This window comes from Saccopteryx bilineata, chromosome 2, assembly GCF_036850765.1.
Source record: "Saccopteryx bilineata isolate mSacBil1 chromosome 2, mSacBil1_pri_phased_curated, whole genome shotgun sequence".
In the NCBI taxonomy this organism is placed as follows: Eukaryota; Metazoa; Chordata; class Mammalia; order Chiroptera; family Emballonuridae; genus Saccopteryx; species Saccopteryx bilineata.
The window spans coordinates 288,539,641-288,601,402 of NC_089491.1; the positions used below are offsets into that span (position 1 = coordinate 288,539,641).

Consider the following 61,762-nt stretch of genomic DNA (forward strand, 5'->3'; position numbering starts at 1 on the left):
CTCCTCCTGGAGTTGCTGCTTCTGAGAGCCCTCCCTTGTCACTCCAGCAGTCTCTTTTCCCAAAGCAGTATGGTGTATGCTCATGATATCACCCCCTATATTTGTGACTTCAATCAACCATTGCCTTGTATTGACATAAAGTCATTTTGTGTGGGTCTTATATTTCCAACTCTAACTATGAGCCCCTTAAATTTATTTGAAGTCCTTTCAGCTGAGTATAGACATTCTATAAATACTTTTGAGTTAGTTTTAATGCATCGCTTTACCCTCAGGTACCTTAGAATCTCACTTGGCGGGCAATGGATGCCCAGAGGAAATAGTTTGGTAACAGGGCAAGGCAACAAATCAGTGCCCAACTGCAAGTGTCTGCTTTGCCTGTAACAGTTGTCACTTTGCCCTGGGAGAAGAAGTCAGTAGTTACTTTCAGAGTTAGGTTGGTTTGACAAATGCATCTTACTAGCATAATAGCATTACTGCCATTGTCATTTTGTCCTTTGTACACGGATCTCTCTGCTTCCCAAGAGGAATTTATTCTACAGACAGTCCCAGATCCTGGCCCCTAGAAATCTCACAGCATAGTTTAATTCTGTCTTCTTTTCCCACTCTCCAAGCTCTCTCACTAATCTTTAAAAAAAAAAAAAAATCCCCTCTATTTCTCTGAAAAGATTTATCTTATGGTTCAGCTCTCTAAAAGAAAGAGCTGATAGCAGGAGGCCGGGTGGAGAGAGGGTGCACATGCTTTCCAGCGCTGCTTTCTGGGTGCTGCATTTGTGCTTTTAATCCTGCCGCTGTCAAGCTCTATTAGGAGATTTGAACATCAGCCTCCTACCTTTGGGGCCTGACCTCCAGTCAGCCCTGCAGAAATGAGGACGGTGTTTGTGATCAGTAATCAAGAAGAAAGGCAGGATGGGTATTGCAAAGAGCCTTTACCCACCATCCTTACAGCCCAGACACCTTCCCTACATCAGGGGAGCATGCATCCTCCCACTCGCGGACACTGACTGCATGAGGGCAGCCAGCAGAAGGCCATGTGCTAGCATCCACAAAAGGACTGTAAAACATTGGTGGAGAATCAGGGCTAAGCCTCTGTAACCCTCGTGTACTTTTAGAAAAGACGGGTTTCCTCTTTTGGGGAACATGGAACAGTTCTTGAGGAAAACCCCCACTCCACCAAAGTAGGCCAAGTCATTCCAAACAATCCTGGTGGTCACGGCAACGGACACAGCCTGACAGCCTTCACCTTTGGTCTCAGATGTGGCTTTGGTGGATCAAGGCAGCACTTAAACTCTTGCCTCTGGGAAGGAGAAATGCCCTCTGGTGATATTCCCTTTCTTGACATTTGAAAGTAGAAAACAGTGCCATAGAAAGAAACTGACTTTTGGAGATTCTTTAATTTCAAATTGTGAGTAAGAGATTGTACACCTGTATAAGAGAAAACCAGTGGTTTAGCTGTATAATCTGGTCCCTCTCTAGAGAAATCTATGGTCTTCAATACTGATTAAACAGTACTTGACATCTTTAAAAAGAAAGAACTTAAATCCTAGCTCTGATTTAATACACGGCTTGAGTGTCAGATGTCAGAGGTGGTAATACGGAAGAAATTATACTAACACTCATTTTTGACATCTCAGAAAACTTTCACCAGAAGAACCTGGCTTTAGATCAAAATAATTTTTTCCCAGCTATACTGACAACACCAAATCTGCTTTGAAAAAAGACAAGCAGCTTCCTCAGATAAAGGAGGAAGAGATGCTTCCACTGGCCAAGGAGATGAGAGTGAGGTCTGAATATGTTCTCACTCTTGTGAAGTGATGCGCCTGCTGTCTAAAGGGTCCTTTGGTTTTATAATGAAAGTCAATAGACAAGTTACTTTACTAGAAAGCACCTAAGAGAGGAAGGGATACGAGCAATTACTTTTTTCCTTGATGTAGTCCTAGGTATCTTTAGCAAAAAGGCAGTTTTTACCCCAAATATGTCCTCCCAGATCAAAACAACACAGGAACACATGCAACCGGAGAACATGCTTCTGACAGTGGTGGATGAAGTGCTCAGACCCATCCTCCTGAAGCATAAGCTGAAGATAAATAAACGGTTGGTGAAAGGTCTGTTTGTTAAACTAAAGTATGTTTAAAATCTTAAAAACATCAAAGAGCTAACAAATTCATTAAGAATTACTGGCTTTAAGCCCTAAGAGAAGATAGGAGTACAAAGTGATAAGTCTTACAATTGGGACCATGGAGGAGCATTTGGTGATCCTACTTAGAGTCAAAAGTTGGAGTCCGTGGTCACCAAAGGTATGGATGCTGCTAAACCACCCCCTGCTCCAGGCTGGATGAGTGGGAAGGGGAATAGCACCTGTACCTGGGCGGGAGCTGGATTTAGTGACTCACTCTTATTGAACAGTATATGGCAAAGCGGTGGATGCTCTTTCTCTACATGGTTTTTCATCCTGAGTTTCTTTACACCAAGGTGGTCTCAGGGCTCCAAGACGACAATGGCGGATTTGCAAGGCCTCTTGAGGCTTCGGTTTTGGAACTCTTGCGATATTACTTGCACAATATGCCACCATATTCTCTTGGTAAGTCCCAAAGACAGAGTCAAGGGAATAAAGAAAGAGACCCACCTCTTCATGGGAGAACAAAGTCATATGGCAAAATGTCATGGCTAGTGGAATGAGAGACATTCCCTTCTATGTAAAGAGCATCTACAAAAACCTATAGATAGTATACTTATGGTAAGACTTTAAAAATTGTGCTTGTATATTCATCTATTCATATCTGAAAATGGCATTATAACTCAAAAATAAATGAAACAAAAATAGACAATTTAACAAACAAAATTAGAGACTTCCAATGGTAGAATACTAGATGGAAGATCAATAAGGATATAGAAGAATTAAACAGCACTATAAAACAACTAAATATATAGCTATAGAATACTCTAACCAACAATAAAACATGAAACATTCTCTAGGGTAGACCATATGTTAGACCATAAAATAAGCCTCAATAATTTCTAAAGGTTTGGATTATAGAAAGCATGTTCTCTTACTAGAATGGAATAAAGTTAGATCATAGTAACATAAATTTGAGAAATTCACAAATATGAATAAATAAAATAGCATACTCTTAAATAACCAATGGGTCAACGAAGAAATCACATGGAAAAATAGAAAATTTGAGAGAATGAAAGTAAAAACACAACACACCAAAACTTATAAAATGTATCAAAAACAATGCTTACGGAGAAATTTATACCTGTAAACATCAATATTAAAAAATAAGAAAACTCTCAATTCAATTACCTAAACTTTCACCATAGTAAACTAGAAAAAAAGAACAAGCTAAACCCAAAACAAGAAGAAGGTCAGAAATAAAGATTAGGGTAGAACTAAGTACAACAGAAACTAGAAAGCCAGTAGACAATCAATGAAACTAAAACTGCTTCTTGGAAAAGATGAACAAAATCGACAAACCTTTGGCTAGACTAATCAAGAAAATAAGAGAATACTCAAATTACTAAATTTAAGAATGAAAGAGAGGTAATCCCTATCGACCATACAGAAATAAAGTGGATGTTAAAGGAATACTGTAAGCAATTTTATGCCAACAAATTAGGTAACTTAGATACAGTGGACAAATTCCTACAAAAATACAAACTACTGAAACTGACTCAAGAAGAAATAGAAAATTCTGAATACATCTATAGCAAGTACAGAGATTGAACTGGTAATTTTAAAACTACTCACAAAGAAAAACCCAGCCCAGGTAGCTGATGAATTACATTGTTTAAAGATGAATTAACACCAGTCCCTCACAAACTCTTCCATCAATAGGATGAGGGAACATACCACAACTCATTTTATGATACTAGTATTATCCTGATACCAAAACCAGACAAAAAGAAAACTATAGACTATTTATCTTTCATAATATAGATGCAAACATGCTTTAAAATATATTAGCAAATATTATATCAAGAAATACATAAAAATAATTAAATGTCAAGACCAAGAGGGATTTATTGCAGGAATGCAAGGCTGGTTCAGTTTTTAGTGACAGTAATCTACCACATTAACAGGCTAAAAAAGAAAAATGACATGATTATATAACCTGGTGTAAAAGCATTCAGCAAAATGACAGAAGCTTTCACAAAAAAAAATAGGAATAGAAGGAAAAAGTTTCAACTTGATACCAACAGCTAAATCTTTGAGATGTAGGGCTAGGCTAAGGGTTTTTTACACTTGTACCAAAAGCTTGATGGATTGTAGGAAAAAGTGAAAATTTGACCTTATTAAAATTAAAAACTTTCTCTGCAGAGTTCATATAAAAGGGCTAAAAAGACAAGTTACAAGCTGAGAGAAAACATTTTTCCCTTTTTAAATTGAATTTATTGGGGTAAGGTTTCAAGTGCACAAATCGATAAAACATCATCTGTATACCGCATTAAGCGCCCATGGCCACAAGCAAAGTCTCTTTCCTTTCCTATCCCCCCCCTTTGCCCACCTACATCTACTTCCAGCCCCCTTTCCCTCTGGCTGTCACCACATGGTTGTCTGTGTCTATCTATCTATCTATCTATCTATCTATCTATCTATCTATCTATCTATACACACACACACACACACACACACACACACACACATATATATATATATATGGTTGTTTTATTTCTTAATCCCCTTCACCTTCAAACCACTTACCTTGAAAAAGACTAAGATCTGGAATGAAGAAATCTCAAAATTCAACAGTAAAAAAAAAAAAAATCTAATTAGAAAATGGCCAAAAGACATAAATAGTTCACCAAAGAGAACATATAGATGGAAATATAGACACCAAATAAATAAATGAAAAGTTGTTCAACATCATTAACCATTGGGGAATGGAAATTAAAACCACAATGAGATATCACAACACACCTGTCAAAATGGTTACAATCTAAAAAATAGTGACAACACCATCTGCTGGCAAGGAGGTAGAAAAACATTGTGTGTGGGAATGCAAAATGGTAGGGCTAACTTGTAAAACAGGTTGGCAGTCTCTTAAAAAATCTAAGCATGCAACTACCACATGATTCAGCAATTTTACTCCCGGACATCTATCCCAGAGATATGAAACTCATGTTTACACAAAACTTGTACACAGATGTTTATAACAGGTTTATTAGTGATAGCTCAAGCTGGGGGGGGGGGGGGACAATAACAAAATGTCTTTTAATGGATGAGTGAGTGGTTTAATAAACCAATAAATAAACCTGGATGAATCACCAAAAAATTACACTGCATGGCCCTGGCCAGTTGGCTCAGTGGTGGATGTCCCAGGTTTGATTCCTGGTCAGGGCACACAAGAGAAGTGCCTACCTGCTTCTCCATCCTTCCTCCTTTCACTTCTCTCTCTCTCTCTCTCTCCCTCCCTCCCTCCTCCTGCAACGATGGCTTGATTAGAGAGAGTTGACCCCAGGTGCTGAGGATGGCTCCATGGCCTCCACCTCAGGTGCTAAGAAGAGCTCAGTGGCTGAGCAACAAAGCAAAGCCCTATATATATTGGCAGAGCATCGCCACCTAGTCGGCTTGCCAGGTGGATCTGTATCAGGGTGTATGCAGGAGTCTGTCTCTCTGCCTCCACTCCTCTCACTGAATAAAAAAAAAATTACACTGCATAGAAAAAACCAAAAGGTTACATACTATATGATTTCATTAATATAACATTTTTAAAAATTCCACAATTTTAGAAATGATACGCACATAAGTGGTTTATAGGGGTTAGAGATAGAGAGGGATGTCAAAGGGAAATATGAGGTATGCTTGTGGTGACAGAAATGGTCTGTGAGTTGATTGTGTCAATGTCAATATCCTGGTTGTGATACTGGACTAAAGTTTTGCAAGATGTAAAGAATGGGAAAAACTGGGTGAAGGGTATCTGTCTTATTTCTTAAAACTGCCTATAAGGCCCTGGCCAGTTGGCTCAGCGGTAGAGCGTCGGCCTGGCGTGCGGGGGACCCGGGTTTGATTCCCGGCCAGGGCACATAGGAGAAGCGCCCATTTGCTTCTCCACCCCCCACCCCTCCTTCCTCTCTGTCTCTCTCTTCCCCTCCCACAGCCAAGGCTCCATTGGAGCAAAGATGGCCCGGGCGCTGGGGATGGCTCCTTGGCCTCTGCCCCAGGCACTAGAATGGCTCTGGTCGCGGCAGAGCAACACCCCGGAGGGGCAGAGCATCGCCCCCTGGTGGGCAGAGCGTCGCACCTGGTGGGCGTGCCGGGTGGATCCCGGTCGGGCGCATGCGGGAGTCTGTCTGACTGTCTCTCCTGTTTCCAGCTTCAGAAAGATACAAAAACAAACAAACAAACAAACAAAAAAAAACACCTGCCTATAAATCCATAGTTATCTCAAAGCAAACATTCTGACTTAAAAAATTATTCTTGATCAACTGATCAAGATTATTGAGTAGAAAAATATACTTGTAGCCTATAACTGACAAAGGCATATAACCAGAATATACAAACAGCTTTTAAGGATCAAGAAAAAATGAGACAACTCAGTGGGAAAGTGGGTAAAGATTTGAACAGACACTTCACAAAATAAAGTTCAAATAAGCTATAAACACATGTAGAAGTGCACAACCTTATTAGAAATTAGGGATATGAAATAAGGATCGCAATTTTGGTACCATTATACAGCCATTAGGTTTTGGCAAGGGTGTGAAGCAACTTGATAAGAGTTTTAATTTTATGACCACCGTGGAAACAATTTGATATTACCTAATAAAGTTATATAAATATACCCTATAGCCCAGCAATTTTACTTCAAGGTATACACCCTAAGAAGTTTACATTTGCACACCTGGAGATACACACAAGAACTTTATTAGCAGTATTATTTGTAATGTCTCCAACTATAACTGCATGTAACAAAAATGGATGACCTCACAGACGTAGCTAAGTGAAAGGAGACCAAAAACACACACGAATTCATGCTATATATGAAGTAAAACGAAACTGTCGTGTTTAGGGATGCGTAACAATTTTATAAAACTATAAGGGTATAAAGGAGCTAATTAACATAAAGTAAGGATAGCTGTTGCTTTAGGAGGAAGGGAATGGCTATGAAAGGAAATTGGGAGACAAAAGATAATGGCAATGACCTGGGTGCTGATTACAGAGCTTTGGTTTATGATGACTCTTGAGGCTACACATGTACCTTGTCTTTGCTTTCTGTGTAATTGTTTGTAACCAAATAACACCCCTCTTCATATTTCAGTTTTGCCTTTGAGAAGAAATGAGATGAAAGAGGAATGGAGGTGCGAAGTTTGACTGTGTGAGAAAAGGCAGCACATGAAAACCCGAGGTCCAAATTAAAAACCTGTGATGAGAGAGAGCAAACAAATGGAGTGTTGGAGTCTCCATTTGGATGAGGTGGGTGGCTTGCCTTGGGATGGTGGTTTGTTTGTTTGTTTGTTGGTTTGTTTGTTTTTAGAATAGTGCCTTAGGAATAATACAGATTGCTCCAAGTCCTCCTATCTTACCCGTTGGACCTGGGCTGAGGGACCAGGGGGTTTTTTGTTTTGTTTTGTTCTGTTTTAATTAAAACTTTTTTATTGATGCATTATTCACCGTTGACTTGAATCCTCCATACTCCCAGACTTTCCAGGGTATGAGGAGGAAAACATTTGATGTGAGGGGTACACTCCCTTCCCTGTTTGAGCATTAACCTGGGCGACCCCATCCCTCCCTCTCCCCTGTCTTCAGTCCAGCTGGGATGGGAGAGCAGTCAGAGAAAGATGAACAGACCAGAGCAGGGAAGAACTTCCATATTGAGATGTCGAGATGCTTTGGAAGTGCTAAAAAGTGACCATTTCTTTCCATCTCAATTTTTTGTCAGAAATTGTCATTAGGGGTACAGCACAGAAATACCTGGTAGACATTTAAAACATTACAAAAGGTTGATTTTAAACAAGAAATCTAGAGCACAATTAACTGGCGGTGTGGGATGTGGGGGTCGGGGGAGCTTTGCTTCTCCTTTCTGTCAGATCCCTCCATCCCGACTCTAATTACACACTATGTGCCCCGCAGCCAGGATGGGGCAACCCTCAAAGGTGAGGACATCAGGTGTTATTGGACTTCCAGGGACCATACGGCCCAGAAACAGGAAAACATATGAGCCTTTCAGGCGGTCACTATGCAAAGTCCAGTGGACAGCGACAGCCTGGTCCTTAAGACTCATTCTCTCAGGATTTTCCGTGGAGGGGGCCGATCTATAGCACGCCACATTCCCTGTCCGAGGCGTCCTAGGGCGTCTGATTCCCGAGTTGACATTTCTTACGCAAAAGCCGTGGAGCTAAAAGGATAGCTCTTTGGAAGTCACCAGCCTACGCTGTTTTACCCCTTCCCTTCGCCCTCGTGCAAACAGCCTCTTTCTTGGGAGATTCCCCCAGGCCAGCGCCAATCAGGTTGCTCGGTACCTGCCCCCAGCCCCTGCCACCTGGAGGGGCGACGAGGTTCTGGCTCTGTGCAGGTCCAGTACTCGGAGCGCCACCCAACCCCCAACGCCCAGAAGTACGAGCGCAGACCCAGTGGGAGTCGCCACTAGCGCAGAGCCACTCAGCTTGGGTAAAGGGTCAGGGCGCTCTCCTAGGCACCCACGTTCCCCAAAGAAAGGGGAACAGAAGGGGGGCGGGGCCTGGGCCCGGGGCGGTCCCAGGTCCCCGCGGGGCACCGGCTCCGAGCGAGTGGATGTGCCGGGCCAGGGAGCAGTTTCGAGGGTGCCGCCATACCCGGGTAAGCGCGTCCGGGACCGCCTCCCACTGCCCATCTCGGTCTTGACCTTAGCGAGAGGCGCGGCCGCGTTGAGGGAGGTGGGTGATTCCGGCCGGGTGGTCAGGCTGCGGGTCGCGATGTCCCCGCCTCCTGGCAGGACTCGCCGGAGTGCCTGCCCCAGAGTGCGCCGCTATCGCATGCTTCAGCCCCGCCTCGCAGATCTGCCCTGTGGCACCTTCCTCCGGCGGGACCCCGCGGACACGGCTGCTGCGCCTCGGTGTCCGCCACCACCCAAGGACCATGCGGTGGCCGGAGCACCACCTCTGGGCGCGTGTGAGTGAGAGGCGCGGGGACTCGGGTCGGGCGAGCAGCTCCGTCCGTCTGTGGGGCGGGGTTGGTCCAAGAGTGTGGGGTGCCTCTGAGCCCTCCTGGCCAGGCTGGCTCGGTTTGTTGGTGATTCTCCTGAAGTTGTACAAAATAAGGAGGGGGGATGTGCATTAGCGGCGCAGGGTCAACGTCTCTGTCCGTGCGTGCGGGTCCAGAACAGCCAGCAGCGGGCCGCCTGACTCAGGGACGGAGACACCGGCCTCTCACGCGGGCCACCGGGCACGTCCTACTGAGGCCCCAGGGCCGGCAGCCCGCACTGCCATCCCGCAGGGCTGGCTGGGCTCGAGGCGCCGACCACAGCCAAGCCCTGGCTCGGTGGCCTTGGAGGAGTTTGGCCCAGTAGAGAGACCAGGGGACAAGCAGAAAGCGTGGGGATCACCCCCGAGTTCTGCTGCTCACGTCACCCTCTTCGCCCAAGCATGGCTGGGGTGGAGCGGACCAAGTACGGGGCTCCCGCAGACCGCCCACGGTGGCCCAAGGCAGAGAGGGAGGCAGGGGTGGAGATCTGCCTTCCCGGTCAGCGCCTTGTGCTACATACACCACCCATGTTTTTCTGCCACACTTAGACATTCTTTTTCTCTGGGTGGATTTGTGGGGGCCTGGAAGTTTGCTGTTCTAGCAACTTTGGGGGGTTGGGCGGACGAGTCCAACCGGGAGTCTGGGCCAGCAGGCGGCTGAGATGCCCACACTCACGGCCTGGCCGGAGGACACGGTTTGGGAGGAGGGCGCATCTGCTGGGCTAGGGGCTTCTGAGGCGGCGGCAATGTAACTGGCAGGGACTGACGTCTGTGCGGTCAGATCTCTGTGCCCTGTCACGTCCTCTAGCGCCTGAGCCAGACCGCCTTTTATGCGGTAAGAGACAACAGGGATGGGGGCACTGTAGATCCCTGCATGTTCACTCTGCACGAGATTGGCGGGGATTCCGAGTCCTCAGAGGGAAAGGCAGTTTCCTTTGTGTACCAGTGAAGTACTCGTGAGGACAGATCCTGCTCCTTTCCTTCAAGGGAAGAGAGAACAAAGGAATATTCTCTGAAAACAGTTATAATTTCTCAGAGCTCTCTCCCAAGGTCCCAGCTCCCGTGCCTGAGAGGACCTAAACCAGCATGCAGAGATAGGGGGTCATGTTAGCATCCAGGCAGGACCCTAACTGTGCCCCCCAGGGTTCAGCTGTGACGTTAGCTGAGTCAGCAGCACAGATTCCCTCTCACATAAGGGGCATGGATGGCTACAATTTCTCCAGCCTGGAACAAGATGGAACAAGAATGGGAAAAGCTTCTGACGTCCTTTGGGGTGGGGTGGGGAGGCCATAGAAACTTTAGTTTCAAAGCATCACTGGAATTCCTGCCAGATCTAGAAATCTGCATTTTGTGACCTCATGGAAAAGTGTGCTCAGGAGAGGCTCTGGTCCTCATAAGGGCAAGTCCCTCAGGTTTTGCCCAGGAATCTCTGTTTTGTCTTAGCCTGCCGTCTGTAATTGGAAATGAGCTCTGCTTAGTCCGGAGAGTGCCTCTGGCACCTCTGTCTGAATACAGACATCATCTACTAACAAGGGAGCCTGGCAGGAGCAGCCCCCGCACCACCCAGAGGCTGGGTGTTAGTGAAATCTCCTGCTAACTTTGGAAGGAGGCTGGGGTGGTCCAGAGGAGGAGTTGGGGATCCTCTGGGTAGCTACTTAACAAAAGAGCGTTTTGGCCCTGGCTGCTTGGTTCCAGGTCTTGTCAGTTGTGAAAAGTATCCTGAGGTTGAGGATCTGGCCTGATGGTTATTAACACTAATGAAAGTTGCTGCCATTCATTAAGTACCTTCTATGTGCCAGACACAAGGCTTTGTGAAATCAATATTATTATCCCCATATTTCATGTGAGGAGACTTAGTTTGGGAGAGGTTAAATAGCATGCTAAGATCATTCAGCTAGTAAGTAAATGTCAGAGCTGTGCTTGCAATCAGGTTCCCAAGTCCCTGTTCCCTCCACAGGGCCACTCTCCTCCCACGAAGAACCAGACACACAAGCAGTAGCTGAAAATCCAGAGCCATTGTGAGTAAAGACCATTATCTGTTGTTACAGGAGATGTTTATGACCCCCTTAGACTTCCGGGACAGATCTGGCCTGGTAAATGCATGCTCCTCATTGCTCCCAGGACTCGAGGGTGTAATTCATAGACAAAGCTTAATTCTTTAACATGTAAAATGCAAACTACAATGACATACTTATTTACCATTCGGTTAGCAAACTTTAGAAAGATCGGTAAACTGCTGATGAGATTCTGGAAAACCAGGCACTTTCGTATATTGTTGATGGGAGAATAAATTGATACAACTTCTTTGGAGGACATCTTAGAAACATCTCTCAAAATTCGAAGGGCCCGTGACATGGACGCAGTATTTCTGTTTTTAGGAATTTAACTTCCTGTTGTACTTGCCTCTGGGCACAAAGACATATGTACATCATAGCATTGTTTGAGCTCTGAAAGAACAACTTACCTGCTAGTCACGGGGCAGTTAAATACCTTGTGGTACTTCCAGATAGTCAAGTACTGTCCTATTCATCCATAAAAAAAGTAGGAGAAGCTTACTCTAAACTGACATGGAGTAATTTTCAAGATGTATGGCTAAGTGCAAAACGTGCAGAGTGTTTATAATATGCTACTATTCATGTTATGAAAGAGGAGGAAGGAGGAGTGTGCAAGCTATTTGCTGGTCAGTTCATAACCATATACACAAACCCTGATGATGATATCTGTTGCCTCTAGGCAGAGTGGACCTGTAAACCCTTCATATCTTTTCAATTTTGAACCATGTGATTGTATTAACTATTTTTTTAATATCCCTTTCTTGATCTGTTCCTGATGTTCTCTCAAGCTCTTCTCCAACTGAGTGGTATGGGGCTATACCCCCCCCACACACACACACACATATACACACAGAAACACACACTCAGGTTGCTTGAGAGGTTCCTGTTGGAATAAAAGCCAATGGGGCTGTGAGACCCCACAGAGCCCATTGTATCTGGCCATCCAAAATTTATTTACTTCAGTATGCAGGTTGTGCTTGGAAAACTGGAGTGGGATGTGGGGCGGTGTTTTTAGACCTCTCTGAGCTGGGTAGGCATGATCTGACCCTCCAGCTTTGAAAGCAAAGTGGAGAAATAGAAACTACCCCTCTTTTCAGTGCCCAGTATTTCCCACACAGGGAAAAGCACCAGTGCCTTGACGGCATTAGTAAGGGCGCGGGAGGAACACTGTGGTTGGTCATCCGAGAGGGCAGAAGGTGTGTCGGTTTATTTCTGGTGTTGCATTTGGAGAGGAAGAATCATACACTTGAAAGAAAAGGTTTGGAAATTATTCTAAAGTCTAAGGCTCTATTGCCCCAGAGGAGGAGGGAAGATTAATTATGGGAGTTGTCATGCTATCAATCAATGGGTCCCTGAATGCCTCTTTGGGTGCATTTTATTAGCACAGATGCTCAACTCGGTTGTCTGCCCACCCTCAAGAGTCCCCCACCCCAAGACTTCCCTTCTGCTGATCACCCTGGAGGCCAACGGATGTACTAAAGGGATACAGACAGGTATCAGGGACTGCCTTCCCTCCTCTGGGTAGCCCAGGCTGATGAACAGCAAAAGCAGTGGAAGAAAGGCTTGCTCCAGCCACACGAGATGGGTGGTTAGCCTTCACTGGGAGCTTCCTATGTCCCAGTCATTCTGACAGGCACTCTGCCTACCTTATGTCATCTACACTTGTGATCAGGTATGTGTGAGAGCCCAGGCACATTGCCATCAAGCAGCACCTTTCTGCTCTCCCTTCAGTGACTTTTTTGTTCTCTGCACAGGATCCTGTAACATGGGCACAATGACACCACACAGGTGCTCACAGACCTGCGCAGTTTGGGCTATGCCAGTGGGTGGCTGGGCATTTCATGCTCTGATGGATGATCTGTAACCTTTGTAGTCTGGATAGGTTCATAAAGGCACAGGGACACAGCAGCATTCTTGGTTTGGATTTCCATCTCTCTTATTTCTCTGTATGTATTGGGCTGGGCTGAGTGAACTGTGCGTGTGATGTTCCCTGGGGACCGAGAGAGGACAAAGAGTGATGGTTTCTGCTTTGGTCCAGATGCTAGCGGTATGGAGGGTGGTGAGGATGTGCTCGTGAGGCCCTGGGTCTGCACCCACGGAGGAAGGTGCACAGGGCGGCCCCTGAGCTCCAGGCCTGCGTTGGAGTCTGTCTGCTGTGTAGAAAGAACAGCCTGAGAGCTGAGAGCCTGGCTCACTGCAAAACTTTCTCCTCCTACGCTGTGCACCATTTAGTACTCACCTCTGACTCCCATTCCACTTCAGAGAGATTTGATTCTTTCCCCAAATAAATTCTGGAGCACACAGGCAGCTGCTTCTGTGCTGCTGTTGCCCACAGGGGTGACAGCATGAGGCTGGACCAGGCTCTCAGCCACGGCTGCAGAGCCTAGCCAGGAGGGGGAAGGGAGGTGCCCAACACTTTTTTTTTAAGTCACCTAATGACACACAAAAAATGTTTCCAAATCATTCTAGTAGTGAATGATCAGTTTAACTGCTTCAATTTGGAAATATCTATTGTTCAAGGCACTGGGGAGAGAAAAGTGTGCATGGTGTGGTCCCTGAACTTGAGTTGCCCACAAGGCGGAGTGGGAGAGGGACACTCATGTCACCAGCAGGGCTCTGCAGACCGGAGAACACAGTAGGAGAGGTACAAGCACCATGCTGTCACATATGGAGGGCTAAAGTGAATCAAAGGCTGGCCCAAGTAACTCTGGTAGACTATTAAGGTCTTTTTGGAGGAAGTGAGTTTTTTCATTGGCCTTTGAAGGTTAAGTATGATTTTGATAACAAGCTTGGTAGAAGTGGCTGAGAGAACAGCTCGGGCAAAGGCATGATGTTATGATAGACTACAGAGTGTTTAAAGGTAAATTAGTATCAATAATGTCATTATTTACCCAACTTCTGCCATAGACATAACACATGGTATTTGAAACTGTGTATAACCCTGTAAAATAGTCAATCACTATGATTTTTTTTTTTTTTTGGTGGTAAAATCATCAGGGTTTGACCATACTTTAGATTTTAAAAGCGTAACCTACAAGTACATGACGTATAAAACTAGGATAAATTTATATCAGATTCATTTTACTTTTTAAAAAAAGAACAGATGATATTTTACAGATGTGAAATCAACACTTCTTTGTGTCAATCCACTGTGTCACCGTGAGTTTCTCAGTAGGGAGACAGCAGGGCATCGGAGGTAGAGCCCTGGAGATAAGGATTCAAGACCCGCCTCACCATTTCATTCTTGTTTATTCACTGACTCATTTATTCCTGCATTCAACAACCATGACCTGTGTGTCTGGACCAAGTGCTCGGCTGACTACGGAGAGATAAAAGGAAAAGCCACAGCCCCTGTGTCCCTGGGACCTCAGGCATCCCTCGGAGACCCGGCAGGTTCTGTTCTAGACCACTGCAGTAGAGCGAGTCACACAGATTGTTTGGTTTCCCAGTGCACAGTGGTGCAGTGGCTAGAGCGTTGGACTGGGATGCAGAAGACCCAGGTTCGAGACCCCGAGGTCGCCAGCTTGAGTGCGGGCTCATCTGGTTTGAGCAAAGCTCACCAGCTTGAGCCCAATGTCGCTGGCCCAAGCTAGGGGTTACTTGGTCTGCTGAAGGCCCGCGGTCAAGGCACATAAAAAAAAAAAGTTACATTTGCACTCTAGTCTATTAAATGTGCAATACCATTATGTCTAAAAATTTTACATACTTCAAGTAAAAATACTTTATTGCTAAAAATTGCTAATTATCATCTGAGCCTTCAGTAAGTTGTGCTCTTTCTGCTGGTAGAAGGTTTCGCGCTGGCAATACCAAAGGTCAACAATCACTGGTCACCATAATAAACATATTAATAATGAAAAACCCTGACATATTATGAGAATTAGCAAAATGTGACGTAAAGACATAGAGTGAGCAAATGCTGTGGGGAAATGGGTACCAATAGAGTTGGCATCGATTTCCCAACACAGAGTTGCCACAAACCTTCAGTTTGTAAAGAATGCAACATCTGTGAAGCCCCAGAAAACAAGGAATGGCTGTCACGGAAGAGATCACAGGAGGACAGATAAACGCCATAGTGGACACAGGGCTGAGGGCAACATGTGTTCAATAAGTGCTGGTTGCTAAAATAAACAGATAACACGATAAACAGTCCCAGATACCCCCAAGAAGACAAATAAAAGAACCAAAAATTATTTCTTTGGATTTGGCCAGTATCAAACACTTGTTCATGTCCTGAAATCCATGGAAATCATGGTGCTCTCCGGAGGACACTATGAAATAGTTACAAATTAAAATGGCTGAAGAGATAATAATTTTGAAATCGGAGAGCATCTTATACTGGAGTCTACCACACACATAGAATAGCAGGCACCAAGTTTTAAGAAAGAAAACTTTCTAGAACAAAAGCTTTCAATTGAGAATATTCTGTCAGCTCATTTTTCTATGAATTGGGGAGAGACTGCCAAGATTCTATTTCAGTGCAGGAAACCCACAGTCCAGCTGGTGGAACACCAGGGCTTCATAGGAGCACAGCGTTGGCAGGTCATTGATGACTCTAGCAAGGGCAACTTCAGAGGAGTAATGAGGCCAGAACCTAGATAGAGTTGAGTTGAAAAGTAAGGCTTGCTTTTTCAAGATGTCAACAAACATTTATGAAATGTCAGGGGGATACAGTATTGAGGCGGGGGGGGGGACCAAAACAGTCAAAGCCCCAGCCCTCATGGGGCTTGAAGTCATTCAGGGGAAACAGATTTGTCACAAAGTAAATGGAAAGTGGCGTGGAGATACAAGCTATATATTAGAGATAAACAGCACTAGAAGACTATGTAATTAGCGGTCTGGGGCCATGCAAGAAGGACTTGGGAAGTCATCCTGAAGAAGTGATGACTGAGCTAAAACCTGGAGAAAGTAGGAGCTAAGGAGGTGAGGGGGGTTGGGGAGCTGGGAGAGGATAGTCCAGACAAAGTCCATGGCTAGAGAGAACATGGCATTTGGGGGTGCAGAGAGACAGAGAGAAGGAGGAATATGAGATGAGCAGGAAAGATGGGAAGGAGTTAGAACCTGCAGAGTCTTACCAGTCGCAGTAAAGATTTTGATGTTGATTCCAAAGCAATGGGTAGGTGCTGAAGTACTTAGGCAGGAGGGCTACAGATTTTTCCATTTCAGAAAGATGATCCTGGCTCTATAGTGTGAACTTTATGTTTGAGTTGGTCATGACTACGTCCAGGGAGACCTATTAAGAGACTCTTGAAGTAGTCCAGGTGAAAGATGACAGTGTTCAGACTGGGGCATTTGTAGTGGAGATGAAAAGAAGTAGATTCAAAAGGTTTTAAGTGTGCAATGGACAGGAAGTGATGGTTTGGATGTGCGAGTTGAGCGGGAAGTTTGAGGATGCGTCCTAGGTGTGCAGCTTTGCAGCAGTGGATGGTGGTACCATTCTGTGAGACAGGACATGGTGAGAGAAGCAGCCTTTGGGGTAGACATCATGAGTTTAATGTCAGCCATGCTGTACGTGAGGAGCCTTTGAACCGTCTGAGTCGGGAAGTCAAGAGGGCAGGTGGGTATATAAGCAGATGTTTGGAGAAGAGGTTTGGCAGGAGATGTACCTTGGTACGTCATCGATGTCAAGGGGAAATTGAAACCATGACATGGATGACCCTGCCTAGGGAGAGAGGACAGGCTTAGAAGACGAAGCTGGGGTTACCTTCGAGTAGAGGAGGATAAGCCTGAGATGTAAAGAGACAAGGATGGCCATGAGAGATAGGGAAATAAAATAAACAGGAAGTGGAAACGTGAATGCCAAGAGCAGGGTATTTCCTGAAGAGAAGAGAAAACATAGGTTCTGCTGAGAAGTCAGTGAAAATGAGGCCCAATAAAAGTCCATTGGTGACTTAGGCAAGAGCTCCAGCGATGTGACAGGCAAAGTGAGATTGTAGTGGGTGGAGGAGAGAGTGGGTGGGATGAGAGAGTGGGTGGAAAAGGATACTGCACTACAAACAAGCCTTTCCAGAGTGTTGGCTGTGATAGTTGTAAAGTTAGGGTGGTTTCACTATGTTTCAATGGGAGGCAATTGAGCACATTTAAATGCCAGTGGAAAGGATCCAGTTGAGCGGAAGGAAAAGTTATAGGTTAAAGGAAGGATAATTCATAACATAAGATTCCTGAGACATGTGAACAGCATCACCTGTGCAGGTGGAGGGACCACTCTTTGGGCCAACTGGAGAGAAAGAGGACAGAATAAGGGCAGATGTCAGCATGTTTGTATGTGGCAGTTGGGAGATGAGGGTGTAGCCATTGAAGGGAAGGGGTGGACAGCTGGGAGACAGGATTGGGGAAGAAGTTTATTTAATGGGAGTGATAAGGACAGTGAAGAGAAAGGGTGAAGAAACTAGAGAAAGGTGATAATATTAGAGCACTTATTAGCTATGTGGCATTGAGCCTCTTTTCTTACCTGTGAAATGGGAGTGGTGACGATGTCGCCTTCTCCACCAGGTTGTGCCTGGCCCACAGCAAATGATCAGCAAACACAGGCTGCTCTTTTAACTTCCTTCCTCACAGTCAGCACTGTGCCTAACACATAATTGGTTTTGGTATGAAGTAACCGTCAATGCTCCCAGACTGTCCGTACCCAAGAAGTAAATGAACATCTCTCTATCCATACTTGTCTCATGTCCCATCGCCAAGGCACCCTTCTCTTTCTTCTCTAAGCACTTGGATGCTTTTCCATTATTTAATGCTGAGGGATTTGTATGTGGTGCTCAGCCAGGACAGATTCTATTAGGGAATTTAATCATACGGGCAGGGCACTGGGCCAGGATGAAGAGAGAAGTTCAATTAATTCAAAAGCCCAATCTCTTCTGACCTCATTCATATACAGAGAATGAGCATCCATGGAATTCATTCCTTTATTCCCCTCATAATGTCTATTGAAGCACCTAGGCTGAGATACAGAGACAAAAGGAATGGCCCTGGCCGGTTGGCTCAGCGGTAGAGCGTCGGCCTAGCGTGCGGAGGACCCGGGTTCGATTCCCGGCCAGGGCACATAGGAGAAGCGCCCATTTGCTTCTCCACCCCTCCGCCTCGCCTTCCTCTCTGTCTCTCTCTTCCCCTCCCGCAGCCAAGGCTCCATTGGAGCAAAAGATGGCCCGGGCGCTGGGGATGGCTCTGTGGCCTCTGCCCCAGGCGCTAGAGTGGCTCTGGTCGCAACATGGCGACACCCAGGAGGGTCGCAACATGGCGACGCCCAGGATGGGCAGAGCATCGCCCCCTGGTGGGCAGAGCGTCGCCCCCTGGTGGGCGTGCCGGGTGGATCCCGGTCGGGCGCATGCGGGAGTCTGTCTGTCTCTCCCTGTTTCCAGCTTCAGGAAAAAAAAAAAAAAAAAAGGAATGGTTCCTGCCCTCAGACATAAATCTGATCAGATAAATGTTGTGCTGACTGTATCACATGCTGGGGAACACAGAGGAAGAGCCCCTAGATGTGCCCAGACTAGTCAAGGAAGCCTTCTCATAAGGGGCAATGTTTGAGCTGGGATGTGGATGAACTCGGGAGTTGCCTCCTTGTTCCTGATGCCTAGCATGCTTTCTTACCCAAGGGTTGACAGTAGTGATTCTGGGACCACTTTTACTTTATTCAATAGCATTTATTGAGTGCTCAATGTATGCCTGACGTGTAAGACACTAACGCAAGCAGCTCAAAGTCTAGGAGGAAGACAGACACCAAACAGCACGGTGTGGAGGTGTATGAGTCTCCGGCACAAGATGCTGTGGAAGGCCGTGGAGAGGAGCTAAGCCGGCCTGGGGGGCGGAGGGGAGGAAGGGAAAACTGGAGGAGGTGAAAAATCAGTTGACCAAGTGATGTGAAGGAGAACGGACAGGCATACCAGACCCAGCAGGACCCTGCAAAGACCCAGAGGAGCCAACAGCAGCGCAGGGCAGAGGCATGAAATCTGGGGCTGGGACAAAGGAAAAAAGGGTTGTCAAAGACAAGATCATGACAAGAGATGTGACCTTTGGGTGTCAAGGGGCAAGTGGCAGCATTGTGGAAACAGGTACAGAGGAGAGGTGTGGAGTCTCTGAGCTCCTAGTCTGGTCTTCTCCAGGGCGTCCCTCCTCTTGCTAACACAAAGTTCTTTCTAAAGTCTAGAGCTGCCTAAGACCACTCAGTGTTCCTCTCGTATGTCCCATGACGTTCCCCACCATGGCCCCTGACTGTCCTCACCCCTCTCCACTCCTGGCACACCCAGCGACATTTACTTTCACAGACGCAGCCCTCTCCTCCATGCTATGTGTCCTCGCTCACACTGTTCCCTAAATCCTAAAAGGAAATCCCAGAGAGAGAGAAATCACAAGATTGTTCTCACGGTTAAAATAGCTATCCATTGAAATGTTTAAAAATGGGGGATTTTGCTAGTAAACCAGCAGCCACTTAAAATGCTCTAGAAACATATTTTACACGAAATGATACTTGTGATCCGTTGTTAAATTATAAAACCTCATGCACACAGCGTAATCCCTGGAAGTGTGTGTATGTGTGCGAGGGTGCAACAGAATGTTAACAGTGCTTGTCAGCAAGTGGACAGAGTTACAGGGGATTTCAATCTTTATCTTTTGACTTCTGTACTTTAACATTTTTCTAACATACAATTATTATGTTTATGACAAGAAACATGCGGCAAACAGAGCTGCTCTAGAGACCTGTCTGGTTGACCGTGCTCCCCAGAGCGATGGGCTTCTGCATGGCTGCCCGGACCGCTCCTTGTAGATGCAGCAGTATATTTTCTCCAGGACTGCAAGCGAGACTAATTCATTAAGTGCCTTCAGTGCCGAAGATGACAGGAGCCAGGAAAGCATAAAGTCTTGTTACTACGACAGCCAGTAGCCTTGATGTCTGTGTGTTTATTTATGAACAGACTTTGTGTATCCGCCCTCCCGCAGCTGCAGGGCCATTGCAGGCGACTCTGATACAGATCACGTTCTCAAACAGGTCAGAATCAAGTCAGGGCCAACTCACTGGAGGATTAAAGCAGCAAGAGCACCGTCCAAGGGAGCAAAATGAGCTTAAAACAATATTGACTGGGATGGATGAGGGGTCAGATGAATAGAGGGCTGAGGAGCAAACTGGATTCTAGGGTCACTTTCTTTTTTATTAGTTTTTTTATTGAGTTTATTGGGGTGACATTGTTAATAAAATTATACAGGTTTCAGGTGTTCAGTTCTAGAATACATCATCTGTATACAGCATTGTGTGCTCACCACCCTAAGTCAAGTCTCCCTCCATCACCATCTCTCCCCACTCTACCCTCCTCATCTTCCGCTCATCCCCTTTCCTACAATCCCCACACTGTGGTCTGTGTTTATACGTTTTTTTCCTTTGCTCAATCCCTTCGCATTTCTCACCCAGCCCCTCCTCATTCTCTCTGACAGCTGTCAGTCTGTTCTCTAGATCTATGAGTCTATTTCTATTTTGTTCTTTTAGTTCATTTTGTTCATTAGATTCCATCTAGGATCACTTTCTTTAAGCTAACAATTATAGAAGGCCTTTTTCATGCCAAGCATTGGGTATTGTTCTTTATACACTTTTCCCCTTTTAAACCTCATAACAGTTCTATGAGGAATTATTCCTATTTTAGAGCTGTTGAAACTGAGGCTCAGAGAGCATGAATAACTAGTTAGTACCAGAGCTTAGGATTTAACTTAGCTGTTCCTTCCCTGAACAGCTTCCCTCACCTCCCTATTTAAGGTATACTGCTTAAAGGCAGGGAATTTTAAAGCTTGGAAAATGTCTTATTAATTTTCGCTAAGAAGTTACACATCATGGAGAAGATGCCAAATGCAATTGTTAAGTAGAGGTAGGGATGGATGAATGAATGAGAGAAAGAATGAACAAAAGAAAGAATGATTTTTAAAAGGTCATATAATCATATAAAGACAGAGAGATAATCACATTAGTAACCTATCTCCTAGATAATTGCTACAAATGGATGTGACCAGGATCCAATAGTTCTTTCTGTTCCCTACTCAAGATTTACAAGTATATGCCTTTAGTGGAAATAAACATCAGAAGAGTCACTTTTCAAGTGCTGGAGAGAACTGGGATCCTGCTGGGTATGTGGGTCAGTCCGTCCTCTCCGTTTGGGGGAAGAGAGTTGTGAACCTGTTCCCCAGGCACAAAGCTAGATGTCTGCCGTTCTCACTTGCATATTGGTTACCAGGTGTTAGAACACTTTACCTGCATGGCTCTACCCCCATGGTCTAGGGACACAAAGCAGCAGGGAGACCCAAACGGTGAATTCCTGGGCCACTTGTGAGAGAAATGCTTTATTTTTCATGGTTGTATCAAAGTAATGGCCTTTTCTCAGCTCGAATGGAGAGCTGTTCTTTTCCATGTGCATGCTGTCAGCTTTAGGAATGTTCCGGGTTGGTTATTGGGTCAGCAAGTAGAGGGAGGGAAGCTTTGGTTGTCATGTCTTATCTCCCATCCCCCTTCCTCGCTGTGCTTATGAGGAGCTCGCCTATCCCTTTTTGCAGCTCTGCCTTAGTCAGCCAGCGAGAAGAATGAAGGCCATTGTGTCCAGACCACTGTGGGAGCCTAGAAGAGACATATTTGGGGCAACATGATGGTCCCTGTCTTCTAGGAGTTCATAGCTTCCTTGGAAAGAGAATGGACCCAAGCTTTAGATTGCAGTATCAAGCCATTGACGTAATTATGAGAAACTTGTGAGCAAAGAGGCTGCAGGACCCTGGACTGGCTACTTTCTCCTTCTGAAAAGTGAAGGCAGTTGGGTTCTCTGCTTTTTTTCTATTCTTCTACTCTAAAAATGTGCGATTCTTTAATCACAAGTCTAATAAAGTTAGGGAAGGTCTGAAGAAGCTGACTTCTGAGAAAGGTCACGGGACACTTGGGAGAACTGCATCTCAGCCTGAGAGGAGACTCACGGTCTCTGGTGTAGCAAGTCCCATTTCACAGATGTGGAGACTGAGGGCCAGACCCTTCTCCTTTCCCAAATGGCAGGGAAATCCTAATGCTTGCCGTCCAGTGGCTGCAGGACAACGGCTTTCACTGTCTTGAGAAGCGGTCCTTTCCCAGGAGCCTTAGCCAGGTGTGCGAAGGCATCTGGGTCCCTCTCCTTGACCTTCCCTCACACTTCGCCCTTGGTGCTTGCTCACCAGCCCCAACCAATTTTGTTTGGGGAGCTTCTTTTAAAATTATTTCCAAAAGATCTCACACACACACACACTGATCTCTTTGTATTTTATTTGGGAAATTATAAATGACTCTCAAGCTGAATGAAACCTAAACCAATCAAATCATTTTCCCAGGGGCTCAAAAGAAACGAGGTGCACAGAACTGGCGGGCAATACTGCAGAAAATTGAGCTGATGGAAGAGGCCCCTGTGCAGGGTGACCTTGATGAGGGGAACACAGGCCAGTATTTTTATCTGGCTCTGTCTGGACATCATGCTGTTGTGTGCACCAGCCACAGGCTCCCGTTTATTCTCGTGACATTGGGACAGAGGGGGAGAAGACAGTGAGGCAGGTAGAAGTGTACGCATTCGAGGAGCAGGGAAATTGAGCCACAGATATAGAATGAGCGTCATTAAAGTCCTGTGGATAGGTTCTCGGTTCTTCAAATAGAAACAGGTTGCCCAGTCTCTGATTCAGTACAATTTTGTAACCCCAAGGATTTCCTATTACATTTCATTTCCTTCCCTTCTACTTCTTTCCTTGCTCTACATGGGAGGTAAGGTGTCAGGTCTCTGCGGGGCAACAAACTTGCTTAAGATTTTTCCAGTCTTAACACTGAAAGTCTCACATCCAAGGAACCCTCTGAGTTCCAGGCAAACCAAGGTGGTTGGCCACCCGATAGGTATGTCCTAGCTTTGAAAGATACTGGTGTAGGGAGTGTTTCCCTTCTGGAGGTGGTCTGACATGGTTTGGGCACCTGGCAGGATGCAGAGGCTGGCTCTGGCGCGCATCCATGCTGAACCCGCAGACAAGTCGCTTGACCTCTGAGCCTCAGTTGCCTCATCTGTAAAATAAGAATAATTATAATCTATTCCTCAAGAGGTTGCTATGTGAAATCATATAAATCAACATATCTAAAGCTCTTCTATTTAAAACAGTGCCTGTCTCATAACAAGAGCTCAGTAATGTTAGGTGTGATTGTTATTTTGTTGGTGTGTGCCTGTTAATGAATTACAAAAATCACAGGATCTCAGAATTGATGGGATGTCTTCACAGATTTCATCTCAGTGCCCCCAAATTTAAATGCACTTCACATATTATAGTGACCTCCGCTTCCTTGTCCACCTCCTGCTCCCTGTTGCCCCCCCCCCCCCAGTGATAACGGCTGCAGCTGGTGATTTGATCGCCTCTGAGGGGATGCCACTGCCCCTGGTGGCAGGACAGGTCGGGTGTGATGTCTGAGTACCTCTCAGACTTGAATGTGCACCCAGTTCCCCTGGGGACCTTGTTAAAAGTGGGTTCTGATTCAGCAGGTCTGGGTGGGGCCCGAGATTCTGCATTTCTGACAAGCTCCCGGGTGATGTCCGTGCTGCTGGTCCAGGGACTACGCTTAGAGCAAGGCCACACTGGGTATCAGCCCGTGTGAGTCTGAGCAAAAGGTATGAAGTTCATAGCCAAATGAAGTTCTTTCGATTAGAGCATCAGTGCTGGGGGGCAGGGTGGGAGTCGCTCAGAGTCTTAGAGGGGAGCTGCTCAGGGCCTGGAGGAGCCAGCAGGCTCCAGGACTCCAGGTGGGTGGCGAGATCTGTGGTGAGAAGTGTTACAGTTTATCTTAAATTTCAGAGCTGGTTCCAGACTATTGCTTCAGTCAGACCCTTCTCGCTCACTTGTGTCCGTGGATGGTAGACAGTGGAGTGGAGTGCTCCCACTAGTGCTCAGCAATCATATAGGGTGAGCGTGACGGCCCAGAGGGTGACTGTGGAAAGGGCCAGAACAGATGGCCGGCAGGGACAGAAGCTCCATAGCTGGGCCTCCAGACTCCCCACCCCTAACTCCCCATAGTGCCCAGGCCTGGGAGAGACCTCATCCTTCCTCAGCAACTTCAGAACATGGGTCTGGACCTTATGCCCCCCCTTTGGATGGAGGGACCTAACGCTCCCAAACAAACAAACGGAGTACCAAAATAAGCATGAACAGCAGAACCCTCACATTTGAGGCGTCTTTACTCCTTTGTAGAAACCTTGAACCATCGAGTTCTCTTGCAGTCCTTCTCCTGGGCACTAAAATAATACTGCCCGTCCAGTGTAGTGCGCGCGTTCTCGGCCCTCTAGCTGGTGCAGATTAAGAGGCTTCTTCCCAGGAGGGGTCAGGGAGGTGGAACCAGAGGACCAGTTCTGACCACTGCTGCCTGGATTCCCCTAGGCCAGGCTCCTCCTGCTCATTTGAAAAAACGCCCTTATGATAACGAGTGCTAAGAGCACTCTGCAGACCCCGGTGCAGCCCCGGGAAGAGATTCCGAGCAGTCTTTCCAGTATCCTCCCGTCCACATCCGCGGTCAGCTGCGCACACTCGAACCTCCCACATGTCTGCCCAGTGTACTACACATTTGTATCTGTCACTTCGGATCCCCCGCATGGCTGCGCTCGGCCAGCAGGGCCTTCTCCTTTCTTCCCAGAATGCTCCCCAGGGGACAGCCCAGCGGTGATAAAGGCTTCCACTTTCTTTTGTTTCTCTGACTTGATGAACCCCAGCTCCAACCCCCAAATTCCACCTTAGAGAGCCTGCCCAGCCCCCTGGCGCCCCCTTCCTGCAGTCCGCAGGTATGCAGCCTCATACTTCCTGATGAAATCTGTAAAAGTGGAGAAGGTTCCAAATACAACTTCCCTCCCGCCCCACTTCCCTGAAGGAAAGTAATGGTGTTCTGAAGCACCTCTTAACACAAATCAAAGTACCAGCATCCCAGAATTTTATTATGTCCCTACAATTCCTACAGCTAGAACAGACCTGATGATAAACAACATCAAAATTATCGTCTTAACCACTTTAAGCGTACAGTTCAGTAGTTTTCAGTATATTCACATTGTTGTGCAACAGGCCTCTAGAACGTTTTCATCTTGCAACAGTGAAACTCTTACCCACTCAACATAATTTCCCCTGCCCCCCCCCGAGCCCTGAGCAACCACCTTTCTTCTTATGTTTCTCTGACTTTGACTACTTTAGGTACTTCATGTGAGTGGAATCATGCAGTGTTGGTCCTTTTGTGACTGGCTTATTTTGCTTGGCATAATAATGAACCATGAGGTTCCTCGATGTTATGGTATGTGGCAAGATTTCCATTTTAAGGCTGCATAATATTCCATGTGGTACATACATTTTCTTTATTCATTCGTCTGTTGATGGACTTTGCAGTTGCTTCCTCAGTTTTTTTAACCCTTTATTTCACAGCTGGTCACCCACATTAACAAAGCGACTGGCCCCAGACCACAGAGCCAATCAAATGTCTCTGTTCAGAATTTTTATTGTTGTCTTCTGATTTCCAGCATCAGTGTTTGGGGGCGCTGGTCTGACCTAAAGTTACTAGGATAGGCCCACCAAGATTTCCACAGGCCACAAGGCAGAGGACAGGATCCAGGCAGGTCCTGATGACTGTCTGCCTGTGAGAACATCCCACTTTGGCTTTGGTTGGTCAAATGTCCTACATGTATGCACACTGGCTTTTTTATATTAGGAAATTGCTGTTTGTTTTCTGGAGGTGTGCTAGTGGTATTGTGTTTTATTTATATATATATTTGCATATATATATGCATATATATATATATGCAAAAAAGAGAAACAGAGAGAGAGAGATAGACCATAAGGGAGAGACATGAGAAGCATCAACTCATAGTTAGTCACTTTAGTTGTTCATTGATTGCTTCTCAGACATGCCTTGGCCATGGAACTTAAGCTGAGACAGTGACCTTTTGCTCAAGCCAGCAACCTTGGCCTGAAGCCAGCGACCTTAAGGTTCAAGCCAATGACCATGAGGTCATCTTGATCATCCCATGCTCAAGCTGACGACCCCACACTCAAGCTGTGTCAACTCCATGCTAACGCAGGTGACCTTGGGGTTTCAAACCTGGGACCTCAGCATCCCAGGTTGATGCTATAGACGCCATTGCACCACCACCAGTCAGGCTATTGTGTTATATGTTTTTACAAAGAATAACTTAGAAACATATACCAAAATGTTTATAAATTTCATGTGTGATGTCTAGAATGTGCTTCACAGTAGTCAGTAGAAGGTTTGGATGAAACAGGGCTAGGAGCTCATTATACCCTTCTCTCTACTTTTCTGTATGTTTGAAATTTTCCATAATAAAAAAGTTTTAATTAAAACAGATTTGAAAGGTTACATCTGGATAGGGCCACACTTGTGTGTCCCCCCCCACACACACACACCATCTCCACACTTCAGGAATTTAGCAGATTATTCCTGAAATCAGAACAGATTGGGCCATTATCGATTGTAAGGTATAGAGAATAAAATGCCGCCATCATTGGCCAACAGTGCAAAAACAAACAAACAAAGGCCCTGCAGACTGCAAGTTGCCTTGTGTCAGTGGCATGAGGGCTCAGACTTCTTCCCAGAGCATCACAGGCTCTGGGCTCAGGCCTTCCTTCCTGAGCCTGGACAGCTTATCCACCAGACCTTCCTGTCTGCAGTCAGCAACTTTCAATTTACCAAACATTTGGCCACTGTATGAAGTAAATATGTTAGTTTATTCATTTATTTATGTATTTTTTCATTCACTCATCCCTAATTCCTTTTTTTTTTTTTAACCACCCATATCCAAGCAACACTGTGACTGAATTCGCCTCCTAAAAACTCCATATCTACCCACTTTAACCCATGGTCATAATCACTTTTCTAGGCCAAGTCACTGTCGTCTCTTGCTTAGGTCACTGCAGTGCCTCCTAATTGCTCTCCTTCTCACCACTCTTACCACGCCCTGCTACTTCCCATCCATTCTTCTGACCATGTCACTCAGCCCTGCTTAATTATATCCAGAAAGTCCCTCTGCCCTTGGAATGAAGTCCAAGCTCCGGTGGTGCCCTTCAGAGTCCTTGGGGACCTGACTCTACTTGCTTCTCCAGACTCATTTTGCACCCCACCCCTTTCTTTCCCTGTGCCCTGGTCACCCTGAAACCCTTTAGGTTCCCCAAAATACATGTGTGCTTTCCGGTTTCCGGGCCTTTGCACATGCTGTTCCCTCTGCCTAGGATACTATTCACCTGACCGTTTGTCTGGATAACTCTTACTTCTGGTCTCTGCTAAACCTCACTGCATTAAGCAAGTTTCTCCTCTGCTTAAAAACTTAAAACACTCTGTGTAGTTAGGATTGGGTTATTTGGATATAACAACTGAAAAAGTGGCTTAGACAAGATAGAACTCTATTTCTCTCTCACTTAAAAGAAGCCTGACCATGGACAGTGCAGGGCAGATATAGCAGCTCTGTGGTGTCATCAAGAACACAGGCTTCTAGATTTCTGTTTCAGCTCCTAGAACTTGGCAACTCTCAGTCATCAAGTTTACCTCATGGTTCAGAATGGCTGCTGCAGCTCTAGCCATCATATCCTGATAGACCAGGAAGAAAAGCAGAAGAGCCAAAAGGGGGACTATTCCCTCTGAGTCAGATCTCTTTTAAGTAAGGCTACTTAAGAGACCAGATAACACTTCCACGTAAATCCAGTTGGTCAGAATTTGGTCACACGGCCACGCTAGATTCAAAGGAGTCTGGGAAATACAGTTTTTTGTTCGGAGTGGCAAAATGCCCAGCTGAAAATTGAGGTTCTCTCAAGAGACTACCATACATCCAATATGATTCCATTTTATATAACATTCTCCAAATGGCAGAATCATAGAAATGGATAACAGAGGACTGGATGCCAGAGTTAGGGGTGTTGGGAAGGAGGCAGGTGACTGTGGCTCTCAAAGGGTAGCCACGGGGATCCTTGTGACGGAACTGTTCTGTATCCTGACTGTGGTGGTGCTCGCGCAAATCTGTACATGTGATAAAATTGCATAGAACGAAATACAAAAACATAAACATGCATGTGCTCCTGTAAAATTGGTGAAACCGCCTGGCCTGTGGTGGCGCAGTGGATAAGGCGTTGACCTGGAAGTGCTGAGATCGCCGGTTCGAAACCCTGGGCTTGCCTGGTCAAGGCACATATGGGAGTTGATGCTTCCAGCTCCTCCCCCCTTCTCTCTCTCTCTCTCTCTCTCCCTCTCTGTCTCTCTCTCCTCTCTAAAAATGAGTAAATAAAGTAAAAAAAAAATTGGTGAAACCTGAATGTCGCTGGACGCTGGACACTGGTGTGAGACCGCACTGTGGCGCTGCAAGATGCAACCATTGGGGGAAACTGGGTGAAGGGTGTCTGGGAATCTCCATTATTTCTTACAAACTTCATGTTAATCTACATTTCTCCCAAAAAGAATTGAAGAAACAAAACAAGGTCCTATTACTAACGAGGAGGGTGAGATGTCATAAGCAACTAGCAGGAAGTACTGAAGCATATTTTAAAGTGACTTTTAAAGAATCTGGTCCATCACCTCCCTCCAGGTCCTGGTGCTCCTTCCTTGGGGCATTATCCAGCACCAGCTGCTCCTCAGCCCTGGGCAGCATGGCTGAACTTGACTGTGGCCCCATGGGAGGGAAGTCAGTTGCTTGTCAGGAGCTTCTGCCGGACCGAATTATCTCTGAGGCTTTTCCCAGCAGCAGCGTGCTGAGCTGGCCCAGAAGGGGCAGGGGAGGTCCTGTGGTGGGCTGGGTGGGGGGTACTGAGGGCCTGGAGCGGAGCCTCAACCGTGCTAAAAGCCCTTTCAGGGGCAGAAAGGATCAAAAGAGAGAGAGGGACAGGCGTCTAGAGAAAGAAAAAGGGGTTCAAGCACAGACCCGGGAGAGTGAGGAGGAGGCACAGAATCAGCCCCCTCCCCCGCCCCGCAGAGCTCCCCTGGGCCCTGGGTGACAAGCACGTTAAGGGGCAGGGGCCACCAGCCAGGACAGTGCAGTGGGAGAGCCCTCCTGGGGTGGGTGGCTCGAGGCCTCTCAACCCTGAGCCCATGAACTCCCGGTGGGGGGTGTAGGCACGGGCCAGGGATGCGCTCCAGGGGGTTCCATGGATTCCCTGAGTTTATGAGCAGAATTCTGTGAGGATGGGTTTAATTTTCAGGGAGAATGTCCACAGCTTACATCAGATTCTCAAAGGGGCCCCTAAAAGCTGAGATTGGTACCTGATGACACAGAGTGGGGGCTTGGAGGAGGATTGGGAGGGAGCTGTAGGTAAAGGGCCAGAGTAGAAAAGTGGGTGGGGAAGTACTCAGCTGTGGTGTGTAGGATGAGCTGTCCCAGTTCCCTGCGGGGTTCCATGTCCTGACCTGCTCTCAGACTGGGCCGAAGTCATGGCCAGCGTAGCCAGGACAGCCTATTTCCCCTCCCGGGTCCTGGAGAACTCCATCTCCATGTTGGCTTCTACTGATCTAATCCTTGATCTCAGCTTAGTGAACCCCTCAAGCTCAGAGCCCCCACACCTGTCTGGTCCACTGGAAAACACACTCATAGTCCCCTGCACTTCCCTGTCAAAGCCCAGCACACTTGTCATTGTGGCTTGGGTCCACACTTGCCTCTTCAGGGAGCCTGCCTGTCTTGTCCACAGTTGCAGCTCCAGTAATAGGTTTGTGCAGAGCCTGGCAGATGATAAGACACTCACTGTTCAATAAATATCAACTGAATGGATGGGTGGATGCGTGGATGATGGATGGATGGATGAAAACATGAAAGAGTATGTTGTCTTATGGGTGAGCACATGACACCCAGGGAATAGGTAGTTTGAGGCCCCTAAGAAAAGCAGCCGAGGCTGACCTTGAATCCACAAGAAAGAACAGGAGAAAGGTGAGTCTGGTTTTGTGAGTATCTCCTTTGAGGTAAAGCCTAATCCTACCCACAATGTGCATTCTGTGGAGTCCCTGGCAGGAAAGATTTATTCTCATTAATTCTTTGCTATAAATTCAAAAGCAGATGAGGCCAAATGAATTGGTGGGGGTGAAGAATGATAGGGAAATAGCTCCATATGAGGGCAAGTGAAACAGGTGAGTTACGGATTCCAAGTTACAGAGACCCACACTTATTTGTGATCTGGTCAGCCAGTCGGGATTGGAGGAGCATGTATGGTGGGCCAGGTGCCGAAGAGGTAAGAGCAGTGTGAGATCACATGAAAGGGAAGCAGCCTCCCACTTTCCCACCCTAACATCCACTACTGGCCGCTTGCCCCTTGGCCGTGCTCTGCGAGGAGGAGTGTGTGTGATGGCCCAGATGGTGCTCTTTCATTTCCAGGAGGGGGTCAGCCCTACGCTCAGCTCGGCTGACTGTCAGATTGTCACATAGCCTTTCATCGGCTACATTGATGGTTTGCCCTCCAGATGTTTCTGTTTAATTTATTCACATAGCATGAAATAACCATTTTGAAGTGTACAATACAGTGGCCTTCCCACCTCTCCAAAACAAAACCCCATTCTCAGTAAGTAGTTTCTCCCCAGTCTGCGTTCTGTCCCTCTGAGTCTGCCTATTCTGAAAATTTCGTATAAATGAAAGCGTGCAATATGGTAACTTTTGTGTCTGACTCACTTAATGTTGTTGAGGTTCATCCATGTCGTAGCATGTTTCAGAATGTCATTCCTTTTCGTGGTTGAATAATATTTCATTGTATGTATATACCACCATTGTTGATCCACTCATCCATTGTTGAACATGTGAGGTGTTCCCACCTCTTGGCTGTTGTGAATAATATGTCCATGAACACGTGTGTGTGTGTACTTGTTTGAGCACCCATTTTCAGTTCCTCTGGGTATATACTGGGTCAGGCATGGCCAACATACGGCCCATGGGCCGGATCCAGCCCGCATAATGAGTTTATGCGGCCTGCGATTAAATTTTTAATATTCTCCACTACTTTAAAATCTTAGCTACTCAGAAGTGGAAGCGTCTTTGACTATTGGCAATCGAGATATTTAAGAAGATAGTGATACGTGGAAAAGAATTCCGCATGTGACTAATCTAAGGTTAACTTCCAATAATTGGTCAAATGGATTTGCGATACTTCTTTATTTTTAAAAAAAATTCTATTATAAAGATTTACAACTTTTGTACTTGTCTATGTACTTTGATATATGAACTGTTTGACATTTAGCAGCGATGTGAAACCCACATTCTTTTAGGCGGAGTTTGCCAGTGCATACTCAAGGTCAAACAATTTGTTATTTTTGTGACTAAGTGTGCTGAATCAAGTGGCATTCTAACATAGACAATAGCTGCAGTTGATAACAGAAAACATGTCCAGGCTGTTTGTAAAACGAAATAATTGTTTTATTTCTGATATAACCCCTTCAAGCTCATTTTATTAATTAAATATTGTTCCGATTGATTGTGATAGTTTGGATATTTATACGGTATATAATTATATTTTTATTTAAAAATATTTTTAATAAAATAATATTGTATATTAAAATTTTTTCACTCACATTTATTCATAAACAAATTACATAATAAAATTTTGTTTACTTAAACAAATCATTTTTGTATTTAACATTTTTAATTTTAATATTTTGTCTGGCCTGTGAAAAAAGTTTTCTTTTTAATCTGGTCCAGGGGGCAAAAACTATTGGCCACGCCTGTACTGGGTAATGGAAACCTAAGGTTTTTGCCCCAAAATTTAAACATGAATTTAAGTTCTGCTGGCAAATGGTTGTCAAAAGGTCAGTGAAGAGGAATATTACTCATGACAGGTTTTTGAACTTCAGTTTCTTGATGCAAAACCCTTTTGTCAAACAGCTGACCCCACACTCTAATATGTAAGATGAAAAAGCAGAGATGCTCTGGGTGAGAAGCTCTGTGCAGTCCACCTGCCCGCACCATCACCCACTCTGCAACCCACCCCCGAAGACTCCAGGAAGCTCCTTAGACCTCCTGGGCTCCAGGCAGCAGCTGTCAGAATCGCTGCAGATGCCCTAAACTTCAGATCAAGCTCTGAGTCAGAGAGCTGTGGGTTTGAACACAGCTTCTCCCTCCCAGAGAGCTGTGCTTGGTGGTTAGGGCCTCAGGCTGCCCCGGGAGGCACAATAAGGAGCTAACTTTTTACGTTTGTGATGACATGGTACACTGCTCACAAAAATTAGGGGACCAGGGACCGTGAAGATAGTCCAGTACTTTCAGCCTTTTGTATAGTGCCTTTTCACCAATGAAATAAAAGTTGGTTTTACATCTCATTTGTATAATCAAACAACTTTCTTTGAGTTGTCGTTTGCTTTTCTGATGTTCTTGTTTGATAAAAACAAAAAATCAAATGCTTCTTTTCTTTATCAATTCATGTTCATTTTGAAATATCCCCTGATTTTTGTGAGCAGTAAGCTTGCTCTGTAAATCAGCGTCCCCTTCAAGAGACTCTCAGGAAGAGGTCCTGTCAGGGCTTAGTGGAGAGCAACACTGAGCTCCTCCCAACGGGGCTCTGTTCTAACTGACTGTATTTCCCTTTTTGCTTTGCTTGCCAAGAAGCTCAGAGTTAGATCCAAGGCCCATGGCCAGCCATCCTGTGCACCAGCTTTGTGGCTGGCCTTGCATTGCTGTGCTACCATCCTTGCCATCTTTATCTGTTTAACTTTTATTCTACTGAATGTATGTGTTTCTCCAGCACCTACAGTCCTTTGTGGGTTGAGGTAAGATATAAAGATACATTTCTCTTCTTGGCGGTTGTGACTATACATACACTCTGGCTTTGTCGCTCAGTCGTTTGCAGTACTCCCCAACCTCTTTTGGGCCACGGACCGTCAGAAAATATTTTCACAAACCGGCCTTTAGGGTGGGATGGATAAATGTATCATGTGACCGAGACAAGCGTCAAGAGTGAGTCTTAGACAGATGTAACAGAGGGAATCTGGTCATTTTAAAAAAATAAAACATTGTTCAGACTTAAATATAAATAAAATGGAAATAATGTAAGTTATTTATTCTTTCTCTGCGGACTGGTACCAAATGGCCCATGGACTGGTACCGGTCTGCGACCCGGGGGTTGGGGACCACTGGTTTAGAGCCTCGTCCCAATATGGTTCGATCCCTGATTAGAGCACACACAAGAATCTACCAATGAATGCATAAATAAGTGGAACAGCAGATTGATGTTTCTCTCTATCTCTCAATAAAAATAAAAGTAAAACACATACACCTATAAAGCTGTGTGTGTGCAGGCTTCCAAGCTAGAATTACAGGGCTTGGGAAGGAGGGTCGTAGGCAGAGATAAAACTGATCCAGAGATGCAAGGAATATTTAGGTCTTATATCTGAGATAAAAAGCTAAATATTTCAATATATGCACTCATGTATTGGAAAACAATAGAAAATATTAATAGTGATTATCCTAGGTAATGAATTGGGTGGTTTTTTTATCGTCCTTAGACTTTTTTTTAAAAAGCTTCACCATGTCTATGTTACTAAAGAAGGAGACAATAAAAGTCATATCAAAATAAGCATTTAAAATGTTTTATACTGTTGATAGTCCACGAGGGGTCACAAGGCTCTGACCCAGGGTACTGGAGGCAGAAGTAGAAAGAAGGGATTGGGTTTGAGCCTAGCCTAGGCCGAGGGGTGTGGAGGGGTGGGGTTATGCCTTTCCTTCAGGATAAAGCAGCCCCAGGAGAGCCCAGTGCCCTGGCCCATCAGTGTTCCTGATTTCCCAGGACTTGAATGAAAACGAGTGAGGTTGGTTGACGTGGGTGGCTCTTAGCTGGCACAGAGAGCTGCTTCCTCCCAAGGTTAAGAGCCCCAGCAGGACCTGGTTAGGGGGTCTCTGTGAAGGAGCCCAGGCAGCAGCAAGATGATGTTCCAGCTAAATGAATAGACTGAAATGTTCCAGGAAACATGGTTTTGCATTTTGGAATTGGAGACTAAAAACTGAATACTAATGTGAATTCACATTTCCTACTTATCTCCTCTCATTGGTTTTTGCTTATCCCGCTGTAGGTAAACTGATAGATTTATATTGTTTTCTAGCAGAGGTCCCAAGGCCTCCAGAATCATGGGGGTGAGGCAGGGAGGATTAACTCTGGGAACATGTGAATGATAAAGTGGTGATATACGGCCATGGCCTTGGTTAGAGGCCTGGCTGCCACTGGCTGGGAGATCTTGGGAAAATCACCTCAACAAACTGAGCCTCAGTTGATATATGTGTTAAGTAGAATAATAATACCATCCCACCTTATATCCGAGGGTTGCTTTGAGCTTTATTTTAGATGATATGAAAATACTATATAAATGATAAAGAGGCATATGCATTTGTATGTGTAAGTGTGTGTGTGTATGTGTGTGTGAAATTACTGTCGTGAATATTATCATTTCTTTTCAGAAGTGATACAGTGTTTTTGCAAAGTGTGCATGCCCTGAAGGATATCTAGCCATGACCCAGAGTCTGATCTTGGTTCCATCCCTGGAGCAATACACCAGGGGCTGGGACCAAGCAGGTTCATGCGGATATTATGAGACAAGACATGACACACTCATTCTGAGGAGAGTCCTATCAATGGTGGACTATGCAAATGTATTTTTTGTGTTATGGGTAAAGATCTCAAAGGGGACCATAACTAGTAGAATATAATCTGTAAATTTATAGTCACAGTTCTATTTAGAAAGAGAATTATTGACCATTTGATTATGCCCTTTGCAAGCACACTAAGGAGTTGCTGAGCTTGACCTCCTGGAGTGGAATGGAAAAATTTTAATGTAAAACATACTTATGAAAATGCAAGCAATTTATTTACCAATGACTGTAATCAGTTTACTTGAAGAAGTGATGTATAAACAAAGCTAAATGTGTGAGATGTGACTGTTCTTCCGTGCTGTGGCCATTAGTCCATGCAGGGGTAGGACCCACGCACACACAGTGTCAGTGCTTCTTCAAGTGTGGTGCTGGGACCTGGTAGAAATGCACCCCCACCCCACCCCATCCCAGACATGCTGAATCAGAAATTCTGTGGCTGGGGCCAGCAGTGCATAGTAACAGGCCCTCAAAGGGATTCTGGTGCTCACTGAAGAGTTTACGATTCCTATTCAAGTACCTGCCCCCAAACTGTTTGCATTAACTATCTTTGTGGTTACTTGTGTTTATTTAAAACGCCTTATTCTTCACTGAATAATAGCTAAAGTTCCTGACACTGGTTAAACATGCAATGCTATCTAATCGTATCAGCTAGACTAGAGCTAAGTTCCAGACTTAAACCAAAGAACCAGGAGTGTGCTTCTCAGCATCTCGGTGATGCAGGAACTGAGGGCACCTGTCAATCACAGTGTGTGGCAAAGACCGAGGACTCTGCCGTTTCTAAGGGCTTTAAAATCTTGAAAATAAGAGCATCAGATGCACTTTAGCAAAGGTCTCTTGGTACCTAGTTATGAAGAGATAGGGATGGGAAGGAGGGAAGGAGGTATGCAGGATGACTCTTAAACGCTGTGATTTAATAGAAGCAGAAAGGAGGTTAGTGGTCTTCCAGGGCCTGGGGAAGGGGGGAGTGTGGAGAGTGACTGCTCAATGGATACAGGTTTCTTCTGGGGTGATGGAAATATTTTGGAATTAGGTAGTGATAGTTGCACAACATTGTGAGTATGCTACAATACCACTGAATTGTACACTTTTAAATGGTTAAATTTTGAATTTTGTGTTATGTGAATATCTCAGAAAGTTTTTTAAAATGGTGTTTTCATTAGAAGAAGTGATTATACTTCTGTGTCCTCCCCTCAGATCCAGCTGTGGTACAGCTGGGTGTGTAACAGATGATTGCGCTGAGCCCGGAGAAAGGGGATCAAATGAGCAGGCACCCAGCAACTAGGACATGCTGGAACTGCGGTCCCTCAGGATGGCTCCCTGAGGCCAGGGTACCTTGTGTTGGAGTAAAGTCTCCCCTGTAGTTCGGGATCCCACTGGGATTGTGGATGGGCAGGCGTGAACACAGGTCAGAGAGGAGAGACTTGCTGCTTTGAGAACGACTTGCTTCCAGTGCCCCGGGATGAACACAGATGGGTTTATGCCATCAGAGGCGAAGCCCTGGGGGCCAGCGGCTGCCCCTCGGTGTGGAGAAGGCGCCTCTGCAGGCTGACTCCCGCAGCCGCAGACAGCCCCAGGGAAGCCGGGCAGGATGACCTCATGGGCCTGGGTGGAGCAGGCAGCCTAGATGAGGACCAGGCCCCTCTGCTTGCAGATCTAATCAGCTGTGATGGGCAGAGGTTGAGGCTGTTTTTCCAATTAGGGCTGTTAGAGGATTCTGGCAGGGCAGCGGTGGGCTTAATTCAACAGACCCTGGCCTCATTGAATTAGCAAATGCAGCGGGGACGAGAAGGGGCACTAATGTGAGGGGTGCTGAGGCAGAGATGGACTGGGGCAAAAGGGGCCCGGTAGGCATCTGTCAGCAGGGACACAGTGAGGCCCGGCGATGTGGTCAGGGGGCCGCCTTTGAATGTCTTCTCATTTGTCCTAGGAGCATGGCAAGCAGGTGTGGGGCAGAGCCTCCTTTCATCCTGGACAGGCTGCCTGGGGGGCTTTGCTTGTGGACACCTGGATTCTTAAGGGCCGTCGCCAGGTTTCTGGACAGTTTCTTGTGTCCATCTGCCTTCCCAATGTCCTTGAAGCTACTGCTGTTTCCTCCCTTTCTAGAAGCCACAGTTTTAGGCCCACCCCTCCGGGCAGCCCTCCTGGTTTGAAACTGAAGAACATTAGGGCCAGGGTGATCTTTAAATGTCTTGAGTCCACATCTTTGTTTTGCAAATGAATTTAGAAACTTGTCTGAGACCACTCGGCTTATTAGAGGCCGTGTCAGGGTTGCAATCCGGACCTCTATGTCTATGTTTTCTACACCCCCCAGCATTACATTCAAATACTGTAATAGAAGAAATAGGAAAAGATCATTTAATTTTATCTATGAGGAAAGCAGGACACAAAGAAGTTTAAAATTTTTTCCCAAGGTCACATAGACACTAAGTCTGTGTGAGCTCTTAATCACTATGTGGGACAACCACTTCCCTATATTTTCCAAATTTTCTACAACTGAGCACATAGAAAACCTGATTGTACTTCCTGATGGGCGAGGCTAGGAGGCTGTAAGGAATATTTCCCTGATTATTCCTCCTGGCTCGGGAGTTTGTTTGAACCCTGGCCATCTTCATCCTTGGGGGCACATTTGGAAGACATTCCTAAGGATAGATGTACAAGTGAGCTTTCTGCCACTTACGGGCCCCCAAGAGGCCTGCCCCTCTGCACAGGGCTGGCCCTGCTCTGCAGTGACCGGGCTGCAGGATTTCTGGAAGACTGGGGCAGTTCAGGGTTGGGCAGCCTGCCCTACACCCACCAGAGCGTCAGCCTTCCAGAGCCTCCTGTCCTCTCTAAGAATGACCTGGCCACAGCTACACTTGTCCCTGTGCCCCACTAGGGCCCATGTCTCTCTCCTCTGTGAGACCAGGGGTGGAGGGGCTAAGAGTGGGGACCCAAAGCCAGGCTCCTTACGTTGGTGATCTGAGCATGTCACTGTGGTCTCTCTGAAACTCTTGTCTTGTCTGAAAAGAAAGACAATTGTGTTACAGACTTTGTCGTAAGGATGAACTCAATTTGCAGTTAACACAGTACCTGGCGCGTTGACGGTATTCCTCTGGGGTAACCTCCTGCACTTCCCTTCGTTCTCTGAGTGCAGTATTGTCCTAAATGCAGTGATGCTTGAACAGCACAGGGTTAGAAGCCCCAACCCCCACCCTGCACAAAGATCCATGCTTAAATTTTGACTCCACAAAACTTAACTTGTAAGAACCTACTGTTGACCGGAAGGAAGCCTTATCAGTAACAAAGTCAATAAACACATAGTTTCTCATGTTATATGTGTAATATACTATAGTCTTAGAATAAAGTAAGCTAAAGGAAAGAACATTGGGCCCTGGCTGGTTAGCTCAGTCAACTAGAATATTGTCCCATAGCACCAAGGTTGTGAGTTTGATTCCTGGTCAGGGTGCATACGGGAAGTGACCTATTAATGCACAACTAAATGGAACAAAAAATATGTACTTCTCTCTCTCTCTTTCTCTCTGTCTTTCTCAGTCTCTCTCTCTTTCTCTCTGTCACTCTAAAAATTATCAATAAAAGAGAAAGAAAAAAGAAAACCATAAGGAAGATAAATACATTTACAGTACTCTTTATATTTATTGAAAACAATCTGCATATAAGGGGACCTGTGCAGTTTAGACTGTGTTGTTCAGGGGTCAACTGTACCTCCAAACCCAAGCCCAGAGGAATCAGGACCTGGCATTGTTCCTAGGGGGGTTTATCCTGTGAAGGCAAAAACCCTGCACACATAAAACACAAAATCAGAAAGAAAAATAGACTAACGTTTGCTAGATTCCTGTTATATGTCAGAGAAAAGAAAAAAGATGCTGCCTCTCATTTCTTTAATGTAGGAGATGGCCCAGAATTGAGACACATTGCAGTGTGCAAAAGCTGGAGCCTGGGCTGTGGGCATTCCTTCCAGTCCCCTTCCTGTGATTATTTTCTTTTAGAGACTTAACAAGTGACTTGAATCCTCCCCATCCCTGTCCCTTTAATGCTGCCTGGCAAGCTGGACTCTTCTGTTGCCTGGCTGCCAGGCAGGTGGCCCCAAATGGGGGGAATAAAGCTGCCTAACCTTAGAAATTGGCCACGGACGTCACTGCAGGAGGACAAATAAATATAGAACATCAAGAGATTATTCACTTAGAGCCCAGCCTCGCCAACATCTCCTTGCTGTGATTCACCAGATCGGTTACAGGCACCCTAATTCAGTGTGTCAGGGAGGCTATGAAGAGGAGGGTCCAACCCCTCTTCCTACCCCCCACCTGCGAATCCCATTCCCACCCCCAGTCCACATCCCCTCCCCGTCCACCCCCAACCCTCACCAGGCCTCTGATGGGATTTGCTCTTCCCTTGCCTGGGACATAACTTACCCCTGCCCGTTTCAAGAAAACCAATTAAGAAACCATAAATTGCCGCGGACTAGAAAGGTCACTGCACAGGCTATAAATAAAGGCGTCTCTAAAGCATGAGTGGAAGCCCGTAGCACACTCCCTCCTTCACACCCACGTCTTCCAGCTGAGGTCTTCTTCTGGTGAGATAAGAGAGCCAGCAGCTGGAGGCCTGAGAGGATCGCACTGCATGCAGCCTGCCGTTGGGGCCTCTGGGGGGGCTGTGTGCCCTAGGCACCCGGCCCAGCCTCAGGTTTTGTTCTGTATATCTTCACAGCAGTTAGTTCTCACAATGTGTAAAAGGTATATAGGCCAAGGTAAAAACTTGGAACGCATCGAAAAGCAAAAGGGAGAAAGAGCATATAGTCCCACCCCTTAAAAACATATATCTTTTAGCATTTTAGGATACAGGGAGTCATCGAGTTACAACAGTCTCGACATAGGACATTTCAAGTCTACAACACTCACTTCCATAAAAACTTTTAAAAAATTGAGACATGAGTGTTTTGGCTTACTCAATCTTTGTCACTTTTTTCTGTTACTACAGTACAGTGGACAGTACAGTATATTTAGGTTCTTTTCCTTTTTCTGTGGCTTAGTTGTGTTTTCATGGTCTAGATTATGATTCTATGACTGTGTTAGGATAGGTAAGTGACTTAGGCTAGAGTGTGTTTCGACTTCTACCACAATTCAGGTTATGTCACTGTCATGGGAACAGAACTGTGTCGTAACCCGAGGACCCCCTGTATATTATTCCAGGCCTCGTCACTCCCCTGAACCCCAGGCTGTATGTAAACGTATTTGTTTTTCTTTACAAAAACATGTTTCAAGAGTGTGATTTAGCAATGCTGTTCTGCAGCCTGCTTGCTCAGCAGTACTTATGTTAATATTGCTTTCCCAGCCCTGGCCGGTTGGCTCAGTGGTAGAGCGTCGGCCTAGCATGCGGAGGACCCGGGTTCAATTCTGGCCAGGGCACACAGGAGAAGCGCCCATTTGCTTCTCCACCCCTCTGCTGCGCTTTCCTCTCTGTCTCTCTCTTCCCCTCCCGCAGCCAAAGCTCCATTGGAGCAAAGATGGCCCGGGCGCTGGGGATGGCTCTGTGGCCTCTGCCTCAGGCGCTAGAGTGGCTCTGGTCACAACATGGCGACGCCCAGGATGGGCAGAGCATCGCCCCCTGGTGGGCAGAGCATCGCCCCTGGTGGGCGTGCCGGGTGGATCCCGGTCGGGCGCATGTGGGAGTCTGTCTGACTGTCTCTCCCTGTTTCCAGCTTCAGAAAAAAAAAAAAAAATTGCTTTCCCATAGTGTTCTGGAGGTATCATAATGTAGTTCACTTTTCCCTTGCTGGTAACTATTTAGATTGCTTCCAAACTGTCAATTGTAGGATGCTGCAGCGAACACTGTTGACTTAAAGTTTGCAGATAGCCTTAACTACTTTTTGGGGTAACTATGCGAAGTGGCTGTGATGGGTCCTTTTTCAGACTGGTACGTGTTGACACACTGCCCTCTAGACGGCTGGACCAAGTAACACCCCACTGGTTTATGCTTGTGACCATTTCCCCACACCCTTGCAAAAACTGTCTACCAATTTGGTGGATTTAAAAAAAAGATGTCATGTTTTCATCTAAATCGCCACCTTGTACCTCCTCACACCACACAGAAGGCTCCCAGGACCACCAGGAGTGCAGCCTGGGGTGGATGCTCCTTCCCCCGCCCTCAGCTAGGCCCCTCTGAGATCCTCACCCTCAGGAGGGTGGTGGAGACAGCACCCAGGGGCCCCCCAGGGGGTATATCCAGAACCAGGCACAGGTTGGCTGCTGGGTCCCTGTCCAGGGCCTGAAGTGGATGGGCCGGCTGGAAGAGCCGGTGCCCACACTGGAACCCTGCCACCCGCTCTGCCTGCACGCTGGCCACGCGAGGCCTGCTGCCAGAAAAAGGGAGCGAGACCTCCCTGACCACCAGGAATATGGGAGGGTGAATTCGATAAAGCCCATTAGGCGAACCTTGACATCCTTTGACTTACAAAGCAGTATTATTAATAACACTGGAAATGAGATTATTTCAGAAACATTAAGTAGCCGTGGAATAAGTGGTATCAAACCCAAAGCAGAGTCTTCCAGCTCCTAGGCAGTCTCTTTAGCCCAAGGCTCCTCTTCATTTGTGGTAAATACAGTGAGCCACGCAGTCGGCTGTTAGGTTTTTGAGCAAGGAGCGCTCACCCTAAACACATCTATTCTCAAGACTTGCTTGATCTAAAGGGAACATGAATGACAGCTTGGGGTACCTGCATGCATGTGTGTCTGCATCCATTCATTCATTCGTTCATTCATTCATTTGGTGTTTATAGAGCCCCCTAGCAGCTGCTGGTCCCTGACCAGGCAGCCCCGTGTCCGAAGGCTTCCTTCCTCATGTTTTGTTGTAGTTAAATGTGTCTGTAATGAAATAACTATGTATCTGAGAGCAGTGCTAATAGAAGATGCACAGCGCCTGTTACAGGTCTGGGGTGAAATGGTGGTGGGGGGTAAGAGTGAGGTCTCAACATTCACTCTACAGAGCCCCCAACGTGCCAGGCTGAAAGGAGTTAGGGAGGGAGGCAGGGGAGGGACCTGAATAGATGCATTTTAGGGAACTTGGTCTGGTAGCAGATTGACGGGGCTGGGCAGAGAAGGACTGGATGCAGGAGCCCACGGCAGGGACAAGAGCAGGGCCGTGGGAGGCAGTGGTTGCTGCACTGGTTGAGATCAGCAGGGCCCAGATCCGGCTCCCTGTGGGAGCCCCACGGGACCATTTAGCCGTGCAGCTTCGCCTCTGCCGAGATTCTGGGTCCATTGGTCTGGATGGACTCCGGGGACCTGGACAGGAACAAAACCCCCCAGATGACCCTGGTGGCCAGCCTGGGAACTCCTGGCCCACGTGTCCTCCAGATCAGAGATTCTAGAAGGCAACAGGATTTATTAATTAATGTATAGGGTTTGTAAGCTCCAAAACGCTGTGCAAATGTAAGTGATGTGTTTCTCAGGATTTTCTTCTATAAAAGTAATTTTGTCAAACATCACGTGTGTGGGCAACCAGCAGGGAGCGATGAGCAGAAAACAAAGGGAAGTGAATTAGAATCCCCACCAGTTATTTAGTCGGGGTTTCTCCAGCAATATTCCTTTTTAGGCCACTGCACCCAGAGTCCAACAGCCCAGCAAAGCTCCCCTAATGCCCATCTCAGCCTGGATATCCTTGTCCCAGACAGAGGATTTTGACCTTTTCACCAGGTAATGTATTATCTCTTTGTAACATAAACATCCAAAAGAAAGGAAAACCCAAGGAACTTAACATCGTGGAACTTTCGTGTTGGAAGCAGCCCTGAAACACAGGCAAGCGAGCCCCTGCCCTGGTTCTGCTCGGGCCGTGACCTCCCCTGTGAGAGCAAGTCTGTGGGGTCAGGAGGATGCGTCCATTTTCCCAACACTGTTTAACAAAGAGACTGTCTTCACCCCATTGTATATCCTTGCCTCCTTTGTTATAGATTAATTTTCCATGGATTGATTTCTGGGCTCTATTCTTTTTTTTGTTTCGTTTTGTTTTTGTTTTTTTGTTTTTGTTTTTTTTTAATTTTTTTTTATTCATTTTAGAGAGGAGAGGGAGAGACAGAGAGAGAGAGAGAGAGAGAGGAGAGACAGAGAGAGAGAAGGGGGGGGAGGAGCTGGAAGCATCAACTCCCATATGTGCCTTGACCAGGCAAGCCCAGGGTTTCGAACTGGCGACCTCAGCATTTCCAGGTCGACACTTTATCCACTGCGCCACCACAGGTCAGGCTGAGCTCTATTCTGTTCCACTGGTATATATGTCTCTTTTTACACCAGTGCCATGCTGTTTTGATTACTATAGCTTTGTAGCATCGTTTGATATCATGTAGTTCGATTTCTCCAACTTTCTTTGTTATTCTTTCCCAAGATTGTTTTGGCTATTCAGGGTCATTTGTAGTTCCATATACTTTCTAGAATTACTTGTTCTAGTCCTGTTCTTTTGTATGGGACAACACAAAAACTCGGCAACCTCCCAAATCTTAAAAGCCCTTTATACCGACTAACTGCTAGGGGACTCCATAGAGCCCCCAGCCTCGGCCACTTTTTCTGGCTTTTCTCTCTTCCTCCCTCATCCTCCCAGATGCCTGCCACCCTACACTCCGATAAACTCTTCTCACTCTATTCCGCCTACTGATCCAGTTCTTACCAGGTCTGCTCCCAAACCCGGGCAGAAACAACTCATCAAGGAACGAGTGAGCATGAGGCCATTTCTTCTATTTGCTGTGCAGAGGACTGCAGGGACCCTGAATCCTTGGAACAGGTGTTTAATTCTTTTCTGTTTTGTTTTGTTTAATTTTTTATTTTATTTATTGATTTTTGGAGAGAGAGGGGAGAAAGATAGCTAGATAGAGGAGAGGAGAGAAGCAGGAAACATCTACTCATAGTAGTTACTTCCTATATGTGCCCTGACCGGACAAGCCCCAGGATTCAAACCAGCAACCTCAGCATTCCAGGTTGACACTTTATCTGCTGCGCCATGACAAGTCAGGCTCTTTTTTTTTTTTTTTTAATTTAGAAAGAGGCAGGGAGAGAGAGACAGAGAGACAAGACTGTCAAGTTATTTCTGTATGTGCCCTGACCAGTGATTGAACCAGCAACCTCTGTGCTTTGGGACAATGCTCCAATCAACCAAGATATCTGTCCAGGGATTAATAGGACTCTTAGTTTTAAATAATGCCTTTCCCTACCTATTATTCTCACCCTGAAAGGGAGGATATATCATTAACTTCTGTTTTGCAGACAAACCTCAAGGAAATCACTAATTGTCCAAAGTCACCCAAGTAATGAGTATAAAAATTAGCATTTAAACCCAAATCTTGTGCCCTAGCCAAGTGCTCTCTCCACTACACAAAGCAGAAGAGACCATAATGGAAGGCTATATGTTGGGACAGCACACAAACACCCTCCCCGTCAGACCCGCCATCCAGAGTCTAGAATGTGCAGACACCCAGGCAGGTGGAGTGGAGCCTTACAAAGCACAGGGTGCCAGGTCTGTGCACCCTCAACCAGCCTGTAATCTAATGAAGGAAGCACAGTACACCCACAGGACAGCGGTGTATCAACAGAGTTACCTGAGGACAAAGAGGAAGGTCAAATGAAACTGCCGCATTAAGTCAGTGATGGGGAGTTCCATGGGGGAATGAGAGTCCCCTTCTTTCCCTTTGAATTGAACCTCAGATGCAAAAGTTTAGGTTAGTTAAACTCCCCAGTATTACTTCTCAGGTTCTCCACGCTGTTATCCATCATTAGTCTATACAAGTCCCCTCTCTTGTTTTGCTTATTTTTCCTCTTCTTACTCTTGTTCTCCTACTCCCCCGTTCCTACTCAGCCATTCTAACATATTTCATGTGTATTCTTTTTTCTTTTTTTTCCAAAGTGAGAAGCAGGGAGTCAGTCAGACTCCTGCATGTGCCCGACCAGGATCCACCCGGCATGCCCACCAGGGGGCGATACTCTGCTGCCACCGGAGCCATTTTAGTGCCTGAGGAGGAGGCCATGGAGCCGTCCTCATTCCCCGGGGCCAACTTTGCTCCAATGGAGCCTTGGCTGTGGGAGAGGAAGAGAGAGACAGAGAGGAAGGAGAGGAGGAAGGGTGGAGAAGCTGATGGGCGTTTCTCCTGTGTGCCCTGGCCAAGAATCAAACCCAGGACTTCCACATGCCGGGCTGATGCTCTACCACTGAGCCAGCCGGTCATGGCCTGCATCTTTTTTTTTTTTTTTTTTTGGTCTGTGTTTTTGTTTTGTTTTATATATTGAGGAACAGTTGACATATTATATTTCAGGTGTGTGACATATTGATTTGATATTTGTATGCATTGGGATGTGATCACCAATAAGTCTAGTTAATGCCTGTCATCTTACATAGTTACAAAAAAAATATTTTTCTGGTGTTGAAAACTTTTAAGATCTACTCTCTTAGCAACTTTCAAAGCTGCAATGCAGTATTACTAACTGAAGCCACCGTGCTAGCCATTACTCCTCAGGACTTGTTTATTTTATAACTGGGATTTTGTCCCCCTTTGCTCATTTCTGCCACCCCCACTCTTTGTCTCAGGCAACCAAAAATCTACTGTACTTATGAGTTTAGGCAGAGTTTAGTTTTGGTATGTGTTCTTGAAAATATGAATTGTTGATCTGTATGCTGTATTTAAGTTTATGTAGGGAGTATTATACCTCTCATTCTGGGTTGGGTTTGGTTTTTTCACTTAGCACTGGGCTAAGGTTAACCTTGTTGCTATGTGTTGCTGTGGTCCATCTGGTTTGTTGTTTTCAGCAGTTGCGTTATCCTCTGAGATGTGCATCTCCCTGGTTGTACCCCTACACTTCTATTGATGGTCACTGAGCTTGCTTCCACGCCCTGACACCATAGAATATACAGTGGTGGACATTCTACAGGTGTGTGGAGCAATCTGGGGGACATGGACGCAGGAGCAGAACTGCTGTTCCTTCGGGTATGTGTGAACTTAATATGACCAAGCAGGACCTGGTGTCTCCCTCAACAGCTGCCCTAGCTAGCCCCCTACCGGCCATGCCCCTAAATTCCCACATCTGCATCAAACTTGGTATTATCCAGCTTCCTAACTTTTGTAAGTCCTGCCTATGTAGAGTGATAGCTCACTGTGGTTTCAATTTGCGTTTCTCAGATTGCTGATGAGTTTGGGCATCTCTTCATTTTCTTGTTAGTATCTGGGTTTCTTCTTTCCTAACCTACCTGTCCCCTGCCCACTATTATAGTGAGGTTCTTTGTCTCCCCCCTTGATGATTGGCAGAGGTTCCTTGTTCTCATAGAGAAGCCTCTTTGCAAACGGCACAGGCCTCTCTGCTGCTATAGTTGCTCATCTGGGGCAAGGGAACCGATCTGACCACCGCTCCTCACATCCTCATCCTGGGGGTCAGGGTGCGAATGGCCATAAGTCCAGTCAAAGTAAAGGGAGCCCTTGCTCCCAGCCCCTCTGCCAGCCTTGCCTGAGGCTTGCTGTCAGGGAAGACAGGTACCAAGGAAAAGACCTGTCTCTCTTCCTGGGGGCTGTTCACACCCTGTGTCAATTTCATGAGTTAATAAATGATTGGAGAAGGCTTTATTGTCTCAGAGGAAATGGCGATGAGCAGGAGCTTACGCCCCACTTAGTTACCTGTGCTCCTACGGGGGCCGAGCAGGGAGGAGGGGACAGCCGTCATTGATTACACATGCTGGCGCCAGCTGGGGAAGACACCACCTTCCAGCACTCACCAGGCAGTGAAGGAGGTGACCCTGCCTCAGTGCAGTGAGGTCACGGGGGCAGGGACCCTTCAGAGAGGGCACTGCCTCCTGGCTTGTGTAGAGTGGGGAACCAACTTCCCAACACTTTCCCTCAGGGAAAGAAGAATGGTCTTCAGGGTCCCCATGCTGGCCTCTTTATTGGCTCCATCCTGCACAGGGACCCCTGTATCTTTGTTCTTCTCCACACTCCCCTCCTCCTGCTGCTCTCTGGCCCGTTTGCTCCACAGACGGATGGACTCAGAATCCAAAGCCAGTCTTACTATGGGCAGTGGGCTCTGCAAGGTACCCCAGCCCCTGCGCCTCTAAGCCTGAAATCCTCCCAAAGACCTTCATTCCCACATCATTTCCCCAAAGGGCCAGATAGTAAGGCTCAACCCCGTTAAAAACAGATTTTGGGGTCCCTGCCCAGAGATGCTGCTTTAAGAAGTCTGGAGTCTCTTGTTTCTTAACTTGCTCATCGGTGGGAGCTGGTCACAGGTCACACCTGGCCTCAAGGGGAGGGGGTAACCAGGCACGTCTGCCAGCACACAGGGCTCGTTTGGGGCCCTCTGAGAGCCTGCCCATCACAGACAGGGATGCTCAGGAGATAGTTTCCATCAAGCCAGCTTGCGAAACCCTACTCCAGGGGATGCCTTAGTTCCCGGAGAAATACGTGCAGACCTTCATGGAAGGAGAGGCAGCATCCCAGTGGCTGGGCCCCGGGGGCCAGGAGGCTCCACGCCCAGCAGCTTCCCCGCTCTGTCTGGCTGCGTGCAGTTGGGCAAGTCCCCTGAGATCTCTGAACTTCATTTCCTCATCTGAGAAAGAAAGATATTGGTCCAGATCTCTTAGAGTTCTTCTGTTTCCAGGGATCACTTTTTTTTTTATAAGTCATTGGCATGTTAAACAAGCATATTGCATGGTTTGTCCTCAAAAAGCTCTTTGATTATTTTTTTTTCTTCAAGCATCCCTTTACTTCAAACTATATCCAGTGGGAGAAATCCTCCCCCGCCCCTAGATTAAATACTTGGGCCAGTCCATTGCTTTTTCATCCACAATCAGTTGGTGTTATAGTCACGCTAAGTTACAGATGTAATCTCAACTCAGAAATTAGAGTCAAACACTCCCAATCTGGCCGCGATGTGCTTCTCCTGTCCTCCAGCTAGGTCTGCTTCGGTCTGGAAGCTGGCGAGGTGGTGGGCCCTGCTCCTCTGCTGTCTCACATCCTGACTCTTACCCTCCCTCCCACCACCCCCAAGAGCTGCTGTGTCACGAAGTGCCAGGGTTGAAGTGGGAAATTCTTAGAGACCAGGGAGAAGCTTCAGGCTGGCTCTTGCTGTTGTGAACGTTTTTGTGGGCTCTTTTGAGGCTGTCTGCGGGGCCGCCCTTCTCCTGCAGACCCCTTATCCCAGGAGTCCCCTGCGACTCCTTGCTCAGCCCCTGGGTGTCTGGAGGCCACCTCCAGCCTCCTGGACTGGGGGTCGGGAGGAGGGGGGATTACTCAGGTCTCCAGGTGGCGCTGTTGTACAGGATTCAAGCCGGACAGCGGGGCCAGCCACATAGCCTCCTCCCTTGAGGACTGGAGTCAGGCATTCACGGCTCAGCAGCAGCTCTTGCCAAGCAACCCTTCCTTACCAAATCTTCTCCAGGTTATTGACCCCTCTGTATTTTGCAAACTTGAAGGGAAGGGTTCGTGGATCCTGAAACAAATGCTCTGACCTTTCTGTGTACAGTCTCTGCACATGGCCCGGGAAGAGCAACCTGACTCAAACTCCCATCTCAGTCAAAACTTAGGGAGGAAGAGTCCTGCTCTGACAGCCAGGTACATATGACTTCCGTCTTAATGACAGTGAGAGCCTCTTTGAGAAAAGAAGGCCCGAATGCCCAGCACCCACGGCAGGGCTGGAGACAAGACTAAGTCCCGGATCAGGACGGTGGGCATGGGGCCACTCTGTAGGGGACCCTCTGCCTTCTCAACTTCTCCTGGAGCTCTGCTCCTGAGATCTGCTGAACTCAGGTGAGCCCCAGTCCCTGAAGCAGGCTCTGTCCTCAGCTCTGTCCCACAGAGGGCAGCTTGATAGATCCCGTTAATGGTTGGGTTCCTTCCCCAACCAAACACACACCTAGTGGGGCTGCCCTCCTTAGGACGATGAACAGGGTGGGCATCGCCCCCAGGGGTGTCCTTCCTCTCCCCACACCCCATTCCCAGTGTAAGGCTCACACTCTTCTAAATAACATTGGGTGGATATGGAACTTTGGTCTGAAGGGACCCCCACTAATTGGCCCACACTGGGTTTCTAAATGTTTCGGCTGGGTCCTGCCTCCCGTCCTCCATGAGCACGCCAACGTGATCATCACACAATGACCTTGTCGTCTTGTCGAACTTGTTCATCCGACTGTCCAGCTGCCATGCTGGCCTGAGAGGAGTCGGGGTGTCAGAGAAAGGGAACGGGGTTGCAGCTCTGGGCGCCGGGAATGTGGACAGGCCCGGGAGGAATGGGGACAAATGGGAGAAGGGACGCAGGGCCATTGAGAGAGGCATCTGCGTGCAGGTAACAAGGACACATCTCCAGGGCACAGGTCACAATTCTCCAGGGAAACATGAGAGAAGTGGCCAGACTCCCCTCCCCCACTGAGCCTCATTTCCCAGAGGCCTTTGTCCGGCGTCTGCGGCTGCTTTGGGCAGAGGGTTCCGGACAATGACACTGAAAATAGGTCGCGAGGATGAGATAGGATGTGACCTCAGAGTCTGTCCTCAGGTTCTTAGACAAAGATCTCAGAAACCAAGGCAGCTGCAGAGGTCAAGAAAGAAACCTTTTGGTGACATCCACTCCAGAGTCTTGGGGTCACATCCTGGTGCCAGCATGAGTGTCTAGCCTCTTGGCCTCCCCTCTAGCTCTCACCAACCTCTCCTTTCTTCCTCGGCAGGGACCGATGACCTTGGCCATGACACACTCTCCCCTGCTGTCTGCTCCAGCTCGGCCTGTGTGACTGAGTCATCACTGCCCCAGCTGTTTCACGTAAGTGTGAGGCTCAGGCCAACCCCCCACCCCAGCCAAAGGAAGGGGAAGGTGTGGGGAGGGGAGCTCCAGGGAGTCCTGGTCACAGAGGGCAGGCCCTGGGAGTGTTTAGTTGGCCACAGATTTGTACTCTTTGGCTGCCCTCAGTCCCTGAGTGGGCCAGCACTGAGTCCATTCTGTCCAGATCTGCTGGCTCCAGGAGGCAGCACGAGGACCTCTTCCTCCTGTCCTCAGGGAGAGTCAGGAGGAGGTGGTGTGATGGGAACTCCACGGCACTGGCACTTGGGTCCTAACAGACTCTTGCTGTCGTGTGACCAGGGAGATCACTTAATGGTCTGGCTTCCCCTCGCGTGTGTGGGGTTTGTGCAGTTTAAAAGAGGTGTTAGTTCTCTTCTGCTACACAACAAGCTACCACCAACTGGGTAGCTTAAGACAACACACACTAATGACCTCACAGTCCTGTGGGTCAGGACTCCAGGTGTGGCTAGCCGCACGCACTGCTTCAGGGACTCACATGAGGTTGCATTCAAGGTGTCCACTGGAGTTGCATTGAAAACCCAACTGGATAAGGGTCCACTTCCCCTCTCACTTGTGTGATTGTTCAGTTCCCTTGGGCCACTGAAGTGAGGGCCTGCCCTCCTGCTGTCCAGTGGACTACAGGACGGAACCACTTTCAGCTCCTTGTTACGTGGGAGTTCCTTGTCACATAGACCTCCCCAACATGGCAACTTGCTGCATCAAGACCAGCAAGGGAGAAAGTTGGCCAGCAAGAGGGAACCAGAATCTTATATAATCTATTCCCAGAAGTGACAGTCCGTCGCCTTGGCTGTGTGCTTTTGGGTGGGAGCTGGTCACAGGTCGCACCTGGCCTCAAGGGGAGGGGGTAACCAGGCACGGCTGCCAGCACACAGGGCTCGTTTGGGGTCCTTTGAGAGCCTGCCCATCACAGACAGGGATGCAAAGGGAAGCATGTTGAAAGCTATAGAATGCTGCTTAGATGTGCTGAGTCATTGTTACCATTTGCTTCTAGTTGCAAAGAGAAAAGGAGCCCACCTGAAGTCAGAGACCCACACCACATGGGAATTTAAATGCTGAATTGTGCCATGCACTCTGGGCCCCCAGGGAGGCTGGCCGGGACTGGCCAGCTCACTGCCTGCCTTGACACAGCCTTCTCGGTTTATTGATTCTAAGGCTAGGCTTTAGCAGCCACAAAATGTCTGGGTCTCCCTTTGCCCCACAAATAACTGTGTTTGAAGGACCTTTGAGTTTACAAGGGACCCTTGCATACTTAAATCTCACTTTTTGCTCACAATCACACCTGTAAATGGAGTTTTTGACTAATCTCTCTTTTACAAGTGAGAAAGGTGGTCAGTTTCCAAGCTGGGGTGTCTGGTAAGTGGTATGACTGGGCCTCAAATGGGCCCTTGGACCCTTGACCGCCTGCACTGCCGTCCCTCCCACCCCTCACAATGTTCAGGCCATCTCTGCCCTACAACCTTCACGGTACTGAGCGAGGAAGGCCAGGCATGGAGGGCAGGAGGAGGGAGGGCACTGTTCTGACATGGCTTCACAATTCCCTGTCTCCTACAGCGGCTGGGCACACCCCAGGGGACTAGGCCAGGACTGCAGCAGAGTGGGTCACTGCTGCCTGCCCCAAGTTCAGGTCACTCCACGGGCCTCTCTGTCTCTTAAGCAGCCCTCAGTGGTGAGCATGCGGGGAAGGCAGAGTAGTGTTTCAGTGAAGGTACATAAACTTCTCTGGGCCAAGTCTTACTGGTCTTAACCAAGGATGCTGACGTCCACAGGTAGGATGTGAGCTGAGAGATGCGACTTGCTGCCCCCTGGTGGTATATCAGAGTCATAATTGCCATGCCTGTGAAAGAAATGCTATATACCAGGAGACGATGACCAAACTTTAATTAAGTACCTGCTATGCGCCAGGCTCTGTGCATAATGCTGCAGGGAAATAAGAAAGAGTATAAAACACAACTTCTAATCCCAAAGGACTCATAATTAAGAGGAGGAGTCAAGATGTTCACATATCGCCCTGGCCGGTTGGCTCAGTGGTAGAGCGTCGGCCTGGCATGCAGGAGCCCAGGGTTCGATTCCCAGCCAGGGCACACAGGAGAAGCGCCCGTCTGCTTCTCCACCCCTCCCCCTCTCCTTCCTCTCTGTCTCTCTCTTCCCCTCCCCCAGCCAAGGCTCCATTGGAGCAGAGTTGGTCCGGGCACTGAGGATGGCTCTGTGGCCTCTGCCTCAGGCACTAGAATGGCTCTGGTTGCAACAGAGCAATGCCCCGGATGGGCAGAGCATCGCCCCTTGGTGGGCATGCCAGGTGGATCCTGGTTGGGCACATGCAGGAGTCTGTCTGACTGCCTCCCCGTTTCCAGCTTCACAAAAATACCAAAAAAAACCCAATGTTCACATATAAATGTTGACAAGCATCCCTTTGTTCACACACACATGTTGACTTGGTAAGTCAGGGTTTGAAAGGGACACATGGAAAGGTATAGCAGGAGGAGCCCAGAAAGAGAGGGTGCATCATGGTGGACAGTCAGCCCAGTTCTCAGAGCCCCGAAAGCTGGGCAGGATTTAAATCGATGGGGAAAGTGAGATCATGCACGCCCCTCCGCAAAGCCCTTTGGGAAGCCACATCATCGCCAGGAGAGTTAAATCCCTTGCCTGGCCTACAGCTGGCCCCAGCTCTGCACCTCCCCGGCCCTGTACAGGCCTCTCCCAATCCCTTGCAGGTCCTGGAACCCCATGTTCTCTCCCACTCCTGTTCTCTCCGCCATGTCTGCTGGATAAGCTCCCGCTCGGCTTCTCGGGTCCTGCCCACACGCAGCATCTTCCCTGGAACCTCTCTCAGGCCTCAGTTGTCCCTCCTCGGTGTTCCCACAGTCCTGGTCTGTGTGTCTCTGGCTATGCGTCCCACATGGGGCAGGAGATGCATTGAGTGTCTCTTCATCACAAGGCTGTACACCTTTTAAGAGCTGGACCTGCTTGATAGGCAGGGGGTTTGTGTGGGGGCACGAGGAGGGCTGAGGAGGGGAAACAAAACAAATCGGTGATGGGCATGCCAGGAAGTGGGCCAGGCAACACTTTCTGAAGTTTGGTCTGAAGTCTGTGCCCAGATTGGTGCATCCTGCAGGCTGTGGGATGCTGGGAAGACTCTGGAGGGACAGAGGGGCACTGCCACGTGACAAGTCTAACCCAGGTTTCAGTGGTGCTCAGACGCAAGCCAGTGAGTCCGACTGGGAAACCATGCCTGGGGCGGGCACAGCAGGCGAAGTCTCTTCCCGATGCGGAGAACAGAAGATGTGGGGAAACAAAGAATAATTTGAGGATTGGACCATCTGGGCCACTAGAGGAACCTCCTGTGGGCTTGTCAAATGCTACTCTGCAGATTAATCATCCGGGACCTTGTGAAAATGCAGATTCTGACTCATCGGGCCTGTGGCGGGGCCTGAGGGGCTGCTTCTCTACCCGGCTGCCAAGGCGCTGACCACACTGTGGTCTACGGACTGCACTGTTAGAAGCAGGGCCAGGTTCATGCTGAGCTCTAGGAGCACATGGTGAGGGGCAGATGATGTCCCTGGGTGAAGGAAAAGGTGCCCCTTCTGCCAAGTGGACACAGCAGGGCGCGTGGCTTTGTGAGAACGCAACTGGTGCTCCCGCACCCACTTGCCCTTTGAGTAACTGAACAAGCTGCAAACCCTTTACGGCAGCTCTGGTGGAACCTCGACCAGACGGATATTGGAGGTGGGGGAGCCCCTGTGGAGAGGGGGTGATGACCTAGCCTGAGTTTGAGCTGCCTGGGAGACACCGAGTGGAATGCGTGTCCACTGGCAGTTGGAGGCAGAGCCGGAGACCCAGCTTTGGGACTTGGAGGCTTACTGACAATGGAGCGCGCAGTGAGGGAAGGAGGATAAGGTGACACGGAGTGCAGGGACTCATTAACCTATGGGCCCTTTTGTTGTCTTGCAGGTCACCGTTCCCTCACTGAACGTAAGTGTTCACGGTCGTTCTTCCATTCTCAAAATGCCGAGGCTCTTCCCATCCTCGGCTCTGTTCGCACAACCATCCTTGGTCCCCATGAGCCCAGGATGCCCAGAAATGCCACTCAGTGGCCTGCAAGGGGAGTCGGCCTGAGCCCAGACAGCCTCGCACCCTGAGCAGGGCTCTGTCCTGTGAGCCCCCATTAGCCAGCACCAGGCTCCCAGAGCCAGAGTGGCTTCCTCTGGGCCCGCCTGGCCCTCATTTTCCACCAGAGTTGGAAAGAGAGGAGAGATGCCCCCAAAAGGAGTGTGGATTTGAGCCAGGGGAAAATTAGGCAGAACTTTTAAGATTCTGACCCTGTCCCCTCCACCTGGGGTCGAGGGCTCAGGGACCCCTAGGTGTTTGAACTCTAGAAGGCAGTGAGAGCATGGCCCATTGGGGGAACTAGGATGGGTGGCATCTCAACCAAATCAATCAAGGCTTTATTCATCACACGTGAAATAAGGATAAAGCCCAGGCCAAAGGTTAGTGCTTAGGGTGCTGCCACATGCAGAGGAAGCCCTCTGTAATGGGAAGCTGTCATTCTTTGTGTCTTGGAGCCACAGAGTTGGAGGGGGGGTATAGTTGGAGCAGGGTGTGAGAGAGGACAGGAGAGGGAGAAGAGAATTCAAGGAGAAAGACAGCAAGAAGCTTTGATACTGGGTGGAAACAGGAAGCAGCATTGTGCCTTCAGCTGGCATTCTGCCTCCTCTCTGTCCCCAGTCAGCTGTAAGCCTGCTTACGAGGCTGGCCAGCCCCCTGCCACACTCTGTCCTCAGGAGGCCCCTAGTGGCCCAGGGCCTAGGGCCCTCCCTGCCTCCAGCTGTGCCCCACCCGCCATCCCTCACCTCTGCGCGCCTCTCTCTGCAGAGTTGGATGGGGCGCCGGGCGGATGACAGCGGGAACGGTTGTGATCACCGGCGGAATCCTAGCTGCGGTCATCCTCCTCTGCATCATTGCGGTCCTGTGCTACTGTAGGCTCCAGGTCAGTCCCCTGCGCCGTGGCCAGAAGCCGACAGCAAACCACTTCCACAAGTGGGCACGGACACTGGAGGCCCACTCTGGGCTGACAAAGCCCAAAGCCATGGCATGGGGGAGGTGCGAGTCAAGGGGGCTGGAGGTTGGAGGCGGTCAGAAGGGGGCTCTGCACCCTCTACCCCAACCCCCCCCCACCACCACACTCTGCACACTTCAGGGGACACAGAGATAGCGTGTTGGGAAGGTGCCGGCTCACGGTGGTATGTCTCCTGCACAGCTGTGCTTTCAGAAGTGGCGGGAAGGGCCCCGTTCTGCAGCACCTCTGAAACCGCTCCCAGCCACGCAGCCCTGTCCCCAGTGTGCTTGTACGTCCCTCGCTCTCTGCCTCTCTGCCTCTCCCAGCCACGGCTGGAGTTCACACACAGAGAGTAGGGAAGGAGAAGGGAAAGGCTTGCAAGGCTGGGAATCTATCTGTACCTGTGGAGCTTGGCCTCTGGTGTCGAGTTGGATGAGCCGTGGAGCCGGCATGTGGGTGCCCGCGCCACTCAAAGGGGGCCCTGCGCACTCTCCCCTCAGTATTACTGCTGCAAGAAGAGCGAAGAGGAGGAGGCAGATGAGGAGGAGGAGGAGCGCGCCCTGCCCACGCCCCCCGGGCGCCCCCCCTGCAATGCCTGCAGCTCCCAAGCCCGGGATGGCAGAGGCGGCCTGGCGCCTCTCAGCAGCGAGCCGTGCAGCGCGCCGTGCGGGGCGGCCGCCCGCCACTGCGCCACCTGCTCTCCCTACAGCTCTCCCTTCTACATACGGACGGCTGACATGGTGCCCAATGGGGGTGGAGGCGAGAGGCTTTCCTTCGCTCCCACGTACTACAAGGAGGGGGGACCCCCGTCCCTCCAAATGGCAGCACCCCAGAGTTACCCGGTGACATGGCCCAGCTCAGCGCACGAGGCCTTCACCAATCCAAGGGCTATTAGTACAGACGTGTAACCCCTCTCACCCCCAACCCCATGCACACTGACGCTGCTGCCCCGCAGGAGCGCTGGGCCGGCAGCTGACCCCTCCAGCACCCCACGAGGACCGTCTCCGTTTCCTTGTCTCTTCCCGCCCCACAGTGGAAGGTTCACCAGGATTAAAGCCACTGAGCGCGTTGAGAACCAGGGCAGGCCTGGCCCCCTGGCCCAGAGGTGGGTGCCACAGGTGGAGCTGGCAGCACCTCTGCTGGGACATTCCTCTGGCCAGCTTCCGCACCCGGGGCCCCTTTCACTCCCCTCGCTCCCCACCCCCTGCTTTGCCGGATTGTGAGAAGAGGGAAGCTATGCAAAGGCCTAGAGACCTCCAGGTCCTTGGAGGTGAAAGAAGGAAGGGGGCGCAGGGCTGGGGGCCAGGGAGCAACTAAGATACCGCAGAATTTGAGAAGGCAGAAGGGGGTGTTAAAGGGGCCACTTCTGGACTTGCTTGCTAAAATGAATCCAAAAGTCAGTTCACAATCTAGTTGTTTCTTGTTTTCTATTTTCTATTCCCTATGTTGTACTTTATATCTCCATGACTGTTCTGTAACAGCCGATTTGTACTTTTTTAAAGTTTATTGATTGATTTTAGAGAAAGGAAGGGAAACAGAGACACGGAAATGTAGATCTGTTCCTATGTGTGTGCCCTGACCTGGGATCGAACCCTCAACCTTTGCATATTGGGACAATGCTCTAACCGAGCTAACTAGCCAGGACCCAATTTGTACTTCTTCATCTCTTTACCTTTTCACCCGTCCCCCAACCCACCTCCCACCTGGCAGCCATGAAGATGTTCTCTGTATCTACGTGTCTGTTTCTGTTCTGCGTGTTCATTTATTTTGATTTTTGGATTTAATCATTGTTTGGATATGTATTCATTGCCGCTTTATTGTTCATACTTCTTATCTTTTTTCTTCTTCTTCTTCAAGAAAACTTTTTAACATTTCATGTAATATTGGTTTGGATTTGATAAATTCCTTTACCTTTTACTTGCCTGGGAAGCTCTTAAAGTGTCTTTGATTCTAAATGATAGCTTTGTTGGGTAGAGTAATCTTGGTTGTAGCTCCTCGCTTTTCATCACTTTGACTATTTCTTTCCACTCCCACTGGCCTGTAAAGTTTCCACTGGGAAATCTGCTGACAGTCTTACGGGAGCTCTCTTCTAGGTAACTGCTTTTCTCTTGTTGCTTTTAAGATTCTCTCTGCCTTTAACCTTTTGCATTTTAATTGTGTTGCGTCTTGGTGTGGGTCTCTTTGGGTGCCTCTTGTTTGGGATTCCCTGCATTTCTTGGACTTGTATGTCTGTTTCCTTTACCAGGTTAGGGAAGCTTTCTGTCATTATTTTTTCATATAGGTTTTCAATTTCTTGCTCTATTCTCTTCTCCTTCCACCCCCCCCCCTCCCCATGTTGCAAATGTTGGTATGCTTGATGCTGTCCCAGAGGCTCCTTACACTATCTTCATTTGGGGGGATTTTTTTCTTTTTACTATCTAATTGGGTGTTTTTTGCTTCCTTGTATTCTGAATCACTGATTTGATTCTTGGCTTCATCCACTCTACTATTGATTCCCTATAAATTATTCTTCGTTTCCATCAATGTAGCTATCACTTCTGACTGGCTCTTTTTTTATGATTTTATGTCCTTTTTCATGCTTTTAAAGTTCTAAGTTCCTTGAGCATCCTTATAACCATTTTTTAAAAAAGCTCTGTATCTAGTAGTTTGCTTGCCTCCATTTCCTTTAGTTCTTTTTCTGGTGGTTTCTCCTGTTTGTTCATTTAGGACCTGATTCTTTGTCTCCACATTTTAGCTGCTTCCCTGTGTTTGTTTCTATGTATTAGGTAGACCTGCTGTGTCTCCCAGACTTGGTAGAATGGCCTTGTGTAGTAGGTGTCCTGTGGGGCCCAGTGGCACAGCCTCCCCAGTCACCTGAGCTGGGCGCTCCAGGTGCACCCTTGTGTGGGCTGTCTGCTGTAGTTGAGCCTTGATTGCTGTTGGCATCACGGGCCAGGCAGCTGTGACTGTAGCTGAGGAGATGCTGTCCAGGAGTCTACCCTGCAGAGCAGGACTTGCTACAGGGGGGCTTTGGTGCTCACCGAGTCTGCCCCTGGAGTGTGTTGCTCATGGAGATGGTAGGGCTGTACTCCAGCATGGTCTGAAGCTGTCCACTGGGTGCACTGGCTCTGAGGCCCCCTGGGGGGGGTGCAAGGTCAACCACTGCCTGTGCCCTGCATGGGGCCACCTGGCATGAGCTCTAGAACGATCTGCAGGTGACTACTACTTGTGCTGGGCTTGGAGGTGCCCAGGAGAGGCCAAGCTGTGAACCAAGGGGGGCTGCCACTAATACTAGGCCTGTGGTCACTTAGCAAGAGGTACTGGGTACACAGATGCTGCTTGTGTGATTCTAGGAAAGCCTAAAACCCTAGATTCTTTCTTTGCTTTGGGAACTGCCTAGCTGAGAACCTTTTTCAAGTTTTGCTACTATAGTGCAAGTCACTTAGCGAGTGGAGTCCTGCTGATGGTCTCTAGGACCACGGGCCCCCACACTGAGCGGTGTGCACGGATGCAGTCTTACAAGGGTGTGTGCATTCTCAGCTGTGCACATGCACATCTGTCAGCACTGGCACACAGGCTTTGCTGCCTTCAGGAGCTGCAGAGTTGGAGGGTCTCCGATGTAGCAACTAGAAAGGAAAGTCTGACCCTCAGACGGCATGGGCTAAAGGTGATTAAGGTGACCTATCCCCCCAGCAATAGATGTGGTACAGGAACAGGCTGGAGTCTCCTATGGGACGATGCTGCTGTGTAAGCCCTTCTAGTGCATCCTACTCGGTGTAAGCCTACTCTAGCACACCGTGACGCGGTGGAGCCAGACCACTGATTGCACCAGGGACAGCGACCCTCAACCCTGAGGACTGCAGGGTCCTGACTTAGCAGCTGGATTCTGCTTACTGCCCTCCCTCCACTTCCCTCCTCCCAGGCTCCAGTGAGCGCCTGTTCATTGCCATCTAGCCCAGACCCAAGTCCGGCTCCCACTTCCCACCTGAAACTCAGCTGTGGCCTTTCGCCATTTGAGTGAATGCATCTGATGAGTTTTCAGCCACCTCTGCAGTAAGGGCATGGCTGCACCTCCTCTTAAGGGCAGAGCTGACCCCCATCCCCACCTGAGTCAACCAATGCTGCGGGAGGGGCGGGGAGGGAGGCGGGGCTGGCCCCTCTGCTGAAATACTGATCCTGCATTTGTGTCAATCCATTCTGTTCCAACGTGTGGCACCCTGCATTTCGCTCTGTAATTAAGGCACACTGGGTTGAGAGTCAGAGGCTTTGGTCTGGTCACTCTCTGGTCTCTCATTAGTGCTAGGACCAGTCACTTGTCTTCTCTGAGACCCTATTTTCTCTAGGGAACAGCGACTTGCCCAGATGGACTCTTGGGCTCCAGAGCGCTTCCTGGAGCCGGGACTTGCTGACAAGCTCTGCCAGCAAGGCCGCGCTCCTGTGCCCAGTCCTGGCTGGGGCGGCCGACCCCTGTGCTCAGGGCTGCGTGCTGAGGGACGGGAGACCACCGCCAAACAGAGGATTAGCAGGCATAACAGTGTTAATTGTCCATGAAAAGCACATGTTCATCTGAGCCTCCTATGAGAGACCTCAACTAGTAACACTTCTCTTATACCAGGAGGCAGCTCTAGGAGGGTACAGTGAGACCTGTCTCCACGTCCAGAGGGACCAGCATAGGACAGCAGCTTTAATATAGCCCATGCCACCACCAGCCCAGATGGGGCCAAGTGCACCCCCTGGACAGGAGTTGCTGGGCCTGGCAGCCCTCGCTTCCGGATGACCAGCCCAGTGCCTTGCTGCCCTGAAATCCCATAGCCACCAACCCCAGCAAGGGCTGTGCCCCCCGCCCCCACCCCCAGGTAATAGTGTCATTGTACCTCTTGCCTTTGCAGAAGTCAGGACAACCTGGTCAACTGTCACCCGCTTCTTACCTCTGATCTGTTGGGGTCCCTACATGAGAGACACCTTGTGCAGCCCTGTCTCCTTAGCTCTCCCAGCCTCAGTCCTGCCCACCCACACATGCAGACCTGTCGGAGGCATTGGAGGGATGGCGGTGCGGCTGTCCGGCACACAACCCCGGCGCTGCTCAGGGCACAGGCTGGGGACTGCCCACCTCCTGGCCCCATGGCCACGAGGGCCTCACGCGTGCACGAGGAAGCTCCGCCCACTCCGCTGCACTGCACTTTTAGCCATGGGACACTACCTGGACATTTCCCAAACTGCACCCTAAGTGGGAAGAGGAGAGGCTGGGAACACTCCGTCCTCCCCGCCCCCCAGTCTCAATCGCCGCCTCACTGCTCCTGCTGCAGATTTCTGTCCGGCATCTCTGGTCACTTGGAGTCACGGCCAAGTGAATGTCAATAAATGAGGAGTTTGAAATAGAAATCCCACAGGGTCCTCCGTTCTTCGCCCGGGGAGGGCAGCCGGGCATGGATTTAACCGTGGGTACTCCTTTCCATCTCGCAGAATGTCCACGTTCAACCCCAAAGTCCCCTACCAGCTTCCTCTCCCCTCCCACCTCCACACTGGGTCCCCTGCCCAGGGTGCCTGCCCTTGACCAGCCACCACTGCCTCGGTCCTCGCTCACATCCAGGGAGCTCTATTGTTTGTGGGAAAGGGGACTTGAAATGTAGCTGCTGTCCCCTGGGGTTGAGTGGCCTGCCAATGATGGGGCCCTCACCCAGGGCAACCGAGGTATCAGCCCCATCCTCAGTGCCCAGGCCCGTGGTGTCCCCACCTGTAGCTCTGGGTTCACTCACGGAGTCTGCGGAGCCCCAGAGTGTCGCATGACCAGCCCTTGCATGTTGGGGAGGGAGGGAAGAGAAGAGGGGGACCAGACCCTCAGCTCTGCCCCTAGCAGAGACTGCAAGAGCAGGAGCAGTGTGGGGTGCAGGCCAGGGAGCCAGAACCGAGTTTGTTTGTGGGGGGACTCGGGGAGGGGGTGCAGGCCAGGGAGCCAGAAACGAGTTTGTTTGTGGGGGGACTCGGGGAGGGGGAGGGGCACGTAAGTCCGTGTGTGCCTGGGAGTATGTGTGAGAGAGGGACGCTGTCTGCCCAGCTCAGGGCCACCGAGAGCCCTGACTGACTGCGGCTGGGCGGGCAGTGGGCAGCTGGCCTACACCGTCCGCACCCCTCTGTGAAGAAGACCCCTCACAGTCACAGGTGAGCTCTCCCCTGGGAAGGCCTTTTTCAAGGCGGCTAGTCCCCGAGGAGGATTCGTCCAGGCCGCAGGGGAAGCACTTGGCTCCCATGCTTCCCATCTATCCTGTCATTGACCACCCTGGCATCTATCCTTGTTCTACACACACACAAACACAACACCACCACCACCAGCAGCAAGGAGCCACAGCCACAGCTGGGACTTAGAGGGCAGGGGGTGCAGCCCTCTCCCCCTGACTCACTGGCCTCCAGGCCTGCTCTATCTGGGGGACAGTCCAGTTTGGGTCATCACAGGAGGCAATGTTCAGAGGTTTGGTGGCTGGCCACACCGGGCATCTGAGATCTTCCCTCCAGGTCTGCAGAGAAGCGACAAGGCTCATGGGCCCTGCCACAGACACCTGACCACCAGGAGGAACGCGAGGCTCCAGCGCTAGCCTGCAGGTAAAGCCATGTCCTGGCTCCGCTCTGAACCATCCTGACACCAGGGTACCCTCCTGGGCTGAGTTCCGCCTTGGGCCAGAGACTTCCTATCCATTGGGAATCACATCCTAACAAAGGACCACTCACTTGAGAGGATGTGTGTTCTGGGTCTAATTAAACATCATAAAATTAAAACACAGGCCTGAGCCCTCCTGACAGCATCCTCTGAATTCTTTTTCCCCAACATTAGGATCCTGACCAAAGGGATCCAGAGCGACTGGGCGACTCCAAACCCCAGGCCCCTGCGTGCTGAGGGTCTCACCAGCCCCTCGCCCTCCCCTTCCTTGCCTCCCTCCATCCTCCCATGCCCTAGGACCCTATCTGAGTCACGAACTGGTGACAGTGAATAAGGAGGAAACCAAAAGAAAATAATCAAGGATCGATCATCTTAATTAAGGGTAGAAAATGGTAATATAAAATGTGCCTGAGAGAGGCATTGGACGGATACATAAAACACAGGGGGAAATTGGTTTCCTCTGAGGAAGAGGCGGGTAGTCC

The 61,762-nt window shown here is 48.4% G+C and overlaps 1 protein-coding gene across 4 annotated transcripts; it reads left to right on the forward strand.

Moving 5' to 3' along the window:
- The first annotated feature begins 8,537 nt into the window (after positions 1–8,537).
- LOC136325992 (protein FAM163A-like) lies at positions 8,538–59,985 on the forward strand. 4 transcript variants are annotated; one of them, XR_010729360.1, is made up of 6 exons: positions 8,915–9,085; positions 49,466–49,557; positions 53,545–53,565; positions 54,466–54,580; positions 55,150–55,754; positions 59,518–59,985. XR_010729360.1 is itself a non-coding variant. In XM_066261275.1 (5 exons), exons 4-5 carry the CDS (start codon positions 54,488–54,490, stop codon positions 55,555–55,557), a joined length of 501 nt encoding a protein of 166 aa, XP_066117372.1. In that variant the 5' UTR covers positions 8,538–8,605; positions 49,466–49,557; positions 53,545–53,565; positions 54,466–54,487; the 3' UTR covers positions 55,558–59,985. The 4 variants fall into 4 exon arrangements, 3 of the variants coding, with proteins under 3 accessions (XP_066117372.1, XP_066117371.1, XP_066117370.1); XM_066261275.1 differs by lacking the exon at positions 8,915–9,085 and adding an exon at positions 8,538–8,605 and having other exon boundaries at positions 55,150–59,985; XM_066261274.1 differs by lacking the exon at positions 8,915–9,085 and adding an exon at positions 8,619–8,773 and having other exon boundaries at positions 55,150–59,985.
- The last annotated feature ends 1,777 nt before the right edge of the window (positions 59,986–61,762 follow it).

Coding starts and splice junctions, on each gene's coding strand:
- LOC136325992 (XM_066261275.1), top strand. CDS start 54,488: ATGACAGCGGGAACGGTTGTGATCACCGGCGGAATCCTAGCTGCGGTC. Junction 54,581..55,149: donor TGTGCTACTGTAGGCTCCAG/GTCAGTCCCCTG, acceptor CTCTCCCCTCAG/TATTACTGCTGCAAGAAGAG.